The sequence below is a fragment of the Cucumis melo genome, chromosome 4 (genome assembly GCF_025177605.1).
Source record: "Cucumis melo cultivar AY chromosome 4, USDA_Cmelo_AY_1.0, whole genome shotgun sequence".
NCBI classification, from domain to species: domain Eukaryota; kingdom Viridiplantae; phylum Streptophyta; class Magnoliopsida; order Cucurbitales; family Cucurbitaceae; genus Cucumis; species Cucumis melo.
The window spans coordinates 6,411,975-6,484,063 of NC_066860.1; the positions used below are offsets into that span (position 1 = coordinate 6,411,975).

At 34.0% G+C, this 72,089-nt stretch overlaps 2 protein-coding genes across 3 annotated transcripts; one reads left to right on the forward strand and one right to left on the reverse strand.

Annotated features, from left to right (window-relative positions):
• Nucleotides 1-26,107: 26,107 nt before the first annotated feature.
• On the forward strand, nt 26,108-27,972 carry LOC103503990 (protein JINGUBANG). The gene has a single exon (XM_008468413.3). The coding sequence runs from the start codon at nt 26,344-26,346 to the stop codon at nt 27,727-27,729; it is 1,386 nt and encodes a 461-aa protein (XP_008466635.1). The 5' UTR covers nt 26,108-26,343; the 3' UTR covers nt 27,730-27,972.
• A 70-nt stretch (nt 27,973-28,042) lies between these two features.
• On the reverse strand, nt 28,043-33,235 carry LOC103503991 (inactive protein kinase SELMODRAFT_444075-like). 2 transcript variants are annotated; one of them, XM_008468415.3, is made up of 9 exons: nt 32,796-33,235; nt 32,178-32,516; nt 31,935-32,068; nt 31,146-31,240; nt 29,596-30,635; nt 29,281-29,438; nt 29,072-29,148; nt 28,546-28,870; nt 28,043-28,474 (listed from the first exon to the last, which is right to left on the reverse strand). In XM_008468415.3, the coding sequence occupies exons 2-9, from the start codon at nt 32,419-32,421 to the stop codon at nt 28,325-28,327; spliced, it is 2,223 nt and encodes a 740-aa protein (XP_008466637.1). In that variant the 5' UTR covers nt 32,422-32,516; nt 32,796-33,235; the 3' UTR covers nt 28,043-28,324. The 2 variants fall into 2 exon arrangements, with proteins under 2 accessions (XP_008466637.1, XP_050939183.1); XM_051083226.1 differs by having other exon boundaries at nt 32,178-32,634.
• Between the last annotated feature and the right edge of the window lie 38,854 nt (nt 33,236-72,089).

A 72,089-nucleotide genomic window follows, 5' to 3' on the forward strand; every position in this document is an offset into this window, starting at 1 on the left:
ACTGCCCATATTTATTAATTTACGAATTAAAAAAAGAGAGAAGAAAATAAGGAAAAACTAATACGTTAATCGCGTGAAAAGGGAGAAATTTGAAGCACGTATGGAAAACGCACAACGGCCAAAGGCGGAAACCATTCTACTCTCTTTCGTGCATAGAGATACACCAGCAACCACTCATTAGCTTTTTCAAAACCTAATTCTTCTGCAGACATTCAACGTTCGCGCAAGTCGGCTTCCATTACTCTGTTCAGAAGCATTCTTCCCTTCTGGTGAGTGTTCAGAAGCATTATTCTTATCTGAAATTAAAGGGGGATATATATGGGATCAAAACATAATTACTTAACAGTCTTTCATCATTGTGTTTAGAATGTCGAAGAAATTAGGGTTCTGGTGATGATTATCTTTCTAAATCACCTTAAAGTATAGAGACTCTGTGTAAAACAAACATTAAGTAATGCATGTTGTATATATTTCTTGATTAAACCTCTAGTTTGAAGTCTGTATATATTGAAATGTTGATTTAGTGTTTAAACAACCAATTTTAAGTGCAAATTCTCTGTGTAAATCACAAATTAAGTAATGCATGTTGTACATATTTTTTCCTGATGTTAATATTCTAAAAAATCAAATGAAACAGGAAAAACGAAGTAATTGGACAGGATAAGATTGTATTGTATCATATAATTTGTAGTTTATATTGTATGATAATATGTAGGATAAGGTTGAAAAAAATGGTTCGTAGAAGTGAAAGATGCCTAAGATCGAGGCTGAAAAATATTAAATTAAACAAGGATGATCCTATTGTGATAGACGAATATACAGTGGTATATTTCTTATTTACTTAATTTAAAATTTAAATTGTAGAAATAGTTAAACACAAATATAATGTGTATATATGGTAGGAGGAAGTAAGAAATAAAGAACAAATGGAATACCAACCACTACAAACTGTATATCCAAAAGATGATGAAGAAGATTTAACAGGACCAACAGGTACACAGATTGTTGTGTACCAAAATCAGAAGTTTGTGAAAATGGATGTGGTGTTCGAAACTTCGGAAGCAAAAATGACAAAAAACAACAAAGGAAAACAATTTAAAACAGTAAGTATATGTTATATTTACTGATGTATATATTTTATATGATTTTTGCTGATGATCTAATTATATTTGTTTGTAGATTAATAAAGGAGAAACATTGTATGATATACCACTAAACTTCTCATCAGAGTCTGATGAGGTTTATTTATGATCTGTACAAATTGAAAAATGTTTTTTTTTTGTACAAATGATATTCAGTTTATGTATGAATAGAAACTGACATTAATGATATTCGATTTTCTGCAAGACAATGTACCAATAGCCAAAAGGAGATTGTTCAAACGTGTGTTGAAGGGGAAAGGGAAGGAAGCTCAATCTGAAAAATGTACGTATATATGAAATGTAGGTATGTAAAAAACTATCGTTACATTACTATAAGCTTTTTATTGTTTATATGAAATGTAGGTATCTAAGAAGAGAAAGTTAGAGAAAGTTGTGAAAGCAAGGGAACAGAAGAAGGATAATAGTAAGAAGATAAAAAAAGTGATATGAAAGAAAAGGTCGAAAAACACGAAAATACAAATGTGAAGAAAAGAGCAAGAAAATCAATTAAAAAGGTATATGCATTATATATATATATATATATAATATTTTAGTTGAGTAAAGCGTAGTTAGTTATCACTAACAAATGATCTTATAATTTAAAATGTATATTATTAATATTGATTCAGAAATTGACTTAGGAGAAAGAAGGAGGAAAAAACAGTCGACGTAGAAGAAGATTATGAGATAATTATTAAGTTATTGAAATATACTTTGGTAATGTAATTTAATAGTATATATTATGTATACATATAATGATATTGTCTTTGAAATCATGTGTACAGGGTGCACCATTGATCCTGAAAAGGAGTCAATGGTCAAGAGTGCAAAAATTAAACATCTATGCAAGATTAGTTGTAATTAGAAATATAAAAAGAAAATTAAATAGTAAGAAATTAGAAGTATTTAGAAATACGACTTTTGGTAGTTTTTTAAAACTCAAATTCTCTAAATTCTAGAGCCAACTCCTATACCACATAATCAGACGTCAATGTACATTGACAAATGACGAAGAGTTGTGGTTTAACTTTGAAGGAACTATAGCCAAATTTGGCAGTAGGGAATTCAAGGTAATAACTGGTTTGAATTGTGGTCCATTGCCAAACGTAGATAATTCTAAGGTGAATGAAAAATTTCTTTCCAAGTACTTCAAGAACGAAAACCCTATACCGAGGTCAAGGGTCTCATTTTTATTTAATGAATAAAAAAACTGAAGGAGGAAGATAAAATAAAAATGACAAAGATATACTTCTTAGAGAATTTTCTCCTTGGAAAACAATTCACCACCGGATGTGATTTGGAACACATCAAATTACTAGATGATGAAAAACAGTTTGATGTGTATCCATGGAGAAGGATAGGGTATATTGTGCTGATCGATTCTATTAAAAAAGTATATAAAAAAACCCTTCTGCCCTAGTTGTTGGAATTTTTGGATTTGCTTACTCTCTATTAGTATGGGTGTGTGAGTGCATCCCACTATTGACCGGTTCTTCAATATTTTGTGCACAAAGAATTGATGACAATAAGATATGCATACTGAACTGGGTAGTTGACAGCCACCGAGAATGGAAAGAACTGGCAGAAAGGGTCTTTGACCATGAACATGAGTGATAGGAACTATATATTTTATACTTATAATATTTTATATGTATATGCATATAGTATAAACTCATATCTGAATGTCATTTCTAAAATAATTCCAATACAAGGCCATGTTTCCTGAGGATGATTTCATGGAACGAAGCACGTTCCATAAAACGAAAATGAGGGAGGAAACTAATGAAAGATTTGAGAGAGGTGATTACTCATGGCAACCTGAGCAATCCATTGAGGAAGTTCCTGAAATTGGACAAACTGATTCTGGAGGTCGAAGGTTTAAAAAAAATATGTTGAAAGAGAAGGAAAGGGAAATAGTGGAAAATAATGAAAACATACAAAGGGATGACAATAATGATGGAGGTGAAGGGGATAGAAATAATGAGAATGATGGAGGTAAAGTTGATAGGGATGAGAATAATCAACAAGTAGATTTTCTATTCATCTCTATATTATGATTTATAGATTCATCTGTATATTAGTCATGTATATACATATATTTTGCATACTAACTTTAATGATGATTAGGATGGAAACGATGAAACAGAAAATGAAGGACAAAAGGTATATTAGACAGTTATATAACTGTATTTATAATTTAAAAATGTGCATATTACATACTAATTATGAAGATGATCAGGGAGGACAAAATGATTTGCTTGATGATATAGTATACATCACAGCTCTACTTAATGAAGTAGAAAAAATTGAGAAAGAAGCAATAAAAATGAAGGTAAATAATTTAGTCATTATAGTTATTATTTTTTTGATATATATGTAGATTGTAATTATTATAAGTTACGCTAAATGTGCTTTATGTAGAAGAAAAAATTGGAAAAAAGACCTGCTAAAAAACTTGTAGCTGTTAGGACTGCTACTGTTATTGTATGTATATTTCAAATGTTGATCATATGTATGTCATCATATTGAAAATGTACATTACTAATTCTTCATTGGAATAACAGGCTCGAGCTAGTGATATTGCTTATCAACAAGCAGTGAGGAAGAGCATGAGGAGAGGAAATTTACCTTTTAGGATATTGAGATCGTCATTCACAGCGAAATTTGGTTCGGCAGAGCCAAAGAAGGAAAAATAGAGTTAATAATCAAGGATTTGAAGCATCAAGTTTTAAATTGCTTTCTCAAGGACTGTAGTACATTATGTTTGCTAACAACTAAAAAAATGAAAGAACAACTTTGAAATTTTATAACTTTTATAAATTGTATATTATGTTTGTTAACAGATACAAAAAGGTTTTTGTTGAAAGGATGTTATAAATTGAAAGCTATATTTATCTAAAGAAACATGACTCTATTTTAGATTGTCGAAAGTAACTTTGGGATGTAGCAGCATTTTTCAGGTTATTGAAAATGAAAGCAATTTGATGATAGACTTTTTGACCGGTATGTATATATTAAATAATATGGTGTATACATTATAATTTGAAGTTAACTGAAATGAAAACTGGGATAAAATGTTTATGTTAGATATATTAACAATATTACTATGTATATGATTTTGAAATGCCTTAATATACCTTAATATACCTTCAATGGTTTTGGTAAAAACCAGTCACTTGGTAATCAGCTTCATTTCTTCATTCAAAAAACCATTTTTGCAACATCATTCTTAAAACCTCAAGCATTAAACATATTGGTAGCTCCTTAGCCTTCAACATAGCAAAATTCAAACTCTCAGATATATTAGTGGTCATGACATTATATCTCCTACGTGGGGAGTAAGCACGAGATTATTTAGCAAAACCAAAGGATTTAAGCTCCTCATGTATATCAGGGGTAGAAGATTCCAACAAACGCATTGCCTTCCCACATGCTTGAAATACGGTATCGACTATTCTGTTATACTTCAACTTCAGGTTCCTAAGTAAATGAACAAGGCACATGCAATGTAAAACGTTGGAAAATACTACCTCTACACTTTGCATATACTTTTATGCCTATCAGATACTATGACAACCTCATTCCAGCTACCTATGATTCTCTTCAATTGGTTGCAAAACCAGGTCCATGAGGAATCATTCTCAGAATTCACAACACAAAAGGCTAGTGGAAAAATTTGGTCATTGGTATTAGGTGTTGAAGCAGATAACATAGTACCACCGTACTTATTCTTCAGACTTGTTCCATCAATAGAAATGACTGGACAACAATGCTGCCAACCAGAGATAGAAGCAAATGATGCCATGAAGAAGTAAAGAAATTATCATCAGCATCAACTTTGTAGTCAACAACAGAACCTATCGGCATAAAAAAAATCAGAACATAATGAAAGAATTGAAAAGGAGAAGATCTCAATGCATTATGATGAAAGATTTTAATGAGGGGATGATTTCAAGATGATTTATGAAAATGGTTGTTGATATTTGGATATTGTAAATTGTTTAATGAATGAGATTTGGTTTGATTTAAACTCGATGTTTTACTGACGATATTGTATATTATTCATACCATGTCATTTGATGAAATGAATTTGAAGTGTTAAGGCAAACTTGAATTATTTAAGGCGATTGATAAAAGTTCCCACTCATTAGATGTTGTCGTCTAACCTTTCAAATATTTTTTTTATCCCCCCTAGGTAGTGAAGGACATCCAGCATTGTACTTGTAGCCTTGATCCCCTACCGTGTCTCCTTAATTGCATTATTTTGGTAGTGGCCACTGTCAACTTGCATAGGACATAGTAGCTATGCGAGGAGAGTACAAGTATTGTTTAGGTCATGATATGTAGTTTTATATGAATGTTGAAAAACGTACTAATGTTCTTGTATTTGAAGTATCAATGAAATTTCCACAATTCATGTCCACATTCCATGTTAAATTTTATTGCGTTTGTCTTTTAATCCCACTTACTAGACGTTCGACGTGTTACTTCGCAGAGAATCTCACGTAGAATGTCTAGGCGATCGCATCGCCATTCTATGGCATAAAGTGAACTGGAGCATTGCATAACAAGTTTAAGGCAGTTAATAGGAGTTTTAAAATTCAAAATCTTACTAGACATTCTATTTGTTAGATAGGTAGTTATGAGAATTGCTTCTCCCTCATAAATATTTAGGAACATGTATGGAAAACTTTATAGCACTTTCCACTTCAAGTAAATGTCTTAATCTGGAAACAAATGTTTAAGATAAGGAAAACTAGAATGTCCTAATTTATGATGTCAAAGTGTAATTTGTTCTTTAACAGAAAGAAAACTGATTCTACTTAGACCTTGAGTTATTTTATTGCTGAAAAACCTTCATCAAAATGGTAAAGACCAACAAGCATTCTAGCACTCCTAATCATCTTCTATGATTCTCAGTTCTAGAACTAGAATCTTTAGAGAGTTCAGAAATAGATAAAAGATTACAGTCTAATTTTGGGACATGAAGAACAAATTATAAAGAGATGTTGGCTTGACAAAACTAGCACCAGCTTGGTTTTATATTTCAAAAGTAGCACGATTTTAGAAAACTTATAATTTTTTTTTTCTCGATCATTCTCAATCAAGATCGACCTTGAGATTATTTGCAAATAAAAAAATATTTTAAGAAAATTTTTCGATTCCTCTCGACCAAGTTCGTCACTGAGATTGTGCATTTTTTATTAAAAATTGAAAATAAAGGGTATATAAATGACCAAAATACCCTGGAACCCCAACCGTTAGATATTCTCACAAAACCCTAAACCCTAAACACTTTTCTCATTTCGCCCAAGAACTAAGTGAAGAAACTCTCAAAATATTTTAAATTTCCTTGATTCTTGCTTCCCCAAATTTGAAGAAGCCATCCTCAAACTCAAATCGGTTAAGGTTAATTACTTTGAACGATTCCATAGTTTAGGTTTTAGTTTTTAGTTTTTAGTTTTTTAGTTTGAAATCTTTGGCAAATGGGAAACTCTATAGTTTTCATATTATGATGTAGTTATTATTTAGTTAATATAGGCTGATGTTATTGTTTTTCCCGATTTCCTTTGATGAATCTTGATGATTTTCTGAATTTGGGTCCGTATAGATGATAAATCTTGATCGAGATCGATGAAATTACCCCGATATTCATTGAAGGAGTCTCGAGATTAGATGAGTTTCACATGCATTCTGTAGGGTAATCTCAAGAACGATTTCGCTCAAGATTGGACCAAGTTTACCACACAAAATGAATGCAAAACCTTAATCTCGTGACACCTAATGTAATGTTGCCCGAGTTCAATCACTTATTCATGTTTTCTCGGTCGGGATTGTCTCGAGATTCATTACAGAATACTGATGTATGTTTTTTTTTCTTTTTCTTGCAGATGCCTCTTATCACAAAGATCAATTCTAAGGAATTTTTCTTTGCCAACTTTACATGTTGTTCGCACTTAGCAAATATAGTGTCGAACATAAAAAATAGGCTTACGCCCAAGCAAGTGCACATGTTCAGGAAAACAATATTTGGTCATTTCCTAGACAAGAAGTTAGTTTTCAATGGACTGCTCTACCACTACATCCTCTTGAGAGAGGTTGAAGACGAACGAAATGACATTATCTCATTTAAACTACTCGATTAAAAGGTCTCCTTTGGGCGGGAGGGCTTCAATACAATCACGAGATAAGGGCTAGGTTGAGACGTTCTATCCAATTTGACGATGATAAAGCCTTAAGGTTAAGATGTCTATACCTTGGCAATGTCAACATGAATGGGTTGGAACTGAACAAAGATTACCCAACCCTAAATTTTGAGAGGGACGAGGATGTCAGAAAGATGTCGCTCTTCTGCTTCATTGAGTTGGCCATGATGGGGAGAAGAAGAAGGCAACACATGGACTGGACCATGTTGGACCTCATCGACGACCTTGAGGACTTTGTGAGCTATGATTGGGGTTAGATGATATGGACTAAGACTCTATCTAGCTTGAAAGGAGTACTGAATGGAAGGTGGCTATATGCATAAGAAGAAGCCCCTAAACAAGAAGACTCTGAAGTCCTATAGCCTATATGGCTTCCATTTTGCCTTTCAAGTTGGTAACCCAAACTTTCTTATTATGTTTTATTTAGTTATATGTCTTTTGATTTTTGTTCTTTTGCTAACGTTGTTCTTTCATATTTAAGTTTGGGCGTATGAGATAGGGTTATCCATAAGTGGACGGGTAGGCAATAAGGCTTCACATGATGCGATACGAAGCATCATATGATGGAGTTGCACGTACTCAACTAGGTTGAAGGTGATTGAGTCACAAGTCTTCAAGTCCTAATCGATAATTCCTTGCTTCTTTTATTAATCTGCCTCACATTATAGTTTATGGTTTAATAACTTATAGTTGTTGTTTGATATTCGAAATTCAGGCTGGTACACAAGCAATTTAACCCACGGATGAGGAGTTTATATACCTTGATTAGGTTCTCGACATCCCTTCTACGGAAGGTTACGGGGATACCCCCAAAGCTCCTCTTAGAGAAGATGACGCTCCCCTTCCTATCCACATGGCCAACGTTCACTTCAACTTCTCACCCATCGTCAACCTCCACTACCTACCCATCCTCGTGAGCCTGAGGATAACCCTAGGGGCTTTCCTTTGGACAATCGTGACCCTTTTTGGACTTGTCCGAAGCTAGCTGAATCGAAAGCGAGTACGGGCCACTTTGACTCCAATCTTGATGATATGAAGTTGAAGTTGGATCGCATGGACTTGAGATTGGATCACATGGAGTCCTCCTTTACAGCCGAGTTATCTACCATAAAGGAGTTGTCGATAGTTTTAGTCGCGTATGTTGTGTAATATTCTTTTCGCTTTGGTTTTATTTAATTAATTAATTAATATTTGACGTAATTTTTTATTTCTTTTAGAGTATGTCTCATAATCTTTAGTCAACATCTAGAGACACCAATGGTAACGAGAACCACGAAGGAGGTGGTGAGGATATAAGGCTACAAACCAGGACATCAAGGTTTATGTTGTCGATCTCTCTATTGTCCCATTGCATTATGCCAACTGAAACAATATTAAAGCTTTCCTAGACAAGTCGACGAACCCGATGGTAGATGCAGCGGAGGTCCCCATTGATTTTAGCGATGTTACAGATGGTGTGTCGCTTGTTGTCGTGTCTGTGCAACGTTTTTTCATGGATATGTCATGTTAAGTTCTAAGTGAATGACTTAGTAGGAGATTATAATAGGAATACGCGATAAAAGGTTCCTTTCTATCTATGTATTGCTGATTTCCAAATGATAAACATGTAACACAAGTTTTCCTCTTGTTTGTCCAAGTGTAAGCGAAGGGAGAGGTTTCATGGGTAAGTCAGGGTCGAACTCAGAGAATTTCTATCAAACCTTAGTTATAAAGTTCACTTCTCATTTAGGCGGTATACAATTTCTATCGAATTAGACCACAAATTAAAAATGTCTGGAAAAGCTCTATTGCGATTTCGCGAGGCAATTCACATTAATGTAATGAAAGTGAAGGCCCTACAACAATCACAGAACGAAAATAAAAGTATAAATGTGTATTAAGGTACTATCTACACGAGATTCTGTAAAGGTGGTAAGAAATGGTGGAAATGCAGAGAATGAACTAACTTGTGTAAAAGAAAGTGTGAAGGAATGTCGTCGGTTTGTAGGCGATTATGCCATGCGATAGTCCTTAATGTGATAGCCATTACTTAATCATCTTCTAATTAAGGAAAACACTTCTTAGTGTCTAAACAACACACTTACTCGCCTCTCGAGATGCAAATGATAAAGAGTAATTAGGCGATAGCTATCTAGAGTTCTTTATTTGTAACGGTCATATTACCTCTCTTTTAAGGGTGACAACCTTTCAGCGCCTAGTTACCATACTTGTTCTCCTTTCGGGACGCAAATGATGGAGGTTTAATCACCAGAATAGAGTTTGTTCAAAACTTCTTCCTGTGCACATTTAGCCATGTCCTTACTACTTGCTATCTCGAGTAGTTGGCGACAAGAGCTGGCCAAGCGATAAAGTGAGCTCAACTAAATGCGATGAACCTTACAAGTTAGTTCTCTTATCAAGAACTTATCACAAGCCTAAACTACTTATAACACTTTAATAGATGGACAATAAAGAAATGATAGATTGAAAGGGAATAAAGTTGCCAACGTATTGAAGAATGTAGGCCTTTTGGCCATTGTACAAATGAAAGTCAACATTACAAATGAAATACAAAAATGGAAAGTAAAGATAGAGAGTTGAGCTGCAAAATGCATAGAAATGCATTCTTGGGCTTTTTTACAAGTTAGGGGGAAGAAGTTGATGGTTTCTCTCTCTCATCTTTTTGTAAGCTCTCATTTACAGTTTGACCTGAGAAGAGGTAGAAGATCCTTTACAAAAGTCCTTTCAACCTACTCTCATGGAGCTTTTTAGGTTTTGGCCCATTTAGACCAGATAAAGTAAATGCAAGGCCCTGATCGCGTATTGCCAACATAATAAAGGCCCAATGGCAAGGAATATGCAAAAGATCTTGACCTGAAGAAAGGAGGTCCAGGTGAATAGGAGTATAGAACATCCCATAGGGTAGTATGAAAAAAGGGGAAGGCGACGCGAGAATATATACTTAAGTCTAAGTTCCATCGCGAGAAGGCAAGTGACACAATGAGTATAAGCCGAAGAGGAATAAGCGTGCGTTGAATGCCAAAAGTTAGGCGTTTAACATCGTAATACGAAAAAGAAGTGCCTACGCTTAAGAAAGGAGGCGAATAAGTGTTTTGTCAAGATGACTTGACCACTCACTAAGAGAAAATAAATGCATGCTACTTTTCGAGATGATAGAAGGGTTAGATGATTTAAGAGTTTGAATTCCAAAAGAGATAAGGTGTGCATCTCGAGAGAAAAGTCCAATTGCCACTGATGGATAGTCCATGTGTCGAGTTTGGATTGGTTGCATGACATGGCAAGTCAGTAAGAAAACACGTGTAAAGTATTGAAACGACCCTCGAATGTGGGAGGTCACTATAAAAAGGCTTAATGGCCAAAGAGGAAAAGGGAGTTTTCGAAAGTATTAGACTTTCTGATGAAAGTGACAAGGAATATTCAAAGCATTGAGCAGTAGACGAGGAAACCGCTAGGCGAGAAGAGGAATCCAATGACAGAAAATGAAGGGTTTGAGGCTATAGTATATGAGTGAGTGATAAATAAGATTCTAGTGTGATTTCTAATTAGAATTTTCCTTTTATGTTTAAATCTTTCTTTACATATATATGTTACAAATAAATTTTTGTGGGCAATTCTTCCCAATCCAAGTGAATATCTCTGTAACTATTATTGTTTTTTAGTAGTTATTGTGAGAGGAATATCTATGAATCCTTAACAAAGGAGGAACCAGTTGCAAATGCTTTTCATCAATAGTTAGTACCTGTGAATCTTTCATCAATAGAAAAAATGTTTATGAATGCCTTCCATAGGCACTGAGTAATGTGTTGAGAACGTGATACATGAGAAGTATGTTCTGTTTATGAGAATATTCTATTGTTGTTCCTTATTTTTTGATTTGAGTAACTACTGAAATATTATTTAAGGAAATGAAGTAAGTGTAAATGAAGTAAGTGTGCTAACCCTTCTGTGTACTGTTCATAGTGGTTGTTTGTCAAATGAAAATAAGATCTATTGCTAGACGTTGGTGGAAATTTCAGGTAACTCGTGTGTTGCTCATTGAGTATGAACCCCAAGTCTAGGCAAATGGAGAATCCTAGGTCTAGATAAGTTGCAATGAAATGCTAGTTGAATGAAAAAGGAAGAATGTGTCGAGGCAGTAGTGAAAATTCCAGGTAACTCGCACAACGCTGACTGAATGTGAATCCCACGTCCAGGCGAGGCGAGAATCCCAAGCTCCACTAATGAATTGGAATGCATGATGACTTGAACACATAGAAATTAATTACGCTTGTGATGACGGTTGCAGTAGCTGATACGAATGCGTGATGGCTTGAATATGTAGAATCGATTTTACTTAGGATGATGGTGGTTGTGGTTTTGAATGTATGGAATTTTGTTGTGCTTATAGAAATGATGGTTGAGTTATGATACGGTGAAAATTGATATGCGATCTAATCTTGTTGATAATATTATTATTTGAATATTATTGCTTTCCCTAGAAAGGTATTTCTCAACCCATCACTCACTAAGTTTGTTTGACTTATGTCTTAAAGTTTTCCTCCTTAGGTTGTCAAGCGTTGAAGCTAAGCGAAGGATGGAATTTAGGTGTTATAGTCTACTTAAGGAGGGAAGACAGAATTATTCGGTAGCCTTACATGGTACATTGGCCATAGAAATTTCTATTACACCTAAGGAGCCAGTTGATAGGTGAATGGCTCCTTAGTGTGGATGGCTTGGCTTGAAGGAAGGCAAGAGTGATACTCAAGTTAGTAGGGCCTAACCTAGTGAGCCAGAGACCAAAGGAGTCGAAGAATCGAGCTGTGGGAGGTAAGGCTTCACACCTCTAAGTACCTCGACTCAAGAAGCAACATTAGGCGGTGGACAAGAAAAGAAGTATCTTTGGGGAGAAGCTGAAAAAGCAAAGGAGGAAAAGAACATTAATTAGAATCGAGGTTGAGTATCAGTGCTAAAAGAGTCCTACAAAGCCCCTTACCATCATGGTGCAAAAAGGTTTCACCTTGGTGGCAAAAAAGGGAACAAGGTGCATTGCTACACGATAAGGCGAGTAAACCATATGCAAAGCTGGAAAAGTTGAGATAGGCAAAGGGAAGCTGTGAAACTATGTTTTAAGTCTTGTATTTAAGGAAACAATTAAGTTGTAATTGAACCTTGTAAAAGTGCTAAGTTAATAAAGGAAAGTTTTGTATTCATTTCACTGTATTACCTAGCATCTGTCTCAACTTATGAATTTATGATAGAAGCTATGCGTTTTGATACATTATCCTGCATTTTAGCTCAATTACTGTTTTGACGCACTGTCATCTAAGTTATAATTAGATGACAAGTTATATTCTCCAATGTTTATGAATTTATGATAGAAGCTACTCGTTTTGACCCATTATCCTACGCTTTAGCTCCATTACTATTTTTCTTGTGTGTTTTGTAAGGAATAAATTCAACAAAATGAAACTATCGTTCAACATCGCGATGATGAAGGGATTTTAATGGAAAATTGCAAGAACGCACCATGGATTGACTGGAAAGCGCATGCCTAATTATGGACCGATCCAAATCTGAGATACTTTTTAACTACGCTCTCGGTGTCATCAAAGATTGCAGATCGTGGTCCAAAGTTTATTGAGTGATGGGGCCAATGAACATGAAACAACTTTGGATAATTGTTGCAGCCAATGTCAAACATTGTAAGGTGAATGTCTTCGACTCTATGCCTAACTACATCAATGATTATATCGTTGACCTTGTTTTTCGAACCTTCGTACATGTCATCTCCTCCCTTTGTATAGCAATTTGTTTAGCCAACACAAGATCATATTTCAAAAATCGCCTTTGGCGAGTGAGAAGGAATGAGGAAGTTCTACAAAGTGGGAAGTCCTTGGATTGTGGAATTTTTTTGCGCCAAAATTATTGAATGTGCTGGGTTGATGGTCCAATCCAATGTTTAGATCAGAATGAAGCACATGAATTTGATTAGACAATAATATATCACCGAATTATGGGCGAATAAATATTTTTGGTCTGATTCATGTTAATATTTTCTTGTAATGATCTCACGTGCTTATGAATCAGTTGTAATTAATTCTTGTAATAAATTCAATCTTTTAATAAATTAAACCTTATAATAAATTCATTCTTGTAATAAATTCATCCTTGTAATAAATGAGTTTCTTGTAATCAATTCATTCTTATAATAAGTTTAACTTTTCAAAGTCAAAAGTCAACATTTTAACTTATTATAAATTTGACCATTTCCATTAATTTCGAGCTTCCAAATATAAATTTGTATTGGTATTTTTAATATTTAAATCACATTTAAACATAAAGCTTTATCTAAAAACTTATAATTGACGGATATATCACATATATTTGTCGGTTTCTCTCGCTTTTCCTAATTCAAATTATTCCAACATACTTTTCTAAGTTTATTCTCTATGAGATAGTAGGGGAACCTAATGGACATATAGATCATGGGCTCCAACAATCCGAGATTAACTAGTTAAACCCTTTAGATCGAGCTAATCAACATTCGTTAACTAACGGGTCATTCCACTAAAGTTTTGTAGCTGCACTTCCCTCACTATAGATAGATTTTTGTCTATCTGATATAACCATGATTAGTAAGTTAATCCTCCACAGATTGTTCGTAACTTCGACTGGGTCAAAATACTGTTTTACCTCTAAGACTACATCTTATTCCATAAGTCCCACGATCCACTATTGAACAATTGGTTTAAGGTCCAACCTATAAATTGAATCTCTTTCGAGCCAACGAGAGGGTGGAGCCCCTTATTCAAGACTTGGATTTAGTCCTTAAGGGAACAACTTATCCGCTAATCCTAAAGCGCGTAGGAGCGAATTTCATCTTGCACCCTATGTCTCTAGCCATCCACCCAGATCTTACCCCTAAGATGGGAGGCTTATTGGGCCAGCGCTTATGAGCTACCCTCACTTATAAAGATCTAAGGATGATTCATTTGAACAGAAGTTCTTAGTTAACTCAAGATTGAGACTAATTTACCTTGGTCATAAATAATCGAAATAATCAGTTTTATACAGTCAACTGTGTTATAACTTAAAAGTGGCTATTTCATGGTTCCAACCTTATGTAAACTCTTTATATAGGATGCCCCTCTTCCATGTCTCTATATGAATGTTTTCGGATCATATCGTTTGTACTAACTATAAAGCAGACCACATCCATAGTATCCCCAAAATAAGGTGTTCAATCTTATTCATACACTATAAACCGTTTGAGTTATATACTCGAACTTGATCCACATTTATGTCTCTAGATAAAGTTCAAGTCTATACTAGATACCCTTAGGATCTTAGTTTATTGAATTCAAGATTATAGTATTTTATTTTTATTAATAAGTGCTAAATAACTACTTTATTGAATAAAATATAAATTTAAACTATAAACTATGAGTTTTAGGACATAAATTCTAATAGAAGATTTGTGTAGGGTTTCAAATCTCGATCGAATTTTTATACAATTACCTCGAGATTACACATTTGTTCATTATTTTTCTTTGTATATTTGCAGGATGCCTCGTTTGTCTATTGGTTTTGTACTGAATGGAAGGAGGTTCAGAAAGAATACGTGAGAGGACAATTGAAAGGATTAAATGTTGATGTGCGTATCAAGTTTGAAGATTTTTTTAGGGAAATCTATAGAATAATCGTGATAAGTTATGTTAAGCATGATTTGGTTCTTAGGTGTATATATAATGTGAAATCGTCTATGAAAGCTTTCGTTATTGCCAATTAAGAAGACCTTGGGCTTTATTTAAATGGGGATGACGTGTCACAAGTTGCCATTTTTGTTTCTAAGGTTTTAAAACCATCCTCTAGGAGTACTACGACAGAAGTGTTTAATATTCCAATGGTCCGCGAAGTGAGTAATATTCTAATGGCAAGCGAAAGCAAGAAATTGGACTACACTAATACCAACCTTAAATGCTCACATGTATCAAATGAGGTCTTCAATTTGATTCCATTGGCTATGAACATGTGTCCCTTAAAGGTTGGAGACGAAAGAGATGGATTGTATAGTATTGGCAATGAAGAGTTTGTGGACGATGGTGGCCATGAAAGTGACATTGAATTCGAAGTGATGATGATGTTCAAGGTCTTCATATTTCTAATATTGGATTGAGAGTAGATGATGATGTCCATGGTCTTCATAATTCTAATATCAGATTGGGAGTAGATGATGATGTCCATGGTCTTCATATGTTTGATTCAGATGTCCAACTAGATCATGAAGTTAATATCGATAATGATCACAAAAATTTAGAAAGTGACGAAGAAGAATTACCTCCTTCAGTTAGCAAGAAAAAGCAAAAACGCGGAAAAGTTGTTGAAATGCACAGTTTTCGTATCAGTCGAGTCATTCCTAGAAGATGTATAGATCAGTTATTTGTTTTTGAATAAGAAAGATTTGGCAAAGAAACTTGTGGTGTTTGTTATCATGCAGAACTTGCAATTTCGTGTGCATAGATCGAACAAAAAGTTATATATTCTTAGAAGCTCTGGTTCTTTATGTTCGTGGCAACTAAGGGCTACAAAACTAAAAGATTCCAATTTGTTTAAGGTTTCTAAGCATGAGAGTACGCACATGTGCTAAAAGTCCTGAGGAAGCAAGATTATAGACAAGCTAAGAGTTGGGCTATAGTTGAACTGATTCATTCGAAGTATGAAGATGTTAGTCGTGGTTATAGGCCTAAAGGTATCATTCCAGATTTTTGAAAGGAGTTTGACATTGATCTGTCGTATGAGAGGGCTTGGAGGGCTCAAGAGGCCGCACTGTCAATGGTAAGGAAATCTCTTAGAGAGTCATACGGTTTATTGGCTCGGTATGGAGAAGCATTGAAGATTGTCAATCATAGGACTCATTATAATTTGGAGGTAGAACCCGATGGTCATTTCAAGTATGTGTATATGACACTTGAGGCATACATCCGATGATCTTTGAATTTTATAAGGATGATTTTGGTGGTTGATGTGGCTCATTGCAAGGGGAAGTACAAGGGTATTATGCTTGTGGCGGTGTCAATTGATGCTAATAAGTAACTGTACTCGATCACATTTGGATTGGGTGACAAAGGGAGCAACATATCATAGGACCTGATTCATGGCAAGGTTACGAACAACTATTGGTGATGTGAATGGGATAGTGTTCGTATCCGATTGGCATAAGAGTATCACCAAATCTATTGTACAAGTCTTCCTCGATAAGTTCCACGCACTGTGAATCCATCATTTAAGTTTGAACCTTACAATGAAGTTCAATAATAATAACATGTGTGCAAATTTCATGCTAGTCGCCAAAGCATGTCGAGAGTATGTATTTTAGTATTATTGGAACAAGTTGGCACTCTACCCAAAAGTGCAAGAGTATCTAACAAAAGTAGGTTTTTCGAGATAGGCCCGTGTACATTAGGGAGGCATGCAATATGATCAGATGACGACCAATATCACATAATTCATCTGCATTGACTCGATTTATAATACTATCGGAGTGAAACAAGGGATCTAAAGAAGAACATAGGCTAGACTCTATTAGTAACAAGTAAATCCTTTGGATGTAAAAAGTATCAATATTTTTCTATGCAATTTCAAAGGATGCACGAGCACTGTCAATAACTGCTTTCTTGGACCACATCAAATCTATGCACCAAGCATGGTTTGTCGAATGTAGGGATATAGCAGAATTAAGAAACTGTATTATCTAACCTCAACGAGTCTCTATTGAATGTGTTGATTCGAGGTCCAAAAAATATGTAGTGCAGCCAATAGACCACTGCGAGTTGGAGATTATGGACAGGTCATGTACTTTCTCACATCAATTTACACGATAAAACATGCATGTGTGACGAGTTCAATTACTATGAAATTTTGTGTTTGCATGTACTTACTGCTTATAAGGTGAAGGCTATCAATCTGTACACAATATGCTCCTGTGACTACTACATCACATCCTGGTTGGTCAATTATGTCGAACCTATCTTTTTGGTATGTCATGTATCCAAATGGAAAACTACAAAAGGGTTTGTCGATAGAGTCATCTTACCACCACGAATAGTTGGTCAAGTTGGTCGAGGAGAAACCATGAGCATCTCGTCAACGTTGAAATAGAGAAGAAGATTTACCATTGTTCTCGGTTCAAAGTTGTAGGTTATAATAGAAAGACATGTAGGGCCAAACTTATTAAGCAATAATACATTTTTGTTGTTTTTTTTTGAATTTATGAATTAATTTAATATAAGACTTATGTATTTGTTTTTCATACACGAAAATGCCACGAAACTTTCATTTTATTTTTTCAATTCATTTTCATACATGAGAATACAAAAAAGCTATCATCCAGTATGTTTCACACGAGAATGCAACAATAAGGAAATTAAATTAAGAAAATTAAATTAGGGGTCTATATATAAACAATAAGGAAATTGAATTGGGATCTATACATGATTGATAAAGAAAATTATACTAGGTGTCTCAATACTCGAAGAGGATTTGACTTGAGATTTTGAACATAATGCTTATGTTTTCCAATTCGGGATCATCTCGAGACACTCATTGCCTGAGATTTTTTACCTAATGCTTCTGCTTTTCAACTCTGGAACATCTTGGGACATCATTGTTCGAGATTTTTAACATAATGCTTATGTTTTCCAACTCGAGGATATCTCGGGCCAAACTTGGCTCAAGATTTTTAACCAAATGCTTCTATATTTCAGCTTGGTGCATCTCAGGGCAACTATGACGTGGGATTCGAAACCCATATACTTCTATTTTTAAAACTTGAGGGATCTCGAACTTCAACTCGGGATCATTAACTAAGTGCTTTTTGTTTTTTAGATTGGTGCATCTCGATGCTATGATGGTTGGGAACAGTTAACATAAATGGTTATGTTTTTCAACTCGACGACACTTGTGGAAAATTTTGCCTGAGAATAGTTAACCTCAATTTCTAAATCATCTAACTCACATGATTTCAATATATAAAAATAATTTTTGGAATTTCATTACAATTTCCCTAAGCACACCACAAAGGTAGACAACAACAAAAAAAAATTTATAACAATAAATCCCACAATCACCCGTCACCATTTGTTGAGGTATATATCGTACATGGCATACCGGCCACGATGTTGGAGGTAGAATAGGTTTCACTGTGAACACGCAACTGTGGTGTAGTAGAGCCAGGACAACGCACCTTATGTTGTTGAGTTCTTTATCGAGGTCCACTTCTAACGTCAAATCAATAAACAAATCCCAGACGTTGATTCGTACATTGACTATGTGAAGCACGATCAAAACCCATTGGCATCCCCCAATGTTGTAAGGCAAGTATATAATGTTGACATCCATCTATACCTTTTCATACTAAGATAACTCGCTCATCACATATTTCAATACACTCAACGTCAACTGGGTTGGTGCCCTTTTGAAACTCCTCGTACAAACTTGGGCTACGCCTTAGGAAAATTTGCAACTTAGAGTCAACTAGAACACATTATTAACAAGTTGAGAATAACAATTGAACCAGAAGTTGTTCAAAAATATCGTGATAGCATGGTCACCCATAGTGAATCTTTTCCCCAGTGCGAGGGATCGACATTAACCTTTAACTTCTTCTGGGTGAACAGGAGCAATGTGTCGATCATCTGCAAACAGTGAGAAGCTACTAATTAGGGTCAAATGATGACATACATAATGGAAAACATACCAAATTTGAAGTGCCTAAGCTGTTGTTCATGAATATCTACGGGGTTAGGAGGTCTAAGAACCATGGAACTGCCCTCGAGGATCTAACTATCTTTCGCTACTCCTCTTTCTAAGGGTCCGAGAGGTATGCTGAGAATTGTTTATTGAACTTCACAGGGATTTTGTGGATAGGATTGTAGGGGCACACCATTTTTCTTCTCTTAGTCTCTTGTCCTTGTTCAATAATTAGGGACTGCAATTTTTAGGGTATACCTCTTCCTTGTCGTCCTTACCTTAGGTACGACATTCGAAAATGGAAGTCAAGATGACCTCTACGTCAAACTTGATGGGTTGGACAATTCGTAATTCAATTTATTGGTTAGTTTTATTATTACTAAAATCACCATATAAAAGCATTCAAAGTTTGAAATCATTTACTTCATCCTTTAGCTCTATGATGGGTTAGGGAGGCAGTGGTGGCACATCTTCACCCCTAATGGTACGTCGATCGGTATGATACCAACTCTGAGGTTGTCACTTAGAGATGTTCCTGTCTCCTCATCAATACGCTGGTCATTAATGATCGGAGTAGGAACATCCACGGATATGTCGCCAACCAAAGTTTGAGCCTCAAGTGCATTGAACGACGTACCTTCACCATCGCCATAGCATGGTTGTGAGTCAATTGTCTTACCTATTAACGAAGAAGTAGAAACATAAGTAAGGATTAATACTTAATTAAGAAAAAAAACAATAAAAATAAGTACTTAAATATTAATAATACCTTAACCAATACATTCAGAAGCTCCTTTATGGCCAATAACTCAACTGACACGGATGACTGTATTCATTGTAAGAAGTCATCCATCCGATCTAATCTTGCTTCCATGCGACATACATGCTAGCTATAATCATACGTCCTAGGATCTATCAATTTGAATAGGCTACTCTGTAGATATGGTAGGGCAACCATCGTCCCCATGAGGAGAATGAGGATGCTAGACGTGAGGAATGAATGGATGAAAACCCTTTACAGCGGAAAATTACAGAAACCCAATTTTAATTGGAACCTTAAAATTACCAATACATTGGCAAAAAATTACAAAAACAATTTTTATGGTTAAACATGGTTTGAATAAAAAATACTGAGAAGAAAACTTACGCTCATTGACGACTCTGAATCTACCAATCACCAATTTGGGCACCACCACTTGGAAACCTTCATATTCTCTTCAAGAGATGGTTTGTGGGAACAAAAAATTGGAATAAGGGAATGGAGAGAATTTTTTCAGAGAGAATATTTTTGGCCAGAGAGAAATGGGAGAGCAAAAATTTTTTTTCGCAAAACTCACTCCTTGTTATGCAAAGTATTCCCACTTCTTTAGATGAAAGAAGTGAGAAGTTGGAGATATAAGTGGGAACGTGGGAAAACCACCCACGTTCCCTATTAACTTAATAATAATTATTAAGTTAATATATATATTAAATTAATTAATTAATTTAATTAAATAATTAATTAATTAAATCATATTTAATTAATATTTCCATTTAAATCATATCTAAATGAATATCTCTCGCACAACCTATAGTTTTAATTTAATTAATTTAATTAAATCAAATTTAATTAAATCAAATTAAACTAAACTATTAATTAATTCTCCAATTAATTAATTTCTAAATTAAATATCTTATACTTAATTTAATCCATAATTTGAATCATATTCAAATATAAATTTCTCTCATAACCTATAGTTTTAATATGTATCATATACACATTAAATTTTAACTTATAGTTTTAATATGAATCTAATTCAAATTAAACTAATATTTAAACTTATTCAAATATTTTATTCTCTCGTAATTTAATTTTGAATCATATCCAAAATTAAATTTATATAATAAAGTCTAATAAACTTTATATTATAATGTATCAATATACATTATATTAATTCCCAAAGTAAATTTGAACATTTCAAATTACAACCAATATAAATAAATCTCATTACTCTTTATGAGCTATGAAGGGGACCTAATGGACCTACAGATCAGAAGCTACAACGATATGAGATTAATTAGCTAAACTCATTAACTACATTAATCAATATTCGTTAACTGTGTGTACACTCCACTAAAGACTCACAGCTGAACTCTTCTCACTGTAGATATATTTATGTGTCCACGGATATAGACCAATACCAGTAAGTTAGTCCTTCACAAGTGTTCGTAACACCAGCTGGATCAAATTACCGTTTTACCCCTGGGTTACCTCTAGTCCTTAAATACCAGTGCTCCTCTAATGAACAACCTGTTTATGGTCCAACCACTAAACAGAAACTCCTTTCGTGCCATAGAGAGGGTAGGGCCCTTTGTTCAAGTCCCGGACACACCATTTAAGGGAACACTTATCTACTTACCCTAAAGGTGGGAAGGAGTGAATTCCATCTTGTGTGATTATGTTCCCAGCTCCCCACTCGGTCTTGTCCCCAAAATGATAAGCATATTGAGTCGGAAATTTGGCCACTCTCACCCGTACAAATCAAAGGACAATCCCTCGCAAACAGGAGTTCATAATACACTCAGGATTAAGACTAAGTCACCTAGGTCATCCGAATGAAATAGAAATCCAACTAGCTAACGGAGTTACATCCAGTGACTACTATTTCGTGGTCCAGTCTTATGCAAACTCATTGCATAGGATACCCTCACTCGCATGTCGCATACATGAACACATTGGATCAATGTGTTTGTATCAAATACAAAGTGAGTCGTATCCATAGTGTTAACAGGATAAGGTACCCAACCTTAACCCTATACTATAGACCCTTTAAGCTGATCTTGAACATTGATCCTCGTATGTCTTTACATACTGTTCAAGACTCATCAAACAGCTTAGGATGTTAGTTTATTGGATTTAGGTTATTAAGACAAAACAAATAATATAATCAATAACACTTATTGAAATTATAATAATAAAACACTTCATTAATGGCAGTCAATTGATTATATTTACTATCTACGAGTTTTAGGACATAAAACCCAACAAGGAAGAGGAGGGGGATGTTTGACATGAGTGTATGACGAGGCAGACTCAACATGCTAAGGAGTCGGGTCATGCAGGCCTTCCTCGTAATCTTTCGTTGTCAGGATTTCAAGACTACGATCAAGGTAGCTCGTCATCTATAAGTTGAATCTCATGTATTCGATCCTGGATTTGAAATATTAACAGGTGCTAATTAAGAGACAAAACCCTAGAATACTATAGTGAATGTGGAGGAAGAAAATTAATCATAACGTACCATTTACGACTCGAAGACCTGAAACTTCATTACCTTTAACCAAGGTGAGTATGTGCTACTCCATTGCATGATGTGTGGTATCGTAAATGATGACTCCCTATAGGCAACCCACCTACTGATGGACAACATTGTCTCGTAGGACCAAATCTACAAATTCAATGATATCATTAACACAAGCATATAACTATTGGAAAAAAAAAGAGAAAACAATGAGCATATAATTACAAACCTGAAAGATGAAGGAAAATTTATAAAGGCTATACGACTCCAAGGACTTGTTATTCGCAAGTTTCTTCTTGTACAAGACCACTTTTTCATGAAGTGCCCATTTCAAACTAGCAAACGTCTTGGACCACACCAACTTACCTCAGTCTAGCTGATGAAGTCCTTTAAATTGTCAATCAAGCCTAACATCGTCTAATTTATGTATTTCCTCTTCTCCCGACCCATCATCGCAAGCTCAATGAAGTATAATATCGACATATTTACTACATCCTCGTCGTTTTCAAACTAAAGGATTGGGTAATCTTTTTCGAACTCAAACCCATTCATGCTTGTCCTATCCCCCAAATATAACCTTTTTAATCGAAGGGCGCCCTTGTCCTGTTCAAACTAGACCTCACGTCTGGGCCTATACCTAAACCCCGTTGTTATCTCAAAGTCTTCTCGCCTAAAGGAGACCTCCTCACTCAATAACTTAAAACTAATTGTATTATCTCATCCCTCTTTGACCTCTCTCAACAAAATTTAATGGTAGAAAGGTTCGTTGAACACCAACTTCACATACAAAATGTGTCCAAAGAAAGTTTTCCTAGACATGTGAAGTTGCCTAAGTGTTAACTTATTTTTTACACTTGACACAATCTTCGATAGATGTGAACAACAGGTCAAGTTTGCAAGGAAGAAGTCCTTAGAGTTGATTTTGGTCACAAGAGGCATCTACGAAATAGAAAAATTTGAACAAAATAAGTATTATGTGTTAAAACTCAGATTAATCTCGAGGCAATCTCAACCGAGAACCATATCAAATTCCAATTGAACTCAGGCAACATTGTCTGGGATGCCATGAGATAAGGGTTTCACATGCAATCTATATGGTAATCTCATACCCATCTCGATCAAAATCGACCCAGAGACCGCCTCACAAGATGCATGTGAAATGTATCAGATCTTGGGCCTCCTTCAACAAATCTCTAGGCATTTTCATAGATCTCAACCGAAATTCTTCATCTAAACTACCCCATATTGATGAAATGGTTGAGATTCATTAAATGAGACATGTGTTAACTTGAACTAATGTTGTACATCTAAGTACATCAGACCACCAACTACAAAGTTTTCCATTCGCCTTAAATTTGAAACTAAAAAATAAAAGCGTAAAACATAAACTAAAAACTAAAATGTAAACTATGAAATCGCTAAAAGTGCTTCACCTTGAGAGATTTAAAAGGACAAGTGAGTTCAAAACATTTTGCGGAGGAAAAATCACTAAAAGTCATTCAAATTGTAGGAGCAAAACAGTTCACCTCCCCGTCGAAATGAGCACAATGTTTAGCATTCAGTGTTTTCACAAAATATGTAACGTTCGAAATACCAAGGATATTTTGGTCATTCGATATATCCCTTTATTTTCAAATTTTAAATAAAAACTCACAATCTCAATGACGAACTCGGCCGAGAGAAACCGAGAAATTTCGTTCAAAGAGTTTTTTAAAATTTACGAATGATCTTGAGGTTGATCTTCGCCGAGATTGACGGACAAAAACAAAATTATGAGCTTTTCCAAAGTGTATTACTTTTGAAATATAAAACAAAAAAGATGCTATTTCTCAAATTTTCCTAGAGATGTTATTGGTAAATTTAATGGTTCCTTTTCCTACCAAGAAAAACTTTCATCTACAATTCTTGCAATGATGGAGAACATGAATCAAACAAAGAAGAATCGGTCATATGATCTAAAGCTCCAGGATTAATAATCCTCAAAGAAACATTGCCATAAGAGAAGGATTTAAAATTATTACTTGTGCGAGTTAAACACAAGAATTATTAGATGACATATTGGTGGGTAGCAATCTAAGGATTTGATGAATTTAGTCTTGTAATATAACGGGCTGAAGATTTTAACCAAACCAGACTAAAAGTAGTAAAACTAAATCAGATAAGTAGACCGAACCAAGTTGGATTAACCAAACAGCTTTGAACTGGGTGAGCAGTCTATGACTGATTATTGAGAGCAACACAACCCTAACCGGAAGTAGGATGAATCGATAATTTCGGCTGCTAGGGTTCCGATAGCGGCGGGTTAAAATGGCTAGGGCTAGGATTCAAATATATTTCTAACAGATTTGAAAAATAGAGAAGCCAAAAACGATGGACGGCAGCTCACGACAGCAGAAACAACGTAAAGAAAACAAAAACCGGAAATTTTTCGGCGATATTTTGTGGCGGTGCCATGCGGTCAGAGGCGAATGGTCGGAGATGGGCGACCGACGACGACGGTGCAAGAGGCGACGGCGAAATGCGATGGCAGTTGCTCAGATGTGACCGGCTGACGGGCAAAGGCAAAACCCAAACCAAAAAACGGACCACCTGCGTGTAAAAAGTCGAGCGAAGGAGGACGATTGCTCGGAGGTTGAAGATTCCGGAGAAGACGTGACGTCCGGTGAGCTCTGAATGACCGGAGGTTGCGGCGGACGAGAGAGAGGTTCGACGGCGGTGACGACAGCAACACAAACTAGGTTTTTGTTTAATTTTTAAAAAATTTAGGGGGCGTTTGGGGGAAGGGTTATGTAACCCTAGTTTTAACTCCTTAACCCTTCCTCAACCCTTCTTCAACTTTTCCTCAATCCTTCTTCACAACATTATCATAACACTTCCTTCACAACATTATCATAACACTTCCTTCATAACCCTTCCCCCAAACACATCTTATCATAACACTTCCTCCATAACCCTTCCCCCAAACACATCTTATTATAATCCTAGGTTTATCATAACCCTAACCCCCATAACCCAACCCTTCCCCCAAACGGCCCCTTAAGGTTTTTAGTGTTTGAAATCTTATTTCCTCTCTCATAGTTAAATCGTTTTTTTATTATTAAAATATATACAGAGTTGAGAGACCTTTTACCAACCTTTTACCAATAAGGAGAGAATAAAATAAAGTATATACAAATATAGAAATTCTAACAATATGCTACCTAACACAACGAAATACAAATTGCATTAAATCACTTCATTTCAATTTTTCGTTTTTGGATTCCCTACCACAAAGCTCCTCAATTTTTCCGTGTTATCTTCTTTGTTTAAGAAATATTTTGTATTTTATGATTGATTGTAACAAAAGAGTCTAACTTCTTAGAAGGGAAAGTAGAGATGTTTTAATCATTGAGCTATGTTCTTTGATAGGGTCAGAATGATATGTATTCTTGTATGGCTAGAAGTACATATGAAATTTTAAACTACACAATTCTTTGTTTCTTTCTTTTTTCTGTACAAGACTTCAAATTCCATCTATTTGATAAATTACCAAAACAAATTCTCTTCCAAAGAAAAACAAAGTATTTGATGGTTTTTGTTTGTGTTTGTAACCCACATATTGAGCGATATGTTCTCATTTAGTTTCCTAAAAAAAGCATGTTTCTGATTTGACCAAAATGAAGGTTTGGTTATCTGGTTTTCTTGAGGGTTGGCATTTAGAATATGCTAATTATAGACAAATTCTGTTGTGTCCACACTTTTAGTTTTACATTTTTAGCATCACTCTCCTGTATTTTCTCTCCATCATCAACCCATTACTTCACCCCCAAAACTCCCATTTTAACTTGGGTCTTTTGGGTTATTAACCTTCTGGGGTTAAAAACTAATATTCGTATATGAAATTTTCACTTCTCATGTGGGAATTCATATAATAACAATCCACAAAAACGGAGAGAAGGTGGGAGCAGAATCAGAAATAACAAACAAAAAAAGAAAAAGTAAAACAATATGTTTGGAGAAGGCAACAGCATTCCTCGAGCCAAATACGGTGGCAACATGGCACATTCCGACCCCAATATTTCCTCCACCTTAACCGAAGAAGATTTTGCCATGAGAAACAGCAGTGCTTCTGTTGGTGGCCAAGCATTTTATGATCCGAGTCGCTTGAGTGGTGAAGGCTCTCCCATGACAATGTCGCCATGGAATCAAACCTCCATGTTTGCTAAATCTCCATGGTCTCAAGTGGAAGAGAACAGCGGTCCTCAAAATGGCTTAATTGGCTCTCTTGTTCGTGAAGAAGGCCATATCTATTCCTTAGCTGCTTCAGGGGAGCTTCTTTACACGGGCTCCGACAGCAAGAACATTCGAGTTTGGAAGAATTTGAAGGAATATGCTGCATTTAAATCCAGCAGTGGGTTGGTGAAAGCCATTATAATCTCAGGAGAGAAGATTTTTACTGGACATCAAGATGGGAAAATCCGCGTCTGGAAGGTGTCACAAAAGAACCCAAGTGACCATAAACGAGCTGGAACATTGCCAACGTTGAAAGACATATTCAAAAGCTCAATCAATCCAAACAATTACGTTGAAGGACGAGGACGTCGAAGAGCTCTATGGATCAAACACTCTGATGCAGTGTCTTGTTTGAGCTTAACTGAAGACAAGCTGCTTTTGTACTCTGCCTCATGGGATAGAACACTGAAGGTATGGAGAATTGCAGACTCAAAATGCTTGGAATCCCTGAATGTGCACGATGATGCAGTGAATTCAGTTGTGGCAAGTGTGGAAGGGCTGGTGTTTACAGGGTCAGCAGATGGGACAGTGAAGGTGTGGAAAAGGGAAGTGAAAGGGAAGGCAACAAAGCACACTCTATTGGAGTCATTGTTGAAGCAAGAATGTGCAGTGACAGCGTTGGCAGTGACAGCGGCTGGAACCGTCGTGTATTGTGGGTCATCTGATGGGATGGTGAATTTCTGGGAAAGGAAAGGGAAATTGACTCACGGTGGGGTTCTGAAAGGGCATAAGCTGACTGTGTTGTGTTTAGTGGCAGTGGGGAGTATGGTGTTTAGTGGCTCAGCCGATAAGACTATATGTGTGTGGCGGAGAGAAGGGGCAGTGCATACATGTCTGTCAGTGCTGACCGGGCATACTGGGCCGGTGAAATGCTTGGCGGCAGAAGAAGATAATGAGTCGTCGAAGAATGGGGACAGGCAGTGGATAGTGTATAGTGGGAGCTTGGATAAGTCAATTAAGGTGTGGCGAGTATCTGAGATGGCGGCGGATAGGAATGCAGTGGCAATGATGCAGCAACAATTTATGAATGATTCAGACTCAGTGCCATCAGATAGAAGCTTCTCCTCTTCCAACAGAGCAACCAGCGGCAAACGACCGTGAATGTGAATGAAAGAGAAATTCAGAGAGTGAATCATCTTTCAACATTTTGTGAACCTTTTTTTTTAAAAAGTGTGTGTTTGACTTTGACCCCATGTGTTGTTTGTTTTCTGAACCAGCAAACTCACCTTCCTCCTCCTCTGTTGTATATTGTGGAACATTAAAAAGGATCTAACCCTCCACTCTGTGTGTATTCTTGCATTGATCATAAAAAGCATACTAATCATATTTCCCTTTAAATCCAAATCCACTACTCTTTCTTTCTATTTCACAATAATAGTTCCAAATTGCAAATTGTTCTTGTGGGTCCTCAGAGTTTTCAGCTTAAACTAAAGCCTCATGTGTATAATCATTAATCACAATTCACAACTCAAATCCAAATACATTGGGGATTTTGAGATTCAATCCCTTTCCAGATCAAATCTAAATATAAAAATATACAGGCATGGAAATAAACAATCACACCACTAAAGAGATCAAATAATTTTGAACCTAATTTAGGTGATGGCTATGATTGATTGGAGAAAAAAATGGACAGCAAATGTGAAAGAGTTTTGTAAATTCTTTGACCTTTTCTATTCAAAACTTTATCTTTGTTTCATTGTGAGAGTGTACGAGTATGGCTTCTTCTTGCTTCGATTTGGTTGTGAGACGTCAAACCGTCCAAGTGTGCACTTCTGCAGCCGACTGGGTCGAAGTCTAAACCAAGAGGAACAACTGGATCTCCTCCTTCGAGTACTCGAAGAATCTGTAAACAACTTAGACATTAAAGAACTACCACAGTAAACGTTTAACAAAAATTGGTAATTGAAAACAAACCTTTGACATTGAGGGTCTTGATTCAGGATCTGGACATAGACACAAGGACGCGGCACGAACCATAGAATGCAGTTGATAATAGAAGTCGGGGGATTGCTCGGACGCCATGCATGGATCGACTAAATGATTACTACTAGCTAGTAAATGTTGAATTTGCAAGGCAGAGATGGGGTGGAACCAATCTGATATGAATTGTTTTCCCTCTAGACGGTGTAGCTCACAGCTTCTTCTGCCACTAATCAACTCTAATAAAACCATGCCAAATGCATACACATCCACTTTATGTGATACCATACCGCCATTGATGTACTCTGGTGCTAGATACCTGTGGTACCAGAAGTAACTAGATGAATCTAGTAATAAGAAAATCTTAACGTTTGATCATTGTTTTTGTATTTTATTTTATTATAGACTTAACTTTTTACAATTTAAAACTCAATCATCAAGCAAACTGCGTAATCTTTGCAAGTTATAGCTTTGAATATAAACGGATAGCTTCTCATATAACAGGATTTAGAGTGAATACCCTGAAGTTCCAATAACTTGCTCCTCAACACTGGTAGACCATTTAGAATGCCATCTCGCCAGTCCGAAATCAGCAACCTGATGGGATAATTAATAAAGTGAGAAGATCGTTTTAGAATGGGTCTGAACTATCATCTAAAAGAACGGATGTCCTGGAAAAGAAAATAAATGCTTCAAAAATGAATAAGATTATGTCAAGAATCAAAGTACCATGGGTTCAAAATCATGTGTTAGGAGGATATTGTGAGGTCTCATGTCTCTATGCACTATACATCCGACTCTGCAATCTTCATGAAGATAACGCAAACCCCGTGCTGCTCCTATTGCTATTTTCTGCCTTGAATGCCAATCTAACTGGCTTCCATTCCCTGCCAATGACTGAAGCTTAGAAACCCTATGATTGAAATACTATAATTTAGAAATAAAGCTAGCATGTCGTCATGATGAACTAGTGAATATTAAGCAGATGAAACAACCCAATTATATTAGTTGAAGAAACATCAAGGAAGAAGCATTGAACTATACCATGTAAATGGAAATCCAACGAACCATTGCATATGTACTCATAAACCAATAACCTCGTTGTGTCCTCTATACAAAATCCAATCAGCAACACAACATTTCTGTGTTGTGCGCAACTCAATACTCGAACTTCCCGAGAAAAATCAGCATCTGCTTGTAAGCCTCCACATTTCAACTGCTTCACGGCTACAACTTGGCCATCTCTCAAGATTCCTCTATGTACAATTCCGAAACCACCTTCTGCCAAGAAGTTCATATCTGAAAATCTGTCAGTTGCTTCTTCGAGCTCTTTGAGTGAGAACTGTCTAGGAGGTTTTCCAAAAGCTGGAGCCTTGTGTTGACATATTGAACACAGAGGAGGTGGTGCAGAGGATGCTCTGCCCAAGGAGACAGCATCCCTGATATTTGAATCCACAATGTAGTCTTTTCTCTCAGACTGGTTGAGCCTCATATCTTCAAAAGTCGTACACTTCTCAAGACTTGTAGGATTACTGAATGGCACCTTGGGAGTTGATGCAAATCTAAGGAATCTTCTTTTGGACTTGGATAAAGTTTTTCCTTCCGAAATGTTATGGTTCTGAGAAATCCAATAGACACATTTTTGATTTGAGGCCACAGATGTTGGAGGTAGAGAGAGAACTTTTTCTTCCATTTGGGTGGATGAAGATAATGACATGCTTAAATCGTTAGTCTCATTAATCGGCAAATGATTTCCTTTCAAGTTTCCTTCATATAGCGGGTTTTGCTCATATACAAGGAAAATAGAAGACACCGCCTCAGTACCCAATTTTGACACTTCTTTTGAAGATTTTCGGAATGAGGCACCGGGTTCTTCTTCTGGTCTGCTTGCTAATGGAGTTGTCTGCTTCATCCTATTTTGTTGAACTTTTCGAACAGGAGAAGAATTAGCTGAAAAAAAGGGAGTTTGAGGTTCACTCCAGCACTCCAAGTTAAGTCTCAGAACTTTCGGTTGAGACCCTTTCATAGTAACAATATTGCAGCTAAGTTCTTCGAGACAACTCTTTACCTCATTCTTCAATTTCCTGGTCAACAATTAGCTATGACATTAGATCTTGAAACTTGTTTATTGGTACAGCCATCATGTCATAAAAGAAATAGAGCCAAACAAAAATTAAAAGAGGAAGCATAGGTCTTAAGATCCAACAAGAAAAAGGAACAGAGGAAAAAGAATCTCAATCAATAATAATTAAGTAGCATTCTGTTAAAAGGGATATCAAACAATCAAATCCAAATTAAAATACAATTGGATCCACATAATAAATTAAATACTTTGGATAAGGTCCATAAGTATTGGTTTACTGGGTAATATTTTTTCCACCGAACCACAATCTATGAATGCAAATCTCGCGCAGCCACTTATTCTTAGCTAACGCTGTTTATAGTGCCGCAGAACAAGCTTCCAGAGGTAACTTATTATTTACCCAGCATGTAATGAAGTTCTAAATAATTGTGTTAATCAAATGGTCTACTCGCGTGACAAGATCAAAAGCCTAAGAAACATAAAAAGCTAGTACATTCTGGGGGAAAATTACCTGTCTAGTATGACCCAGTTAACTCCTTTTAACTTTGCTTCAGAAGCGACAGATCCTCCTTGTGTTCCTGTAACCACTTTAATCCTCACTTGAACCTGAGAACCAATGGGACATAATTGGGTTTACCACTTATTTTAGTGGCCAATTATCACACATGCTTAGTTTAATTATAAAAGCCTGATAGATGATTGGTCTTCCTATTAGCATACATCATAATTAGTCACAATTATCATCCTACACCACACAATGTTGTAATCGACATCCTCATTCCTTCAATTACACAGATCCAAAGCTCAGTGTACCGAACTTTATAAATTTAAAACTCCAAAACAACATGGGGAACCATCAACATATTAGTTTGGTTTAGGCTTGGGTCCATGTTACAAAATTTAACCCCATTGAAGAAGCTGGAAGAAAATGGGAGAAAGAGGGGAGAAAAGGTAAAAGAAACCTTTTTCCCACTGTCTTTTTCAAGGGTTCGAATGGTCCCAAATACACATGTATTCCAACCTGGCCCTTCAATCATCAACCTAATTAGTATTTTCCCTTAAAACAAATGCAGACTCCCTTCCATATCCTCGAATCTTCTAAACTCAATAGCACAATCATCAAGCCACAAGGTAAATCAGACAAGTTTACTTTTTTGTTCACTAACCAGACAATGACAACTAGCTAAGAAGTGAGAGCGTGGTCCATAAAAATGCATTTGAAACGACGTCGTTTGAAGAGTCAATGGCACAAGAAACCTATTATAGGAAAGAAAAAAGAAAAAGAAAAAGAAAATTGTACCTCAACTTGATTGTGGAAATGAAGCACCATCTGAGAACAAGACTCGGAGATCTCCTGTACCCGATCCGGCAGATTCTCTTGGACAGCACTCGCACAATCCCCGCTCCATCTGTGGAAATTCCAGAATCTTCTGCCTGAACACACACATATTCAAACATGCCTTAATCAACCAAAATTCAATCTAACTTGACAGTTGTGTAATGACCCATATCAGAACAAATTGTAAAGAATTGGCGGAATTACCAGTTTTCTCGACTGAGAAGACGGCGAGTAGAGTTATACAGTCACCAGGACGGACGACATGAGTAAGAGCCCAAGCCAGTGCAGATTTGGAAATCACTCTCTCAGCCTTGACGGCGACGATAACTCTATCCGGCGCCGTTTTGGCACCAGGAGGTTCTTTTAAAGCAGCTTCAACTTGGCCTGGGAACATTTCAGAAGCCAAGTCCTGAATGTTTTTACTAAACGTGAAGGCTTTTGAGAACATGAGGAGATCAAGGAGCGTGAGAAAATGAATTTGTGTTTAGATATGTCGACAAGCGCCAACGTCATGCGGTGGTTGTGACGATGATCCTCTACCGACTACAAGGAAGGGCAAATTAGTAATCCAACATTCGCGCTAAAATTCATCAATCAAATGGAAACTTCTGATATTTTCTCATTTTGCGGAATTAACTTCATACTGTAGATTCTCTCTTGGCTGAAATACACAATTCTATTCTCAATTCATAATTCAAATATCTACAATACAACTATTTATATATTAAACTGTTATTTGATCATTTGATTCCGTCAATGAAATCAGAAAATAAGTAATCGAGTACCTTGGGAACGAGAAGAGAATGAAGAAAGAGACCATACCTATGTGAGAGAGAGAAAGCGATGTAACGATTGGCAGGAGTTGCTCCACGCGGCTAACTTCAATACCACTGCTATCAAAAGAAAGAGTTGAAACGGATAGATGCGGCTGCCGGAGAGGTGCTGATGTGGAATTAAGGAAAAGAAGCGTCGTATTGTTTGAAAAATGCCAGAAGGAAAGAAAGCGGGAAACAGAGGACGGAGTTGGTAATCGGAAAATTGATCGCGGGCGTTGATTGGAGAAAGATAGATGGAGAGCGGAGAGAGAGCTCTGTTTACAAACGGTTGAATGAAAGTGATGAATTGACTTGCGCGCGTTTCGACGTTATGCGATCCGACGCTCTGCCGCCGTTGAATCTCTTTAAATAAGAGTTTAACTGACACAAAGGTTAATTTTCAGTGGTTTAGTTACAAAAATTTCTAATCAGACTGACACAAATATTATCAAATTCAATGTTGGAAATTCTTCTCTCCAACTTCAAAGTATATATATACACTGGCTTATATAATATTAATCATCGGTTTTTTTTCAAGAATAATAAAACAATACTAATTATTTACATTTTATAATAAAAAAATCACTAAATATAAAAATTTATTACCTTTCATTTTGCTAAATAGTTTATCTATTTACCATTTTTTTACCTCTAGAATGAATCTTAAATTTAATATAGATTTTAGATTTAATTTTCATAAAAATGAGTTAAATAATAATAATACTTGTAACTTTTCACAAATATGTGATTATATTATAAAATTTTAAAAATATTCAAAATGACATGGATACAATTTATCTATCAATATAAATTTTTGCTGTGTTTAGGAAATAATTTGGTTCGTCCCTTGAGAAAAAGATAATTAATAATAATAGCATTAAAAAAAGGGTAATTAGTAGTGTGAACTAAACTTTAAGCTTAAATGACATTAATAACTAAAATTTGGTATTTAAAAGCATGAAAACTAAAATGAAACAAGTCTAGAAGAACAAAAGTTAAAATGATATTTCTTTTATATTGTACAGGGTGGGGTCGAATCTCAAATCTCGAGGTTGATATTATAAATTCTTCGTATTCGCTTAAGACCGTAATAGTGTTAAAAAAAAGAAAAAGAAGAAAAAAATATTCTATTTGAATACGCTATATTATTAATTATTTTAAAAAATCATGTAATTTATATGTACTAAAATTAATGTGTCACGTTCTTCTCAACTTTTTTGTTTAACATTATGTAGAGTGGAAAAATCAAACATAAAATAATTGATACTACAAGCTTTATACCAATTGAGGTTTGCTCACATCGGTACGTACGTTCACTCAATGTTAAATTAAGAGTTTAAAACGATTTATATACATAAATGTGATTATCTTGTACATGTCAATTACGGTTAAACTATATTCACGCTTATAACATATATTAAATTATTTTCTTCAAATTTTTAATAAATTTTGCTTAATTTTAATATATTATAATTATGAAGAATCGTTTTTTTTTTTTTAATTCGCCTTATTTTTTAAATTTTGGATTGTAAGAAAAATAATAGTAAGTTTCAAAATTTATTGTTTATATATCTTTTCATAGGTATGGAGTAAGGATCAAATCAAAAACTTAATTTTGAAATGACAATTAATATCTTATATTTCTACTCTACATTTTGTACTATAAAAGGAAGCTTGTCTTCATAAATCCAATCGTATAAAACCAAGTTTAGCATAAAATATTTAAATTTTAAATGTTAATTCTTTTTTATTTTTCATTAAAAAAATGCAAAAGTAGGAATCAAATCATCCATTTTTAGTTCAAATTCAAAAATTTAACCTTGTAGTGCAATTATTCAATCTTTGAACCTCGAAAAACTTGACTAACGAGAATGCTTTTATGTGAGGAAATTGAAATTCAATTTTTACCCATCCAATTATATCAATATCAAACATTTAATTTCATTAAATTGAGGCCTAAACTTAAACACAAGTGTTAGAAATTTTTGCCCTTTATTCAATCTACATTAATTCATTGACTAATTAAATAATAAAAAGGTGACCATAACTCTAACATAATTGACCTGAGAGATTGATGGTTCAAATTTTCATACCCTCACCTTCACAAACTAACTAGTTTCAATAAAATAAAGCTTGGCTCAAAGTTAAGTTTGATAATGACATAAATTAACTGTTAAATGATTATTCCAAAATTTACAAAATTCAAACAAAATCCAACTTTATTCTAGAGTTCTCTATTAAAACTTCTCACTATAAGTATGATCACAATTTTTTAAACAAGTATGAATCGACATTTTGTCAAGTCTATCCTTTTTCAACATATATTTTGAAAAAAATAAAATTAAGATTGTATTACTTATCTAGAATCACTTTAATAAATTTGAAAATTTAGAGTACAAATTGGTAATTTCAAGAAGAAGAACAATAAATTTTTTTTTCCCTTCTATTAATAATTGTCTAAACTATTCAAAAGTTGCTAATATATATAATGTGTATGCTAAATTAGAATGATGTAATGAAAACGGAAATTGGCAAATTAGTAAAAAAAAAATTGAAATGAAAGGGAGAAAAAAGAGGAGAAGTTTGAAATAAAGGAAGTGGGATTTAGATAAGAAAATTAAAAAGATGAAAAGGAAAAGAAATAAAAGACTGAAAAAAGGATAAAGAAAAGTTAGTCAAATTTGTTGGAAATTAATTTTGAAAACTTGAAGAGGGAAATCGGTGGCTGACCCGGGTGAGGGTTGGCCCATAAAGCCCACAACCCATAACCATGGGTCCGTGCCCAATGGGGACCGCCTTCCCCCTCGGTGCCAGCCAATTGAGCCTTTCTTTTCACTGTCTCCAATACTTCATTGACCCAAAATTTAAAATACCATTTTCTTTTTCTTTTTCATCATTCCCAAATAAATTTAAGAGTTTTACAAGAATTAGAACTTTATTGGGAATTGAAACTCAACCCCTTGCTGTTAATTGAAGAATTCAGAGTTCAGACCCCCCCCCAAAAAAAAAAAAAGGTATTGTCCACAATTATTGGGATTAGAATTTATATATATTTATAAATACTTTGAGTTAGGGATTTGGGATGATAAATAATAGATAAGGTATTATTATTATTATTAGTAGAGGAAGAAGAATCATGTGACAAATAATAATGAACCAATTCAATGGGCATCTCCAACAGAAATGGACCACTTTCCTGATTTATGACAAATATTTTGGCAATTCAACCATTTAATTCCAAAATCAGAATGGCTTGTTGTGTGACAATGAGAACATAATGTTTTGAATTTTAAGATTTTTTATGTTATATTTTGAATTTTAAACTATGGTAGCAAAGTTAAGGAAAAATACCCATTTTTATTTCAAATTTGTATACTCTTTTGGGGTCTCTAAAAAATATAAAAAAACGACAAAATATTTACACTCTATAGAACAATTTCAAAAATGGAAAAAATTCATAGGCCCACCGTGTAAAATACCAAAAATTCCCCGTCAACCACGCCGTCAATAACGTGCGCGTAATATATTTGCGATCGTTTAGATTTGGTTATTGTTTGATACGCGATCGTTTAGATATGATTACAATTTATATGCGATCGTTTAGATATGGTTCAATATATACGTGATCATTTAGATATGGCTACAATGCGATTGTTTAGATATAGCTACAATTTATACTGCGATCGTTTAGATATGCCTACAATTTAATTTTTTTACACGATCGTTTAGATTTGAGGACCCAAATCTAAATGATTTTTTTAATTCTTTTGGTACACGATTATTTAGATTTATTTACACGATCATGTACTTTTTTTACACGATCCTTTACATTTGGTTACTCCAATCCAAATGACTTTTTTTCAAGATTTTTTATGCATGATCTTTTATTTTTTTTACAGGATCGTTTGCTTATTGGCTACTTCAATCTAAATGATTTTTTTTTCCAAGATTCTTTATACACAATCATTTATTTTTTTTACACGATCGTTTACATTTGGCTATCCCAATCTAAATGATTTTTTTAAGATTCTTTATACACAATCTTTTAGATTTTCTAATTTTGTTCTTATACATAGTCGTTTAGATTTGGTTACCCAAATGTAAACGCGTAAAAAGAAAAAAAGAAGAAAGACGATGGAAAGAAATCAAAAAGAAAAAGAAAAAGAAAACGATGGAAAGATTAAACAACATAAATAAAGAATTGAAAAATAAGAAAGATGATGGAAAGAAATCACAGAAAAAAAAAAAAGAAAGACAAAATCGTAGGAAAAGATGAGGAAGACGGAATAACAGTAGACGAATTGCGAAGAAGAAAAGAAAGATGGAAGTACAAATTGAAATATTTAAAAAATGACTAACTTTATGGACTTTGTACACGGGTGAGTTTACAATTTTGTTATAAGTTTCCCTACTCTTTTCTTTTTATCTTTTTAACTTGATTTCAACTATAAATTTTTAATTTTATCAATTTTGACTCTAAACTTATTTATACATCAGGACGTAATCTTAGAATTTAAAAAGTTCTAATTTTATTTTAACCCATTAATTATAAGTTTTTGCTCTAAGTATAGTTAAAACAGTAAGCTCTTGTACATGTACTGAGTTACATAAAAATAACATGTGAAATTAATAGATCCCTAGTTTTCTTGAGAGAATAACAACATTTGAATTAGTTTTTTTTTTTTAAATTAAATTATGCATTTTGGAAATGTTGTTTAATGATTAATTTAGACACACGTCAAACTTACTTTAGCGTGAAGTTTTTATTGAAATTAAGAAGTTTTATGAAGATTTTTTTTCTTTTTTTTTTTTTTGTAAAAATTAGTTGGTGAATTAGTGAAAATTGAATTGAGAATAAAATTGCAATACTAAGTAAGTTGTGGAAAGGGTTATTTTAAATGATATAACAAAACTGTAAAATATTTACAGAACAATTATAAAAATAGTAAAAGTTCACATACCCACTATAGAAAATACAAAAAATGTCTCGTCAACAACGCACGTAATATATTTGGTAATGTGCGTAATATGTTTGATAATGTGCGTAATATATTTGGTAATGTACGTAATATATTTAGTACATGATCGTTTATATTTGACTATTGTTGGTTCACAATCGTTTGTTTATATTTGATTATCAAAATCTAAACGATTTATTTTTTCAATTATATCGTTTAATTTGGTTACACGATCGTTTAATTAATTGGATTATAAGATTAATTGGGTTACTCGTTTAGATTTGGTTACATGATATTTAGATTTCGCTACCTCAAATCTAAATGGTTTTTTTTTCAAAATTTGGTATCATTTACATTTGGCTAAATGATCTTTTTCAAGATTTTTTATACACAAATCTTTTATATTTGGTTACCCTAATCTAAACAACGTAAGAAAATGCGTACGTAGCGAACAAAAAACAGAGAAAAAGAAAAAAGACGATAGAAAAAAAATCAAATTTGGTTACCCAAATCTAAACGACGTAAAAAAAGAGAGAAAAAGAAGAAAAACGATGCACGTTGCGAAAAATGAGAAAAAGAAAAAAGATGATACAAAGAAATCAGATTTAGTTACCCAAATCTAGACCAAATCTAAACGACGTATAAAAGGAAAGGAAGAAAGACGAAAAAAAATCGCAGAGAATAAAAAAAACATAGTAAAGGAAGAAAGACTATAGAAACAAATCGTAGAAAAGAAAAGAAAAATGAAAGAATAAACCCGAAATATTTAAAAAATGACTAATTTTATAGGCTTGGTTACCTAACCGTAAATATATTTTAGTAATTTATTATATTTATAAAAATTTAAACTATTTAAAGTCAAATTTAATAAAATGGAAAGTTGATATTCGCATTAATATCTAAATTGATTTTTCTTTCTAAAGTTAATTTGGAAGGAGGGAAAGGAAGGAAGGAATCTAGGAGAGGGAGGGAAATTTTGAAAGTAAAGGGGTTAGAAAGTTTTGAAAATGTCAACATTTTTTTATCGAAGCCAATTCTGTCATGTCTTTTGATGCAATTTTCAAAATTAGAGCTTAACAAACTAAGAAAGTTTTCAAATCTGGTAACAATTATTATCTTCAAATTTTAATCAAAATAAAAGTTAGAATAGACTAATGGGGATAGTTGCAAAATACACAAAAAAAAATTATTAATATTATACTTGTACCTCAAACCTCTGAGTTCTGCAAATCCTAGTAAAAAAAGAAAAGAAAAATCAACCCACCATTTAAAATAAGAAATATAAAAATGTATATATACATCGACATACTATTGATGCACAACAGTCGATACGCTTGATATCCCTCAATACATCTATATTTGATACCTTTGATAAACTATTGATGTAGGTTTAGACGACCTGTGCACTTGATACATTTAGATTAAAAAAAAAAATAAAATTGAAGTTCTTCCTCGAAACAACAAACCCTCTCCTAACATCATTCTTTCACGCCACCACTCCTCCACACTATTGTCTTTGGCCACTGCTTTACCTCCCCCGCTAGATACATAACTCTATCAACTGACGTATACATGTTCGAATGCCAATCAACAATCGGTGGTGTCGGTCACCACTTTTCTCTCTTTCTTTTCTCCAATATCTCTCTTACACCAATTAGCTTCTCGTCCCTTGCATCTATTGACCATCGCACGCCTGTTCACCGGTCATCCCTTTTCTCTCTCTATATCAATTCATACTTTAGGATAAATATAGAACAAAAAATAAATTATAAATCAAGACTTTATGTTTACATAATATTTGCAAAATATCAAATATTAGTTACACACCAAAAGTGGTATATATAGATTTCAATTTTCGGTATATTTGATATTTTTATACATAAATATTAATGGAGAACATGTGGTTGACCTTTCTTCTTTTGTGGAGGTGGGGCCACAAATTTTGATTTTGTATAAATAATGAAATTTCCCTAATTGATTAAGAGTTAATCCTAGTAAAACTTCACCGCCATCACCAAATTTAAAAATAATTTAGCAAATCTATTATTTCTTTTTCCTATTTACGGACAAAAGAAAAAAAGAAAAAAGAAAAAAAAGTTGAATTAAAGGAATATGAACCATCTATATTTTGGTTGTTTTTAGTTTCCTTGCTAACCAATATGTTTGTCTTGATTGGTCCCACACGCCCAACATTTCTAATAATCTCTCCATGTTATAAAATAAAGAACAGAAAACAACAGAGAGATAGATAGAGAAGAAGGGAAAAGGAGAATAATGTTCGTAAGAATAATGGTTACAAAACTAAACATAAATAAGGAACAAGAAAGTTATGAAGATTAATGGGGAGATTAATTGATGAATTTATAACATGAGGAGGTTATAGACATATAATAATATTTAACTTTAATTTAGAATATTCATAGTCTATATTATATAAAATAAATGCCTTGTTAAAACCTTGTTAGTTAAAAACCTAGTGAAAAATATCATAGTGAAAGGAAAAAGAGTACATCATATTGTATATTTTACTAATTGCCTCATTAAAACCATTGCTAGGAAGATCCAATGGAAAAATCATAGTCAAGAAAAAAAAAATTGCAGTATTTTTACTCTCCCTCATGAGTACATCATTTGAATTCTTCGAGTTGTCACATTTCAATGTTGTGCTTAAGTTTTTCAAATGTTGGAGTTGGTAATGCTTTTGTAAATAAGTCTGCCAAGTTGTCTTTTGAGAATTTTGTTGAATATTGATATCAAAATTTGATGCTTTTTCTTTACCTAAGAACACTATTGGCTAGTTTTGTACATCATCAATATCGCAACATGAATTAAAGTAGTTGTTATGATCTGCTTCATAAGTTGCCATAATATAAAAAATCTTCTATATGTACTAAGTAACTCGTGTAAGATCTAACTCGCATGAGTTAGATAAATAACTTGCATCTTCATAATCAATTAGATCACAATTAGATCTATTAGAATAAAATAAATTCACGCGAGCTAATAATTTTTTAATTAAACATAACATAGTTTAATTCTACTTCAATATTTTTGGAGAAATGTTTTTTTTTATATGTACCAAAATTACTAAAGATATTACAACAGGTAGTGTATAAACTAGTAAAGATATAAGTACATTTATTTCTCAAAATCATGGTTATTTAAGACCTCAAGTTTTTTATTATCTTTCTGATACCAGATATAATTTTTTTTTTCACATGACCAAGTGAATGAACCACCCTAGGAAAGTTCAATGATATAATTACTCCAATTTCATTTGTTTTATGTTTTATTTGCAAGTTAAGACAAAACGTATAATCTCAAATTCTTTCTAGAAAAATTCTATTGTCTTTGAAATTTCTTCAGAAGTTTCTACTCAAATTATCATTTCTTTTAAAAGCTATGGACAAATATTAAGGGTTATTTTTATACCCTCATATCAACAAAAATGTAATAGGATGATGATAGATTTGGAGTATTTTATAACTCTTTTATTATTGAATCATATGATTTTATAATATTTAATCCTTCAGGGATAGAATTATTAAATAGATTCATATAAATGTATAATGGCTACATCCATAAGGTGTATGTTAAGCTTTTCATGTACAATAAGATATGTTAAATATCTCATGGTATTGTATTCGCCGTAGAAGAATATGTTCTCTCAAATAACCAATACCAGTTCTTGCAATAATTATTATGGAAGAAAAATGTAAATGCCTCGTTAAAACCTTACTAGTTAAAAACCTAGTAGGAAAAAATCCCAGTGAAGGAAAAATAGTACATCATTTTATATATTTTACTAATTACCTCATTAAAAATATTGCTAGAAAAATGCAATGGAAAAATCATAGTCAAGGAAAAAAAATTGCACTTTTTTATTTTTATTTTTTATTTTTATATTTTACATATTTTAAGTTACCGTGGTACACAAGATAAAATTCTCTAATACTTATACATGTCATAGAAAGATGCTTGCAATGGTCTAAACTCCTACTTTAACAACAAGCTTTTAGCTACATCGCTAGACTCCTAATTTAGCAACAAGCTTTTAGCTACATTGCTAAAAACATATTTATAAACACAAGCTAACAACAACGTTGTAACAAACAAATAGCGACATATATACACTATGTGTTGCTAAAAGTAAGCTTTTAATAAAGTGTGAATGTTATATTTTAGCAGTGAATACACAAACAATTAGTTATTGAAAGTTTTACTACGCATGCAACTACTATGATGTTTACAACCACGTATCTTTACATGTTGTTAATACCTTGAGCAACATCTTTCGACTTTTAATGTGTTTGTTCAAAGTAGTTTTTTGTTATAGTGCAACGAGTAGAGCTATTAAAAAGATTAGAGGAAGAGAGTTGACTTAATAAAAATAACCAACTCACTCTACCAAAAGTTAAAGTTAGGTGTGTCAAATGTTAAGTTGATAACTTTTACTAATTTTGTACCAGAGTGAGGTAATGTTCTTTTTTTTTTCTTTTTTTTTTCTTGCACCAATATTTTTCAAGTTATTGTCTAACTTCTCTAGAACTTTTCTCTTTGGAGTTGATTTCTATATAACTTTTTTTTTTAATTGTCTATTATGTGATTTTAGTTTCTCAATAATATTTTATTGAATATTTCTGTATATCTTATTGATATTTGCCAATGATACAAGATACATAAAGGAATAGCTACTTTAGGAAAGAATAATATTGCGTAAATACAAGAATAATGAAAAAATATTATTTACTTTAATTATGGTAATACCCTCCCTCAAACTCAAGTTGGTAGAGTAGAGACCACCTTGAGTTTGTGAAGTAACTGAGCAAAACGAGGAGAATGGAGAGCTTGGATGAAGATATCTACTGGCTTGGTTAGTGGTGGAGATGGATTGGAGCTAGAGAGTGTTGCTCTAAAGATGATGGTGAACAAAATGACAATCATTCTCAATTTGCTTTGTTTGTTCATGAAATACATCATTGTGTGCAATCTGAATAGCACTACGTTTATGTAACAACCCAACTCTTTATATTAAGTTGAGGTTATTGCTAAAAAGAAACAATAACAAGAGACACTTCCTTGAAAAGAGGGAAACTATTACTTTAAAGATAAATAACAATTTTGACAATTTCTTGAAAAGAGGAAGACTAAATTTTCATTAAAAACAGAATATTGAACACTGATACATAGACGCGGAAGCAAAACTGAGTCCCCATATGGCATGTCACGGATCCTTTTTTGTCGCTTGCCAGCTTCCCTCTACCTTTACTTTTGTCTAAAATATTAAACATAGAAAGAGTGAGTATAAGGATGTACTCAGTAAGGGACCCGCTACTAGTCACGCTAGGTGTTTGTTAACTTCTCATTAGAGTCTTGTAAGGAAGTACACCTAAACTGGCACATTTTCGAACACACCAATCTAGTGATCCCGTAGGAACACATCTGGTCTTCGGTGAACCCAAAGGAACACCTAGGACAAAAAACTGGTCTTCGGTGAACTCGAAAGAACACCTATGATAAACTGGTCTTCAGTGAACCCGAAGGAATACTTAGGACAATCGAACTGTAACTGACCTTGTTGGACCACTCATATACATAACATCTTATGAGACTGCTGATCCCGTCAGTCCACACAGTCATGAAAGGTGGTGATCCCAAGGGACACCTATATGGGTACGACTCTAATAGATAAAGTTCACAGAACGCCCATCCATAGCATGTAACATATCATAAATATCTTAACGTCCTTAATCATGTGATTAATATACTATGCATCATCATTAACATAAATCAGTTATCAACATAATATCAGGCATCATCATCAATCATCAACATCCACACATTATGCATCTTAGCTACATTAATGCATAATGGAAAATTAAATGCAAGCTCTTAACTTCTGTTCGAAAGTCTAATAGGAGAATCTCTTATATGGAGATTTTAGCCAAACAAAGTACTCATTAGCTTACAGTAAAAATTCTCCAATTAATTTGGTCCTAATCATAAAAGAAAATTTCAGTATCTTAATATATAAAATTAGCAATTGGTTATCATTCAAAAATTCTACCAAATTAATTAACTTCCAAAAAACTTGCGGTTTAAACCAATTCAACATTGATTGGAAAAATCCAAGATTTAATCTTAAAAAATTAGCCAATTGAATCTTTAAAGGAACCCCAACTAGATCCAAAATTAAATTAGCAAATTATTAATTTAATTTCATTAGCTTACCAAGGTTACTCAAATGGAGGTTGAAAAATTATCTTATCCTTGATAGAAAAATTCATCACTTTAAATTTTCAAACTTTGCCAAAGGGATCAATCATAACTAAAATTGGTGAGGCGACGACAACAGAGGGTTATCTAAGAAGGTGAAGAACTTTTTTTCTTTTTTCTTTTCTTTTCAACTTAAGCATTTCAATGCTATTTATAAACCCAAATAATAACAATAATATTTATTATTATTATCTTCTTTTCCTTTTAGGATATATATGTATATATAATACCAAAATATACATATATTTTTATTCCCATTATCTTTTCTCGATAAATTCTTTAAATGCACAAAATCTTAGACATTTATAACCATTAATAATATTAGTAACAATACTTATTTATTATTATTATTATTATTCTCTCACCAAAATATAAACGTATATATATTTATTTAAACCATCATTCTCTCTTCTAAATAAATATATCATTTTTTTTGTCCAATTAAATCAATCATCTCTCTCCTCATGGACTATCTTCTTTTCCAAACAAATATAATTAACTTTACTTTTTCATATTAATTATTTATACAAAACCAAGTAATTAATATAATTAATATCATATTCCACTAAAAATCCAAATTATTAATTAAATATATATATCCACACACACATATATATATATACACAATTAAATCCAATTCCACCAAAACCAATTTTTCCATCCAAGATCTCAAATTAACTTAAATCCTCAATTCTTTTTAATCAACCAAATCTTCTCCGGTAAATCACTCATAACTTCAATAATGAATTATCTTAACCCAACAATTAATAAACACCCAAATAATTCAACATAATTAATAAAAACTCCCTAAAGATTTGGGATGTTACATTTGTTTTTCCAATAATTATGTTCCAAGATATAATTATTAATTTTCCTTTTAAATAAATCCAATTCCTTCTCTTTCCTTATTTACTCAACCATATCAACTTCTTTCCAAAATCAATATTTATCTTTCTAAAAAATAATTAATTATCTTTCACAACAATTAATTATTATTTATCTTTCTTCAAAATAATTAGTTATCTTCTACAATAATTAATTATTATTTATCTTTCTCTAAAATAATTATTCTTTTACAAATAATTATATTTTACAAAAATATAAATATTTTCATTTTTCTCTCCTAATAAATATCATTTCTCCAAAACACAAATTATCTTTTCCTTAAATAATTATATTTTAACAAATATAATTATCTTTCCTTTTCCATAATAATTATATATATATTTCCACATATACATATAATTATCAAATATTCAACAAAATTTCCCCTCTACAATTTAATTAAATAACATCCATAATTATTTAAATTAATTCAATTTCAACAGCACCAAAAATTCCCAACTTTACTCAAACTTCATAACATACAATTAAATCTAAAACTCAACACACACCACGAGCCAATACCTCTAATTATTTAAATATTCATCCAACAAATATTTAATTAATTTCAATTTCCACAAAATCAGATAATTCTTATTAAATGAATTCAAAATAACGTCCAATAAATTAAATCTAGTTAAACAAAACTAAGATTATTAATTCCAAAATTATATTAATTTTGGGGTGTTATAGGTTATCACAATGAAGTATAGTGGGTGATCTTTGTGGAGTCCTCATATTAGTAAGAAGCCAACAAAGCGATAGTAATTCCGAAGTGGCATCAGTTAGAGCACGATATTTAGACCGTGTGCTGGAACGGGAAACAACATATTGTTTCTTGCTACGCGAGGAGATAAGAACATCACCTAAACAGAAACAATAACCAGTGGTGGACCTTCTATCAGTAGGATCACTTGTTCAATCAGCATCAGAGAATCCAGAGAGAACTATAGAGGACTGTGAGGAGAGTTGTAGACCATGACCCAAAGTGCTTTTAATATAACGAACAATACGAAGAACAATAGTGAAGGGAATTATACAGGGAACAACAATGAATTGACTATCAATGTGAACTGTATACGCATATCTGGATGGATCACAGTTAAGTAAATTAGGGTGCCAACAAGTTGTCGATAAAAAGTGAGATCGTCAAGAGGAACACCACAAGAAGGAGTGAATCGCATGTTTGGATCCAGAGGCATTGAGAACGTGGCAGAATCAGTAATATTAGATCGACTGAGGAGATCAGAGGATGAGATCTCAAGGATGATCTCAAGACCAAGAAAATAGCTGAGGTGCCTAAATCCTTCATCTCAAATTGCTTACTCAACTAACATTGCAAATCATATATGGCTTGAGGGTCATCATCTATAATAATCATGTTATCAACATATAAAAGAAAAAGCACAATACCATTAGAAGTCTATCAAGTAAATAAGGTCGAATCGTGAGAGTTGGAGGTGAATCCAAGTTGGGTAATAGTGGAACTAAATGTTGCAAACCAAGCTTGAGGAGCTTGTTTGAGAATGTAGAAAGCACGACGAAGAAGACATATTTTCTAAGGTGGCAGAGTAGTACCAGGTGGTGGTTTCATATAGACTTCTTCACATATAGTTCCACTAAGAAACACATTTTTAACATCCATTTGAAGGAGGGGCCATTGTTTTGTAGCTGCGATAGCTAAAAGACTGCGAACAGATGTCATTTGAGCTACTTGGAGCAAATGTTTCTTTATAATCAATGTCATATTTCTCATAATAACTTTTGACCACAAGTTGTGATTTGTATCATTTAATAGGGTCATCAGAGTGCGATTTGATTTTAAAAATCCACTTACAACCAATAGGTTTCTTTCCATGAGGTAAGTCAACATAGTCTCAAGTATGAGTCTTTTATAAGACTTGAAGTTCTTCATTCATTCCTTGCTGCCACAAGAGGTTAGTACTGGCTTCCTTATACTAGGAAGGTTCAACCAAAGGCATAATAGTGGAAAAACAATGGTAATCTTTAAGATGATGAGGAGTTTCTCTTACCAGGGTAGATCGTCAAACATATACCGATTCAAGTTCCTCACAAGGGACAAATGAAAGATCTGGGAGCACAGGGATAGGTTAGAGTGAGTTAGCTCAGATATGGGTAGAGGACAATGTGTAGTGTCAGGTGGTGAGTTAGAAGTGGGGAATAGATCAGTAGAAGGATTAGTGAAGAATGAATGAGGACTAGATAGAGATGCATGGAATGAAGAAAGACTAAAGCATACAATGTCCCAAAAGGTGACATTGCGAGATATACGTAATCGTTGAGAGATGGGATCCCAACAACGAAAGTCTTTATGTTTAGTACCATAACCCAAGAAACAACATAGAGGAGCATGAGGTTCAAGTTTTATATGTTCATGAGGATGTGATAACATAAAACATGCACAACAAAAACTTAGAGATTATAGTAAGAGCAGGGAGTATCATATAGTCGTTCAAAAGGGGAACATTGTGAATGACTTGAGAAGGAAGACGATTGATGACATAAACAGAGGTGAGGGCAACCTCTCCCAAAAATTTTCAGGACAAGAAGTAGAAAGAAGTTGAGCATGAACAGAGTTTAGAATGTGACGATGTTTGTGTTCTGCTCTTCCATTTTGCTGAGAGGTGTGTGGACATGAGCGTTGAATGAGAGTGCCTTGTTGGACAATGAAGGAAAGAAGGCAAGAGTCCTTATATTCCATCGCATTATCGGTTCAAAGAATTTTAATTGGCTAGAGAATTGTGTGTGAACCATATTTGCAAAATCAATGTAGATTTGATATAAGGAAGAACGATGTTTAAGAAAGTAAATCCAAGTAAAATGAGAATAGTCATCAATAAATAAAATGAAATCTCGACAACCATTAACAGTAGTCATTGAGCAGGATCTCAAATGTCAGAATGAATAAAGACCAAATCATGTATCACATAACAAAACAAAATTTAAAAAGTATAAAGCAGGTTGTTTCACAAGTTTGCATTTTAAATAACCAAAAGGACTAAATTTTGAGACATTATTCAAAGTGTCATTATAAACTAAATTATGAAGTTTATCAGAGGATGCATGACCTAGGCGAGGATGCCACTGATATATAGTGTTAAAGTGACTGGTGTAGAGATGGGTGGTAACATATGAGAGTACTGGAGAGATGTGAGCTCAAATAATTGTTCCACCTTCCGTCTTGTACCAATCATTTATCCCGTCTAAGAATCCTAAACTTGATATCCATGAGAAGAAAAGATAATGGTTAGTCCTAGATCATATAATTGGCCAACAGAGGCTAGGTTGAATGTGAGATTTGGGACATGATTGGTGTTTAACAGATTTATGGTGGGTGTATTAACAGTGCCAATGTAAGAGATAGACATGTCATTACCATCAACAGAGTGAATTAGGGGAAGGGATTGAATAGGAATAGGGGAGGGTAACAACGAAATGTCAGAATTCATATGATTACAAGAAGTCGAATCAAGGAGCCAAGAAGTATCTGGGGTGATAAAAGGAGCAGTAGAGTTGGAAGAGATCACCTGTTTTAGTAAGTCATGAGATCATTCAATTGAAAGCTCGGAGGTGTAGTTATATCAGATGGTGTGGCAGCAACAACAACAGATTAAGAAGCAATTTTAGGAGAAGACTTAGGTTTATGTGAGTAACTAGGAGGATGGGGTGGACGAGTTGGATAATGTTGTGACCTCACTTGTGAAATACCTTCACTCAATAGTAGGATAGTTAACAAACTTATGACCATAAAGTTTACAATTTTTGCAGAAAGTGGACTCATTAGCAGGTCATGGATGAGTGGTTGCAAGAGCGGCGTCAGAGGGCAGAAAGGAGACAATGCCAAATCTTTTCTCCTCAAATGAAATTTGCTAAATAGTGGTGTCGAGAGATGACAAAGGATTTCGATGTAACAGAGCAACACGAACTGGTTCATACTCTGAATGAAGTTCCATGAGGAATTTTATAAGCACTACAAGAGAATGGGGATCTTTTAACGCACACAAGAATAGGAAGATATATGAAAAAGTGTTGGAAAAGGATTTTTCGACGCATAAATTCGCGTTGAGATTGAAGTAGGAAAAAATAAGTCAGGAGAAGATCTTCCAACGCACAAAATGTAGCGTTAGGAGATCCTTGACATCTCCTGATGCCTTATTTAAGCATCAGGAGATGTTAAGGATCTCCTGACGCTATATTTTGTGCATCGGGAGATCTTCTATGTAAAAAAAATACTGTAACCTAAAAGAAACCCAGAATGGAAAACGAATGGAAAATTAGAAGAAAATGGATGAAAAAAATAGCAAATTAGAAGAAACCCATAAGAGATATAATTGAATTTTAGCATAAAAAAAGGAATAAAGAAATACTTTCAGGAAGAATAACAATAAAATCAACAACGACAATAACAAAAGTTAACGCACATATTTAATATTTTTTCTCAACTTCAAACCAAAATAAAAAAATTAAAAGACTTACCGATGAGGGGCGGATGGTGGCAATGGTGGAAGGGCAGCAACGGACGACAATGACAAAGAGAAAAACACATAAGAGAAGGCCTTGACAATCACAAAAACATACATATATAATATTTTTTCTCAAACTCAAACTAAAATAAAGAAGAAAAATGAAAAACAAACACTTATCGACGAGGGGCAGATAACGACTCATAAGTGTCAACGGTAACAACAAGCAACGGATGGTGGACGACGAGCGACGGTGGGCCTTCTTCTTTCTCTTTCGACCTTTAAACCCTTCATTCGTCTCCCTCGTTTCGGTCTCCTTTTCTCTCATTTTCAACTAACATAGATCTGTTTTATGGATTTGAAAATGGTATTTGAAAGGGAACGTTCGACGCATGACTAACGTTGTTGAGAGAAGTTAAATATATAAAAAAAATTATAAACTTCTCCTGACACCATGCATAACGACGTCGAGAGAAGTTAAATATATTAAAAATTATAAACTTCTCCAACGCCATGCACAACGACATCGAGAGAAGTTTGTAATTTTTTTATTAAATTACCTTATATTGAATTCACCTTATGTTGTGTTAGAATTGTCATCCTTTTTTCTCGACGGAGCTTTTACGATGTCAGGAGAAGCTATTTCTTCCAATGTCACTTATCCCGACGTCCGTGTTGTGCGTCAGAATATACATCTTTTCTTGTAGTGGAGGAAAATATGGTCAACACTGATTTTGCCTTGTCTAACTGAGTCCAAATAGGCTGAAGATTAGCAAGATATTCATTCACAGATTGTTCGATCTCCTGGTTGAAATTAACAAGTCGAGAATGTAATTGATAATAGTGAGCAAGCTTAATAGACTGAAAATGTGTGGACAGAAAATCCCAAAGTTCCTTTATAGTATTAAATGCATCAAATTAAATATGAATAGATGGAATAGAAATGTTACTCAACCAAGTGATGATTTGATGATTTTTGCTATCCCAGTCATCAAGTCTTTCAATGTATACTTGATTGTCTTCTGTAGTAGTCTCTTGAATAGGGATATCAGAAGTGTCTGCATCATCATTCTCAGTGGTGTTCTTGATTTTCATGGGAGTAGTGGATTTGACAAGTTTGGTGATATCTTCAGTAACTATAGCCATAACTTTCGATCGATTAGAAAACTCATCATTTGGTGAGCCCAGGTAATGTAATTGTGCCATCAAGGATGGTGCTAATGGGACGAGCTATATCATTTTTCTCAACCTGTTAAAGTTAGTGAGAAAAATAGAGACCACAGAAAATAGTGTCAAATAAATCACAAAAAATAGAGATAATCACAAATCAAATGATTTGACAAGGAATGGGGTCATGAATTTGAGAGGAATGAAGTTTCTCAAAGGGATCCATGGTGGAGCAGAGTGGAACTGAAGAGGTGTTGTACTAAACAGATCTGGGTAAAACAAAATTGGAGAAAAATTAAGCAGATCAAGAACGAAACATCAATGTAGGCTTCGATCGGAACGGAGCGAATATGAGAACGATATGGATCAGAATAAAACAGAATCGGAGCAAGTCATCGAATTTGAGCTTCAATCTGAGCGTTTTTTAAGTAGAGGAGATCTCTGTTGCTGTTTGTATCTGAACAGAGTGGTGCAGAATTACAGATTTAGTTGGATTTGAATGGATCTGAATAGAGGCGGAATAAAGGGGATCTCCATCGCTGGTGGAGAACAGATCTGAACTGATGGGTCTGAGCGGAGGTGGGGCAGAGCTGCAGATGTGAAGGGTGATGACGAATGTGAAGGACGGCAGTGGATCTAAAGGGTGGTGGCGGACACACACACACACACACGCACACACACGCACACACACGCACACACACGCACACACGCACACACACGCACACACACGCACACACACACACACACGCACACACACGCACACACGCACACATGCACACACACGCACACACACGCACACACACACACACACACACACACACAAAATGACACATCTTTGATTTTAACATAACAATGACACATTATTTGCAATATGAAATATAATGGTTATTGATCAGAGTTTATTTAACTTCATCTTTGATTTTCTCTACATTCTTCAATATGTACTTTTTAGTTAAATCCGACACTACAAAAAATCAGAGGTCTGTGAACGTCGAAAAAGGCATCGGGAAAAGTAATGTCATAAGAAGAACTTTTTCATGATGCCGTGAAGAAAGCATCGACAGTATGGATCTCTGGTGACGTCGCACAAATAATGTCAACAGAGGGTGAGACTTCCATGACACCGCACAATGAGACATCGCGAAAACGTTTAATTTAAATAATAATATAGACTTTCACAATGCCATGCATGTACGCATCGCTGTTGTTTCAATTACAACTGATATGCTGCATGCAAAGCGTCTTGAGAGGTTGACCTTTTGCCGACGTAGCTAGTATGATCATGTAAATATGGCAAGATTAAGAACCGAATAGGTAAGCCATAGAAAGTTCCTCACTTGCATATTACGTAAATATGATTGATTGTTAAAAAAGCTATCAATCATATTTACTTAATATGCAAGTGGAAAACTTTCTATGGCTTATTGTTCTATTATCGATCTTGTGATTTACTACTCCTCTCTTCCCAATCAATTTTCTGGAACCACCAGAGTAAGAGTTGTTTCTGTTTGAAGCAATCTCGTATGTCTCTCGATGCACCTCATAATAATGTTCAACTTTCCTCTTTGCACATTCTGCCCATGTCCCTATGATTATACTAGCTACAGTTATGTTGAGACAATATGCAGAAGTTGAGAAACTTGTATCGACGCTTATAACTATGTTTTAAGTTTTCATTTTTACTTTTTATTATTCATGTAATTTCTAAACCTATAAACGTGTATATTTTTTTAATATTTGAATTAATATTAATATAAATTCGATTTGGTATTTTAATAATTTCTTTTTAATTTTACGTTAATTGTAATTGAATTTGGAATTTTAATAATTTTTATTAATTTTATGTTAACTGTGTTTTTAGGATGAATTTAAATCAGATAACATTATGACGTTGCGTACCAGACGATGTCGACAGTAAGGTATTTGCGATGCCGTTAAGAAATGTCGGTAGTTCCCCACTGTCGATGTTTTAACCATGTTAGTGAACAGTGCGTTTTGGCAGTAACCCTTTGCCGATGTCATTCCGTTTGCACATCGGGAGTGCCTTTGACGATGCATCTCTCATGACACTCTTGCCCACGTCTATTTTTGCATCGGTGATATTTGCTGTGCATCTCTTCGTCGGCAGAACCCCTTCTTCTTGTAGTGCGATTTCAAATGATTTTGTTTTATTTTTTTACGTTGGTTTTGTTTTAGTTTTATTTTGTATCAATTTTGTATATAAGTGTCATGATGTACTTACATTATATGTATTAGTTGGTTGATATACTTACTATGTGATTTTTCTTTTTTTTTTTTCAAATTTTAAAATTTTATGCAGTTTATTATAGTATTATTAAGTATATAGGAACTATATAGCTTAGTGTATCATTATTAAATATATCAACAATATATTATTAAAATATATCAACATATATTAGTAAAGTGAATCATTATCAAGCATATCAATCAAGTTTATAAGTGTATATCAATATTGTATTAAGTGTACAAGTAAGACTTCAAGCATATCAAGTGTACTTAATAAATTGAGTGAAGAATACTAAGGGCATGTTTGGCCCAATGGTTGGAGTGAGATGGAGTGGGCTACGTTTGGCCCGCTGCTTAAGAAAACCAAGAATTAGGGTTATTCTAATCTTCTCCTATTCATCATTCCATCATTTTCCTGTTTATTATTTCCCTATTTCCCACTATTCACCACTCCAATTTCTTCTTCTTTTTTTTCACTGTCCGTTTTTTCTTCTTCTCCAACTTTCTCCTATCTTTTTTTTCGTCTTCTCTTCTTCCCAAACTTTCTCCTCTATTTTTTATTTGCGTTGTTTTCTCTTCTTCTCCCGCTTTCTCCTCTCTCTTTTTTCGCCATTCGTCTTCTCTTCTTCTCCAACTTTGTCCTCTCTTTTTTTCCGTTGTTTTCTCTTCTTTTTCAGCTTTGTTCTTTTTTTCGTTGATTGTCTTCTCGTCTTATTTTTTTTTTTCCGTTCGTCTTCTCTATGGATGTGAATGGAATCTGATGTATTGGCGACTGGTTGGTTTTCTTTCTCATGTTTACTATATTCTTTCTCTATTTTGTGTTCTAACTTTTCTTTTTACTTCTCTAATGATAGCGCATTGGTCGGTGTGGTTTTCAATTTCTTGATAATGCTGTTAATTTTTCTCTTTTACCTTATTTTCGTTGGTGGATCTTTGATGAAAAGTTTAAATTGGGGTGGAGATCGTTTTTTTGTTTTTAGGTTGAAACGGATTGTTACTTTGTTTTCTCTTTTTGGAATGTGGATTGTAAAATGTTTCCACTTGGTTGATGTGGTTACTCTATGCTTTCTATTTTATTTCCATGAATTGGGAATTAAAGATGCGTGTATTGTTTTATCATTGATGGCAAGTACAATTCTGTTATTGGCAAATTGTTGGAGCTTGAATCTCGTATTTTGGGCATTAATGGATTGAAGAAACTTGGGTTTTGGATGCAATGTAAAAGGTATTGCCATCTGGGTTTTTCAATTTATTGCCTTCATTGTTCTATGTGGGTTGACCCATTTTCTCAATGGATGAACTTATGGCCCACACATGCTACAATCATCACACTCATTGCTTTTGTTGAATAAGAAGACATGGGATCTAGAAAGAGAAGTAGTTGATATGATACGCACTAGTACAAATTTGGGTTTTAACGACACTACAAATCAAAACATTGTGTTGTTAAAAATAAAAAAAGGGGTAGGGTAGGAGTAAAATGTGTCGTTGAAAATAGAAGTGACACACTATTTCTTGACACAATTCTATTGTCACAATTTAATTTTTCTTGACACATTTAAAGTGTCGTTAATTAACGACAAATTCTTTGTATCATTAAATAAAATTTAAAATAAAAAAACAAAAAATTCAAAAAATTTCAATTCCCTCTTCGTTCGACATTCAAAAAGAGTTTTACAATTTGCTCAATCTTTTCTCTCTCTCCCTACCAAAAAACGGGAAACAACGTAACTCATCTCCAAATCTAAGAGACTATCGTCAAACCCACTAATCTCACACCGTTGAACAAGCAAACATTATCTAAGGGACTGCCGTCGAACCCACCAATCTAAGAGACTACCGTCGAAGAATCTTGGTTGCTCCGATTTCTCTTCTCCCCCGGCTACTAGAAAAATGGGTTTTAACGACACTACTAATCAAGGTATTGTGTCGTTGAAAATAAAAAAGATGGGGTGAGGTATAATTAGGTCGTCGAAAATTATTTATTGACAAAATTTAATTTTTCTTGACACATTTAAAGTGTCGTTAATTATCAACAAATCATTGACATTCAAGGTCGTGAGTTCGAATCCCAGTCGAGCCTATTCCTTTATTCCCTATTTTCGAAAGACTTCACGCCTACACCTTCTCCACTCTTCAGCTAATTTACAGATGCCATGTGTCGTCTTCTCCTCTCGCGGGCGCCTTTGATGTCGTGTATTCAAATCTTATACAAATCATTTTTTCTCACATATTTTCAATGACAATCCTCTCCTTTCCGTCAAATTGAGCGCGCGCCTGGCCCTAAAGTTATGAGTTCGAAACCTATGAAGTGGTTATTTTCATTTTTTTCTATATATAACTCATTTTTCTGTAAATCTTAATCAATTTTCAGTTATATATATTTGATCCATTCATAAATCCAACTTCAATTTTCACCCAAATTCTCTTTAATGATCATTTTTTTAGAACTCTCCCATCTCATTCGGTCATTTTTTCTCTAAAAAATATTCAATCAATCTTTTATTCCAAAAGAGGGGTAATCTTCTAAGGGCTAAGAGGATCATGAGCATTCAATTTATTTGAGAGTTTCTTCCATTTTTCTTCTAATTTAGCATGTTGATTCTTTAATTTTTGTTCAAGAACGAAGTCAATTTCATGTGATCTCTAATGAAACAATCTTTTAATTTACTCTTGATTGTTTAATTAGTATGCAAGATACATTTTGTATAGAAAATTAAAGTGCAAAATTCAATTGATTATCTTTGTCTACAAGAAATATTTTTTGATCCAATGGAGGGGTAATCTTCTAAGAAGTTGTAGATACAATATTTTGTCCTTTATTTATTATTTTATTTTATTTATTTTACTTTATTTTTATTTTATTTTGAAAGTTGGATTTGAATTTGAATTTAACTTTTTCTTTTAAAAAAAAAAAAAAAAGAATATGAGTCTCTTTCCTATTTTTCCTCGACTCACCCAATTTTCTCTCCCACTTCCACCTTCTCCACTATCTTCCCTATTTTCCCTCAACTCACTCAATTTTCTCTCCACTCCCACCTTCACCACTCTCCTCCCTATTTTCCCTCAACTAACCCAATTTTCTCTCTCACTCCACCATCTCCACCGTAAAAACAAAGGAGAATTTTTTTTGGAGGGTACGATTGAGATCAATTGGAAGGGTTGAAAAAAGCTAAGGAAACTATTATGTCAAATTGGTCTTCAAATGTTTCTTTTTTAATTTCCTCCCTTTCCTTTCCCTTCTCTCCCTTTCCTTTCCCTCTTGAGAGTGTGATCAATTATAAGGATGTAGTTTTTCAAATTTGTTTTTGTTGTAATTTCGTTAATTAATTTTAAGGTGACTTTAATTTTGTTATGGTTAGGCCAATTAGGTTTACTGTGCTTTTATTGTTACTTCAAATTTAGGCCAATTGGGTTTACTGTGTTTGCTTTTATTGTTATTTTAAATTTAGGTCAATTGAATTTATTGTTTTTTAGATCAATTAATTTCAACGTGCTTCGATTAGATTTAGGTCATTTGAGCTTATAATTTTGTTAGGTTTAGGTCAATTGAATTTATGGTTGCTTCAAATTTAATAGATTTAGGCCATTTGTTAGATTTAGGCCATTTTATTCTATATTCTTTAAATTTGTTATGTTTAAGCCAATTGATTTAATTTGGGTATTATCAATTGATTAGACTTGTAAAAGACAGAATAGTTTGTTAGGTTTGATATTTATTTCACAAACCTGTATTATTTCGCAACTTGTATATTATATTAGATATATTATTTTATATTATATTAGATATATTATTTTATATTATATTAGATATATTATTTTATATTATATCTAATATATTATTTTATATTATATCCGATATATTATTTTATATTATTTCCAATATATTATTTTATATTATTTCCAATATATTTATTCTCAATATTATTTCCAATATAGTATTTCTCAACCTGTCTATTATATTATTTCGTATTATTTGTCAACTATATTGTTTGCTGTATTATTTGCTAAATCATTTGCCAACTTGTATTATTTCCCAACCTATATTTGTCATATTTCACATTGTTTTGCTATTATTATTATTATTATTTATTTATTTTTCAATTTCTATAATTGCAAAGTGTATGAAAAGTTCATTTATTTTTTTGCCATATGGATATAAAAAATCGAGATGGAAAGGAATAATGTTAATTTATGGATTTTATGGTTCTTGGCTTGCAACTAGTATATTACATTTTTCAATTAGTTAAAAAATTTCATTTTTCCTCACTTATATGACTTTTTTTTGCTTTTCCGAACTTCTGCCAATATATGAAGTATCATGCTATGTAAGTTTCATTATCATCTAATTTTAACATTTTCGAATAGTGATAGACTAAATTAAAAACTATAAGAGAATAAGATACAAAACTAGAACTTCTCAATTTAAGCCATTAAAGATTTGCTTATGTGTTGAATGTCAATGATGATGTTTTTTTGTTTTATGGTTCCTAGGAAAAAACAAGAATTATTTAGATCAATATATTGTCTACTCGATTTTTTGGGTTGAATTTGATATAAGAGGAACTACAAGAAATCTTTGATAGCAACACTTCCCAATTTCATGGTAAGAAAGTTTTGAAACTTACTTATTTTGCAATTGGATTTTATATATTATTTAGATTTTTGGAGTATGTAAAATTTTAAAGTGTTTGTTATTTGTTACATTGTTTGTTGTTTTCTCATAACATTGGTTGCAACTTTTGTTCTTGGAATAACTTGAAAATGATGTTAACTTAATTTGTTATGAACTCCGTTAGGAATCAAATAATAAGTTAATATATTGCATATGAAACAATAATTGTATAACTTACGTAGTTTGCTATTCATTATTAGGGCTTCTGAACTTGCAAGAAAGAAGAAGCCTCTGTGGAGGGTAATCAAGATATGAGAGTGGAGATTTAGTAAAAGAAAGAGGTAAGCGTGCTTTATGTTCTGTAACGTAACGTAACTATTTTATTTTAGGAATCATGTTAACGTGTACTTAGAAATGTTGCTTTGACTATCCTGCAGTGGTAGCCATTGAAAATATATTTTGTGCGATCCGCTTAGACATATGTTTTAGGAATCATGTTGACACATACTTAGGAACTTGATACTTTGCTATGTTAATTATTCTGTAGTTATGTTAGTCACTGAAAAGCTATTCTTTCAATCCGCTTGGACATATGTTATAGGAATCATGTTGTTTTGTATTTACTTTGGAGGAGGGGGGCTAAGGGTAAGTTTATGCTAAGTTTCAATTTGATGCAAACTAGAACATTGCTTGGTCTGTAAAGATTGAATCAAAGTTTACATTTGCAACATTTATATACAATGCTTATGCCTATGCTTATGTAGTCGATGTTTTTTTCTTAATCTTTTGCATTTCTTATGGGTCTTTTATTAAAAACCTTGGTTGTATGAACTTTGGATGCTTATTTTGAAAAGTTTATTGGTCTGCTTATTAAGGAGGTGATTTTTGTTTGGCATGTACTTAATGTTTATGCTTATGTTTATGCATTTTCCGTAATGAATGTTGGCTAAGGTTCATTTTCTTCAAATTTGTAAGTAGTTGAAGAATCCATGGACCATGATATCGATCAAGTTCTCATTTATGCGTCAGTTTGATTAGATTAGGTCACACATACATGTAATATTACAGTAAATTTATCTTTTAGATTATTGTAAAATCTTTACCGATAATGTAAGTTATATTTTTTTATTATCAATATAAATATCTTTCCAAACATATATGGGTAATGCTGAAATTTAATATTTAATTTTTTTGAAAGAAGAAATATATGACAGAAAAATATGTGTTGCGAAAATGAAGAATAACGAGACCAAACATGTGTCGACATATAAGCCTTTATTAAACATAAATAGTGTCGTTAAAGCACATTTCTTGACACCAATTTTGTGTAACGAAATATTTACAACGACAATATATTAGTGTTGAGTTATATTGAAAGGTGACACACTTAAAGCGTCGTTATAAGAGTATTAATGACAATATATTGGTGTCGAGTGATAGATAACGGTGACACATTTAAATTGTCAATGTAATAGTATTAATGACAATATATTTGTGTCGAGTGACAGATTACGGTGACACATTTAAAGTATCAATGTAAGGGTATTAATGACAATATATTTGTGTCAAGGTACAGATAACAATGACATATTTAAAGCGTTAATATAAGGTTATTAATGACAATAAATTTGTGTCGAGTAATAGATAACGGTGACACATTTAAAACGTCAATATAAGAGTATTAATGACAATATATTAGTGTCAAGGTATAGATAACGGTGACACATGATTTGCGTCAATATAAGAGTATTGATGACAATATATTGGTGTCGAGTTATAGAGAACGATGTCATATTTATTGCGTCAAGGTAAAGGTATTAATGACACAACTTTGGTGTCATCTAAGCATATTTAATAACACGTTTTTTAAAGTGTCGTTAAATAGCCTTTCTTGACAGTGGCTTCAATGATGCGAAAATTGTGTCGTTGAAAGTTTTTATGACGCAAAACTTGCGTCGTTAAAACCCATATTTGTAGTAGTGTACTGAAGCAGAAAGAAGTTGACTTACATATTCGAGTGCTTACTCAAGAGATTTGAAAGTCTCTAATCCTATTGAACTTCTCTTTTTGTAGAATGTTGAAGAAAATTTCAAAATATAGGTATAAAAATATAAATAGGAGTTAATAGAATCAAGAGAATAAAAAAAATGGTATAATTGTTGCAAAATTTCATATTCATATAAAATGATTATATTTTGTAAATATTTATTTTCATTTTAATATATTTGAAAATGATCCTATAAAAAAAGAGAGAAGAATAAAAATATAATTTAAATAAAGTTAGATGGACAGAGACAATAATCGATGCAACAATGTCCTAAAAAAGAAAAAAACATTGTATACTACTACAAGAATCTTGGTTTGTATTGATTTAAGTTTTAATTACAAATATTATGAAACTTCATATATTTATATTTCACTAAAAAGATATTTCGGAGGAATTAAATTTTGTTGGATTAATCTCTTTTATAATTTGTCAGACGATTTGTAGGGATGTATCTGTAACATAATTTCACACGATTCCCTAAACAAATGAGAAATTACATTATGAAGATTATAGTTAAATTTATTAAATGAACTACATAATTAACGAGATTGAATAAAATAATTATGGAAAAAAATGTGTATTGCAAGAATAATGAAAAAAAAACTTTTGATATTCTCCCGATTGTAATAATCTGCACCCCAAACACAAATTATAATAACACATACTATAACAATTTGCACCTCAAACACAGATTATAATAACCCAAACTATAATAATCTGCACCTCAAACGCAAATTATAATAACTCAGACTATAATAATTTGCGCCCCAAATACAGACTATAATAACTCATGTACTATAATAACCCACAGACTATAATAACAACAAATTCCCCAAACGCCCCCTAAGTGTCTCTTCAGTACATTAGGTGTATCATGCGTATCAAATTTGTTGAGTGCACCAATAAGAACAAGTTTACTAGCAATGTATCAAGTGTATCGAACTTATCAGTGAAGTGTTTAAGTATCACATCCTGTCCCGCCAGCTGCTGTACGCGACTAGAAGGAGGATGTTGCCTATACACCCAACGCGTACCTCTCTGCGAGATAACAAGTTAAATGCCTAGTAAGTGGCATTCTCAACTAATCTCCATTGCAGAGTTCCAACTTTGAACTCGAAAGATCTTTTCAAATCATCATAGCGGAAAACACTGGACCAACCAGCTTATTTTAATCATCGCCTAGCCTTCAACTCTTAACTTAACTTCTAGGTGATAAGCACCATAGATATACAAACGTAACACAACGAAAAGATAGAAAAACACAACTCTAATTTTATTACTTGACTCAACACTTTACAAATACATTTTCTTCCACACCAGCCACTTAAGTAAAACCTATGTTCTAAGCTCTATGCCTTCCTTCACCCACTAGATTGCTACTCTTTGCACCAAGGTGTTCAAAAGTATAAGAACCCCTGTCTTATCCTTCTTCTTGATTGACTAGAAATCTATCTCCAAGACAAGATCAGCCTATGCACAAAACTTTGCTGCAGTCTTCCTAAGACATAATAACTTTAAACCATTCGAAGACGGGTAACTTAATCAACTTTCTCGTGCCACAATCCATCTTACCTCTTCTTACTTGGCCTTAACGCCTAATAAAGAGAAACTTAAACACATAAGACAAATACTTAGTGAGTGAGAGTTTTAGAAAACCTTTTTTAAGAATACAAGTCAAGCACAAAACATATTCATTTCTCAAACGTGTCTTCTAACACCTCATTTCATAAATTACAAAAATCTTCACATTAGCTCCTCTTATTTATTCCACCAAGAACATGAATCCTTCCTATCACCAAGGCTACTGCAATTCTCACTCTCGCCAGATCTCTTGTGATTAAGCTACTATGATGTTCACTCCATCCATAATCTCTAGGAAGTTTTCCAATTCACTTCTTTCTTGTTGCATCGACTGTCCACACGATGCCATTCACATTATGCGCACACCACATAAGCACTGCTCACTTGATAGTGATAAGACTAATTGTTTGTATGCATTCATCACAATCAGCACAAAGAAAGCATTCATTTTCTCTTTTCAAACAACAACAACAATAATAATTACACTGAGATACATAACGCATTATGCATAACTCAGACTCAGAAGAATAATTTAAGAAAATGTTTATGAAACATTAGCTTTACAAACAATCCTCACAGAAGTGTTAAGAAAGATCACCGACGTAGGAGTGTTTAGTTTAAGAAAGTCACTCACAGAGGAGTGTAGAGTTTAAGGTCCATCATGAAAGCTGTTGGTCCTTTTCTTCCTTGAACACTTCTTCTCGCCTAGATTTCTCTCAGCAGCAACTCAACTCTTTGCACTCTCTGATCGAAACTTCCAAATAACAACAATTCTCTTAGGTCTTTGCTCCTATTTATACTAATCCTTTGGATCAATTACTTTCTTTACCCACCAGTTCAGAATCACAACTTTACACGCGTCACTTTACCGTTTTTCCATATTATGCAACCAAACCTAGCTTGACATGTAATCCATTGGTCAATCTCCCGATTTGACACTTTCTCGAGACGCAAACCTTATCATCTTGGAAAGCCAAACTTTTCCTCTCCTCAGCTTCTTAGAAAGCTAAACTCCTTTTTTCCACATCTTTCTTCCTTGCGGCAGATTGGCTTCAACATCCCACTTCTTTTCTGACTTTTCTTCACATCACTTCACCCAAATGCCTAACTTTTCTCGCAACAAGACTTCTTTCCCGTGCCAACTTCTCCTCCATTGCCTTCTATTAATGCAACTTCCTTTCCTTCAAATTTTTATCTTTAGAATGATCGTTCCTTTCATTTTGGAAGGATCATCCCACTCCTCAAGCCTCTCTTCTCCAACAGGACTTCTTTTCCCAGATGTGGGTCGCTCACATTAAGTGTATTAAGGCCTATAGGGTATCAAGTGTATCAAGAAGAATCAAGTATAACAAGGAGTATGAGGTATATTAAAGGGTTTTGATTAGTGTGTTAAAGAGTATAACATGGTTCATCAAGTGTATCAAGGTCCAAAGATTATCAAGAAGTATCAAACATTTATCAAGTGTATCAAGAAGTATCAAGTGTATCAAGAAGTATCAAGTGTATCAACGGATATTAGGTGTATCAGGTATATCTCAAATGTCTTCCAGTAACGAGGTCATTTATGATATTTTACATATTGTATATGTGGGTTGGACTTTGTTTTTGCCATTTTTGCAAACAATAAATGTGTGTTCTATGGACTTAATTATTTTAACTTGTTTTGCCTTTTTTGCAAGTGACCCTATTATTTAATATTATATTATATAAATAAATATAATATAAATATTTGAAGTAAAAGAAAGGCCGGTAGGACCGATGGGCTATTAAGGGCGAAAATAAAAAAGAAAAAATGACGAGAAAACCAAACTGACTAAAATCGATCCGCTAAACATCGATTGTCGGTTTCCCTTAGTATAAATTGACCAAATTGGTTTTCGACTCCAATTTATGTACAAAACCGTCCTCGCTCGACCGATGATCACCCCAACTAAACACACGATTACTGAAAGTCGTGTACCCAATACACAACTTCGTGCAAATCATCGACAGGCTCTTGCCACCTCTTTGGCATGCCTTTCCTTTCACGCCTCCCTAAACCCATTTCCTTACCTTACCTTTTTGCCTCTGCCTTTCACGCTTCCCTCCTCATCCATTAGTCGATTTTCTCTCTTATCCTCCACCGTCGTCCACTGACGCGCCTATCGACGCTCCGTCGTTGCATTGCTCCACCGCTGTTGTCATTGCTCCACCTTCGCCTGTTCTGCTTCCTAATTCAAGAAGCTCCGGTTTACGAATTGGTTCAAAAGAATTCTCTCTCTTACAATGAATTGTTGCCGGCTGGAGTTAAATTATAAATTCCCTTTATTCTTTCTTTAATCTTTTTCCCTAGTTGAGGGAATTCTTATATATGTATAAATGGCAACTGAATGCCCTCAGTTTAAATATAGAAAACAAAGAAGATTTCTCCTAAAATCTCTAGAATATCTAAATTGTGAGTTTTTGTAGTGTGTTACATAAAAATTAATTAAAAAAATGTTGAAGTTGTACTCGATTCACGACTTAAGTCTTCGATCTTGACCAATGCATGGCATGACAAGCCATGTTGGATTAATGAAAGTCTCCAGTACCGTTTGTCATCCCAAACAAAACTACTATATTTTTTTGCAATAGTTTGCCATTGAAGTCTAGTTTTGGATTAATGTATTTTTAAAATATTTGTCTTATGTATCTTATCTTTATCTCTATTTTGAAAAACTACATTATTCACTAACTTTATCTAGAGAGTTGCTTATAATTTGGAGTTAGGAAATCTGTTAGCTAATATTTTTTACATTGCAATCAGATCTAAATTCGATCAAAACTAGTATTGTACACTGATTTTCAATTTGCATCGGAAGTCGTAAAAATTCAAACTCATCCTCTGAATCTAAAGAAAAGCTCAGACAGGTTCAAATTAAAGCCAACGAAAAAGCAAAAGCAAACAAATAGCAACGAAAATCTGAACAAAAAATTTGAACACCCAAAGGTCACGTAACTCGTCCTTTTCGTAAAGCTTCACAGCTGACGGCCGACTTTCCGCGGTCTCTGGTTGCCGGAAAAGGTCGAAATCTGAGACATGGGAAGCGAGGGAAATCCAGTTGAATTTGAAAGCAAGATTAAAAAGTGAAAAATGAAAAATAATAAATCACTACAAAAATTTTCCCTTTTACCCATGAAACTAAACGACGGTCAAAGTCCGAATAAGGTTGGGATAAATTATGCCGACAATTTTTTTTGCATTGGTAAGATCGTCGTTGTGTCTATACCAGGAGAAGTACTTGCCAACGAAATCGAATTTCGTGGACATGAATACCTTTTTACTAACGTAATACCTTATGTCGATAAAGAAGTTTATCTAACGAAAATACACTTTTTGTAAGGATTTGTCAGGATAACCGATCAAATGAGTTAAAAAACTATGTCCGTCGAGTTGGTTTTTGTCACATAAGTGGTTTGCAGTTTTATATATAAATTGTAATTGCTAAATAAACAAATTTTTCAATAATAACTACCTATGGACAAACAATAATTGGCCGACAATCAAATCAATTGAGGAACAAATATAACGAAATAAGCTTATATATTAAAAATAAAATTAATATTTTACGCATTTGAGTAATTCTAAGTTTTCACAAATCTCATGTACAAAAGAGTTTGTTATTTCCAAAAGCCAAAGTTTGTCATTCTAAATTTTTACAAATTTTCTACACAAAAAAAGTTTGTCATTTTCCAAACCAAAATATATTAAAAAAAAAATATAAGTAAGATGTTACACCAAAATAAGTAATCATCTCAAAATCTTCTTGCTATCTCCAAAACTTGATGTTTGAGAACTTTCACGTATAACCTAAAATAGGAAACACAATACAAGCGACAAAGAGACAAAGTGACAAAAAAAATAATAAAATGACAATATTAAGTGATAAATGACAAAGTAGCAACAAGTGGTAAAGTAAGAAAATAGCAACAAATGACATACACTAGAAGAATTTTGGCCTTTAATGTCGGTTTAAAACCGACATTAAAGGTCTTTAATGTCACTTGGCAACCGACATCTTTGTGAGCGTTATTAAAGGCCTTTAATGTCGGTTTAAAAATGACATTAAAGGCCTCTTTAATGTCGGGTTAAAAACGACATTAAAGGCCTTTAATGTCAGTTTTCAACCAACATCTTTGATGGTGTTATTAAAGTCCTTTAATGTCGGTTGGACTTTAATGTCGGTTTAAAAACGACATTAAAGGCCTCTTTAATGTCGGTTTGTCAGTTTTCAACCGACATCTTTGATAGTGTTATCGAAGCCCTTTAATGTCGGTTGAACTCTGATGTCGGTTTAAAACCGACATTAAAGCCTAGTTTTTACAAATTTATTTTTATTTAATTGTTACATTATTGTTCTATAGATCGACATTGGGTCAATGTAGATAAATATATTTCACACGCCAACAAATCAATGAAATTCATATTATGTTAGAAACTATAATATTTGTCTTTTACATTTGAATACACAAATTAAAATCTTAATATTATGTTTATATATACATTCTACAATAGTACATGAAAAAAGATTCTAATACAAGAATTAAATAATTAAAAATCCTAAATGCCTTCTCAGTCTTCAATTTTCAACTATCGCTTGGCCATCTCTGCACAATCGCTTAGCATTCAACCCGATATGACTTCAATTATCTACAAACAATATCCAAATAAAAACCATTTATATAGAATAACAAAGCTCTTTGAAGCACTAAAATTGTAGACAATGATGAAAATTTCTTAAGATTTTATATCCACACCCCAATCTACATAACTCTCTTCAGTCTACCCCATCCATCAGACTTTCCTAAATCTCTTCAATCTAATATTAGAATTATTCCATAGATGCAATCATATACAATCCTTTTCCCAAATTAAAAAAAAAAACATTTTATGTGGCAACCTATGAACTCTTGTAATTGATTAGCTCATAATATTGCCCGCCAAATGAATAATCAACATTTTTTTACATAACATTATTATGAAAACCAATATCAATCTATAAAGAAATAAGCAACATCAACTCAATAAGTTGAAAAGTAAAGCAATCATATTTGTATACCTTGGGTGTGGAGAACCCTTGATTGGCTTTTGGCCATATTTCCTCCATGAATAATCGTCATATCTGCTAGCTTGTTACTAATCGTGGGCACCTTATCATGAATAATCGTCATATTTCCTCCATGAATAATCGTCATATCTGCTAGCTTCACTCTATGCTTCACTGTAGTGTTATTAAAGGCCTTCCCCTTTCCTACCATTGCATTTCATAACAAAAATATCAACACAAAATACACAATCAACAACCAACAATACATTTGAAGCATCATTTAATCTTTAGAACACAAGAACACTGTGTAACCAAGAATTTACTTGCCACTTATGCATTCATAAAGTGTGTTCAAACTAGAAAGCCCTTTCTCATTGGATTAATAGGAAGTAAGGTATGACTGTTCTAAATGGGGAGGGAAAAACAGATAAAGGAGAAATTTTAGTAAAAATTTGCCAAGGGAAAATGAGCAGGTGTAGCCATTTGAGGGTAAATCCTGAACTGCTGAACTATCCAGTTTATAAGTGAAATATAGTAGAAACAGAAGTAAGAATCAACAAACAAACCTATCAATCAAGCAACCATTACATGCTACAAAAACTATATAGTAATAAAATTCTAAAGCAGAAAAACTTTTCTTTGATTAGTTGGCAAACAGCAAACAGTATAAAGTAACACAACATACAATAACAAAGTCTCTGAACTGTAATATGCCATGCACGAAAGTTTTCCTTCTATGTATCAAAGCTGCTTATGAACAAAGTTTTCCTTCTCAAGCAGCCTCTCTAAAAAACACATCATCTTGAGATCCAACATCACGAGCAAATCTAATATCAAGTAAGTTTATAAGGGAACTCAAATTTGATTTTCCAAGTTTATAAGGGAACTCAAATCACAAAAGAGTAACCTTGACAATCCCATCACCTGAAGTGTTGCAATCCTTTAATGTCTTTGGGCTAACGCGAACATCAGTTATCCATTATGAGTATTCATCAAGTATATACCTCATTTTAAAAGACTTTATGTACTATATTGTAGCCTGCACCATAAAATTGTTAAGAAATGTCCTAGAAACTAAACATACTGCATACATACTTAAATTAATCAACATAGCACCATACTTGATAAATCATCAAGAACATTAAAAGTTTGACCTGTAAGAGATTTAATAATTTTGATAACCCACTTAATAAGAATATATTTAACCTTTTTATCACTCCCACCACCTGCAAGTAATTTTCCATCAGATGAGAAGTAGCAACATTCGACCTTTTTTGTACTTGAAGGAATTACACAAATTTCCTTTAGGGTGGAATAGCTAATTTACTTGCAAAAAAGCATTAATACTTACAAAGAAAAAATACCTCACGTTTAAAAGGAATAATACTTACCTAATGTTTGGCTCATAGTTTTCATGAAGGTTTTTTTTTTTTTTTAAATTTTTTCAAAAGTAAAGCATAAAAGAGAGTTTTCCGAACTATGGAAAAGCTTGTGATTGAACCTTCAAGCATTTAGCAACAAATGTTTTCCAATTTAGAGATTTGTGTACAGAATATGAAATCCATATTCATTCGCCAAATAAAGTCACAAATTAGCCAACATCACTCAATCTCCATCTACCTACTAATTCAGCTGAAGCAATTATCTACTAATTAAATGGTGAAGAGATTTTGGCATCTAACCCTTAAATCGAGGAACCCAATTTTGTATCTAATAATTAAACTATGGTAGAATTTCTACAATCTAAGCAATCTTCTTTTAATCACCAAATAGGTAGAATTTCATTAAAATTAAGCCCAACTAATTACCTCTTGTTGAGATCTCAGGTACTATCACTTGTACGAAATTTGGAGCTTGATTTCAAATGGGTTCTTTAAACTTTGAAGTGAGTGGTCTATATTTCCTATAAACATAACAAAAGCCACATTACAGAGAATATAAGGAGGTGATTGTTGAAGGTGAAAAGGAAATTAAACCATCATCAACCTTTGAGAACGAGTCTATAAAAAACTTTAACAACCATCAATTTCATCTCCACTTTTTAAATCTGTACTGGAAGCTAACATATGATTCATCAGTTACAAAGAACAAGACAAAATTTGATAAAAAAAAAAGGTGACAATCGTATCTCATTATATGTAAGCTCAGAATCCAACAATGAATTTTGATTCTAAAAAATGGATGGAAGACAATACGGATTAGATATTCATGAAGATGAAGATGATATGCAAATAAGAAGCATCTTCAGTTACCAAATCAGCGCACTTCGTTCCGGGTAAATCCACCTATACCGCTAGTAAGTGGGCACAGCTGTACATGTATGAGATAGTCAGACTACATGGAGTGCCAGTGTCGATTGTTTCTGATAGAGATGCCCATTTCACTTCTAAATTCTGAAAGGGTTTGCAGACTGCTACGGGCACGAGGTTAGACTTTAGTACAGCTTTCCATCCACAGACTGACGGTCAGATAGAGCGTCTGAACCAGGTTTTAAAGGATATGTTGCGAGCGTGTGCATTGGAATTTCCAGGTAGCTGGGACTCCCACTTGCATTTGATGGAATTTGCTTATAATAACAGTTTTCAGGCTACTATTGGCATGGCACCATTTGAGGCCTTGTACGGAAAATGTTGTAGATCCCCTGTTTGCTGGGGTGAGGTGGGTGAGCAGAGGTTGATGGGTCCTGAGTTAGTTCAGTCTACTAACGAAGCGATACAGAAAATTAGATCACATATGCATACCGCACAGAGTAGGCAGAAGAGTTATGTGGATGTGAGACGAAAGGATCTTAAGTTTGATGTGGGGGACAAGGTGTTTTTGAAGGTAGCACCTATGAAAGGTGTCTTACGATTGGAAACGAGAGGAAAGCTGAGTCCCTGTTTTGTTGGGCCATTTGAGATTCTGGGGCGAATTAGCCTTGTAGCGTATCGCTTGGCGTTGCCACCATCACTCTCGGCAGTTCATGATGTGTTCCATGTTTCTATGTTGAGGAAGTACGTGCCAGATCCATTCCACGTAGTCGATTACGAGCCACTAGAGATTGATGAAAACTTGAGCTATACAGAACAACCCGTTGACGTGCTGGCTAGGGAGGTGAAAATGTTGAGGAATAGAGAAATTCCTTTGGTTAAAGTCTTATGGCGGAATCACCAGGTCGAAGAGGCTACATGGGAGCGAGAAGATGACATGAGGTCCCGTTATCCCGAATTGTTCGAGGAATAAAACTTTCGAGGACGAAAGTTTTTAAAAAGGGAAGAATGTAACGCCCCAAATTTTTCGAGGTAAATTTTATTATTTTATGTAAATTTTCGGAAATTTAAAACTTTGATGTAAATTCCTGGTTGGTTTTGATGAGGGAAGAAAAAAAATTTAGGGATATGAATTTCTTTAAATTTAATATTGTGTAAATATAATAATAATATAATATTAATTATATTATTATTATTATTTAATATTATTATTATTATTATTATTATTTAATATTATTATTATTTTAATATATATATATATATATATATATATATATATATATATATACTTTTTTTTTATTTTTTTAAAAAAACCCTAGTACGCGCGCGCCACCCATCCGCTTCTCTTTCTCCTTCTTCGTCTTCAGCTTCACGAAGCCGATGCCGTTGTCGTCGTCTCTCCATCCACTTCTCTTCAGCCCGCGTCTCTGCCTCCGTCCCCGTCTCCGACTTCGTCTCCGTTTCCATCTCTGGGGTTGTCGTTCGTCGTCGTCTCCGTCTCCGCATCGAACAGCCATCGCGGCCACCCCGTTTCCGATCCACCTCCCTGTCTCACGCAACCACGGATCTGCCAGCCGTCTCTATCTCTACCGCAAGTGACATCCCTTTCTCCATATGCCGTCTGGTGCAGCCCAGAAGATTCGGGCTAAATCGCAGACCGTCGCCGCCGTCGCCGTGTGAAATTTCGTCCGTCGTCGCGCGCAGCCAAGGCTAGCCGTTCGCATGTGTGCCGGGTTTTTCGAGCGAGCCGCGAGCCACGAGCCGCTAGTTGCGTCGAGCTGCGAGCCGCGGGCCGCGAGTTGAGCCGAGCCAAGCGAAGTCGAGGACCGAGCCGAGTCAGAAGTCGAGCTGAGCTGCGATCTATGCCGAGCCGCAAGCTGATCCAAGCCGAGCCGAGCAACGAACTGACCAACCCAAGCCGCGAGCCGAGCTAAGCCGATCACCTCCAAGCCAAGCCGAGCTCCCTGTTCACCGAGCCACCTAAGCCTTCCTTCCTCCACTTCGGGTCTCGGTGAGTCTTCGGTAAAGATTATTTTGGTGAATTTCCTAATGTTGCTATAACCGATTCGAGTTTAGATTTTTGGAGTAAGACATAGTCCTACCTTTCGTTCCTTGAAGGTATTAGGGAGTTGACGCTCAAGTTCTCGGGTTCCGCGGCAGGCTTAATTGGAGATAGCTCTCCTTTACTCGAGTAAGTCAACGAATGTTGCTTAGGACCATTTAAAAATGACTTTTACTAGGGTCATCGTTTAAACCCCGTTTAGGTGGATTTCGTTGAGCGTGGACTCAATCAAGGGGCATAACCAAGTTTCAGGTAAGTGATTTCTTACTACTGTACCTCGGATCGAGGCTGGAAACGTAGTAATCCACAGGGGATTTTACGTTGATAACTGTACTGAATGAATTGACGCATGTTTGACCAATATATATCGCTCATAAGCTCTTGTCTGATTAAAGGTAGCGTGACCGCTAGTTGTAGCTTGTGTGCCATTGTGTGTAATGAGATGTTTACGGAGAGACACGGATGCCCGGATGTTCTGTGTATTGTAGTTATGTTAATGGGCTACGTTGTGAACTGGAATTGTATGTCGATGGACTTTAAAGTCTTAAGGTTAGGTATGTGGTAGTCTATTGTCGGGATATTGGTTGTGGAGTTATGTCGTGGAAGGACTATGAGTCCGATTCTGATTTGACTAGTTGACTGGATCTAAGGAATATCACAATGATGTGTGAATTGGATACGCATATAGCAACTGAGGATATAGTTGTTTAAACCTATACTATCTCATCGGCGAAGCCTATGGCGAAATTGTAATATGAACGTTGTCGGAGTGTGACTGTTGTGGACGGTTTAGTATGGACCGAGGGTAACGGTTAGCTTCATCTATGGGGTAGTGTACCTTACTGATATGTGTATCCTTTGGGATCACTAGACTGATATGTGCATCCACCGGGATCACTAGACTGATATGTGCATCCTCCGGGATCACTAGACTGATATGTGCATCCTTCGGGATTACTAGACTGATAGGTGTATCCTTCGGGGTCACTAGACTGATACGTGCATCCTTCGGGATCACGAGACTGATGTGTGCGTTCTACGGAACCACTAGACTATATATGTAAGGTACCTCTAAATAGGAAGTTAACTGTTGTTCCATAACGGGCCCAGTAGTGGGTCGCTTACTGGGTATATCGTATACTCACCGGTTTTCCTCTTTATCTTTTCAGGTAAGGGTACAACGAGGGACAGACCGACGAGGGGCAAGAAGGATGCATGAAGGCCATATGGACGTGTCTGGTTTTCTTTTTGCTTCCGCTGATGTATTTTTGTTACTCTTTATTTTCATTGTCAGATCGAGTCACGGTTAAGATATTTGGTTTTGTGATTTTGTGTTTGATGGTTTGAGCACTGTATTTTGAAATTCTCGTGAATGTGATTTAAAATAGGGCCCAAAACTGCTTTTGTAATATTATAAAATATTTTTAATTAATCGTAACCGGTCCTTTATGAGTTTGTGTGTTTTGTGGTTGAGTCTTAGTACTGAGTAGTAACCCCAGCTTAGTCCGGAAAGTTGGGTCGTTACAGAGTACCAATTTAGACTTTGTTTTAATAATTGCATTTGTTTGCATGCAAGTTCTTATTCCTTTGTATTTTGATTGTTGGATTTTAATGTTATAGATTTGGTTATGACCTATAGTAACTTGTATTCTTTTTGTTAGTAGGAG

What these genes read in the sequence shown, in the direction of transcription:
- LOC103503991 (XM_008468415.3), bottom strand. Translation starts at nt 32,421, where the DNA reads ATGTTCTCAAAAGCCTTCACGTTTAGTAAAAACATTCAGGACTTGGCT. An exon ending in CTTCTCAGTCGAGAAAACTG is followed by an intron (nt 32,069 to 32,177) that starts GTAATTCCGCCA and finishes GTGTGTGTTCAG; the next exon opens with GCAGAAGATTCTGGAATTTC. An exon ending in CACATGATTTTGAACCCATG is followed by an intron (nt 29,149 to 29,280) that starts GTACTTTGATTC and finishes TTATCCCATCAG; the next exon opens with GTTGCTGATTTCGGACTGGC.
- LOC103503990 (XM_008468413.3), top strand. Translation starts at nt 26,344, where the DNA reads ATGTTTGGAGAAGGCAACAGCATTCCTCGAGCCAAATACGGTGGCAAC.